This window comes from Zea mays, chromosome 7, assembly GCF_902167145.1.
Source record: "Zea mays cultivar B73 chromosome 7, Zm-B73-REFERENCE-NAM-5.0, whole genome shotgun sequence".
In the NCBI taxonomy this organism is placed as follows: Eukaryota; Viridiplantae; Streptophyta; class Magnoliopsida; order Poales; family Poaceae; genus Zea; species Zea mays.
The window spans coordinates 100,023,567-100,095,203 of NC_050102.1; the positions used below are offsets into that span (position 1 = coordinate 100,023,567).

The 71,637-nt window shown below is 43.9% G+C and overlaps 2 protein-coding genes, 1 long non-coding RNA gene and 3 pseudogenes across 7 annotated transcripts; 4 read left to right on the top strand and 2 right to left on the bottom strand.

Annotated features, from left to right (window-relative positions):
• Positions 1-8,624: 8,624 nt before the first annotated feature.
• LOC111589767 (uncharacterized) lies at positions 8,625-10,412 on the bottom strand. Its single transcript, XR_002748893.2, has 2 exons — positions 9,412-10,412; positions 8,625-9,323 (listed from the first exon to the last, which is right to left on the bottom strand). It is a non-coding gene; the product is annotated as an uncharacterized lncRNA (long non-coding RNA).
• LOC103634040 (PPR repeat - TIP49 superfamily - syntaxin pseudogene) lies at positions 9,670-14,208 on the top strand (annotated as a pseudogene). 4 transcript variants are annotated; one of them, XR_004549245.2, is made up of 7 exons: positions 9,670-12,892; positions 13,039-13,128; positions 13,198-13,297; positions 13,400-13,444; positions 13,552-13,614; positions 13,725-13,801; positions 13,905-14,201. The product of XR_004549245.2 is annotated as a PPR repeat - TIP49 superfamily - syntaxin pseudogene, transcript variant X2 (transcript). The 4 variants fall into 4 exon arrangements; XR_004851464.1 differs by having other exon boundaries at positions 13,216-13,297; XR_004549246.2 differs by having other exon boundaries at positions 13,229-13,297; positions 13,905-14,140.
• A 66-nt stretch (positions 14,209-14,274) lies between these two features.
• Positions 14,275-18,052, bottom strand: LOC100283446 (uncharacterized). Its single transcript, NM_001156347.2, has 9 exons — positions 17,721-18,052; positions 16,643-16,653; positions 16,339-16,494; positions 15,836-15,899; positions 15,598-15,740; positions 15,304-15,391; positions 15,048-15,163; positions 14,817-14,967; positions 14,275-14,725 (listed from the first exon to the last, which is right to left on the bottom strand). Exons 1-9 carry the CDS (start codon positions 17,938-17,940, stop codon positions 14,520-14,522), a joined length of 1,155 nt encoding a protein of 384 aa, NP_001149819.1. The 5' UTR covers positions 17,941-18,052; the 3' UTR covers positions 14,275-14,519.
• Positions 18,053-18,439: 387 nt separating this feature from the next.
• Positions 18,440-21,639, top strand: LOC103632625 (uncharacterized; annotated as a pseudogene).
• Positions 21,640-37,108: 15,469 nt separating this feature from the next.
• On the top strand, positions 37,109-40,391 carry LOC103634041 (uncharacterized). Its single transcript, XM_020541613.2, has 5 exons — positions 37,109-37,688; positions 37,782-39,014; positions 39,098-39,216; positions 39,298-39,347; positions 40,385-40,391. The coding sequence occupies exons 1-5, from the start codon at positions 37,145-37,147 to the stop codon at positions 40,389-40,391; spliced, it is 1,953 nt and encodes a 650-aa protein (XP_020397202.1). The 5' UTR covers positions 37,109-37,144.
• Positions 40,392-56,111: 15,720 nt separating this feature from the next.
• Positions 56,112-57,471, top strand: LOC103632626 (calmodulin-binding transcription activator 3-like; annotated as a pseudogene).
• Positions 57,472-71,637: the final 14,166 nt, after the last annotated feature.

The following is a 71,637-nucleotide window of genomic DNA, read 5'->3' on the forward strand; positions in this document are numbered from 1 at the left end:
CCACCCTCTATCGCGGACTCGATTATGTTTCTAACACTAACCCGGCTTGTAGTTGTGATTAACTTTGTAAATTTCAGTTTCGCCCTATTCACCCCCCTCTAGGCGACTTTCAATTGGTATCAAAACCCGGTGCTTCATTAGAGCCTAACCGCTCGAAGTGATGTCGGGAGAACTCACCAAGAAGGAGATGGAGACCGGCGACAAGCCCGCTACAAGCCACGGGAAGGCTTCATCGGGAGAGTCCCGCAACAAGGAGAAGAAGAAGGAGAAGAAGAAGGATAAGAAGACTTCTTCTCACAAGTCGCATCGGAGTGGCGACAAAATAAAGAAGATGAGGAAGGTGGTCTACTACGAGACCGACACTTCATCACCTTCTACCTCCGGCTCCGACGCGCCCTCCATAACTTCTAAGCGCCATGAGCGCAAGAAGTTTAGTAAGATCCCCTTACATTATCCTCGTACTTCTAGACATACTCCATTACTTTCCGTTCCATTAGGCAAACCGCCAACCTTTGACGGTGAAGATTATGCTAGGTGGAGTGATTTAATGAAATTTCATCTAACCTCACTCCACAAAAGTATATGGAATGTTGTTGAGTTTGGAGCACAGGTACCATCCGTAGGGGATGAGGATTATGATGAGGACGAGGTGGCCCAAATCGAGCACTTCAACTCCCAAGCCACAACCATACTCCTCGCCTCTCTAAGTAGGGAGGAGTACAACAAGGTGCAAGGACTAAAAAGCGCCAAGGAAGTTTGGGACGTGCTCAAAACGGCGCACGAGGGTGATGAACTCACCAAGATCACCAAGCGGGAAACGATCGAGGGGGAGCTCGGTCGCTTCCGTCTTCGCCAAGGGGAGGAGCCACAAGATATGTACAACCGGCTCAAGACCTTGGTGAATCAAGTGCGCAACCTCGGGAGCAAAAAGTGGGATGACCACGAGGTGGTTAAGGTTATTCTAAGATCTCTTATTTTCCTTAACCCTACTCAAGTACAATTAATTCGTGGTAATCCAAGATATACACTAATGACTCCCGAGGAAGTAATCGGGAATTTTGTGAGCTTTGAATTTATGATCAAGGGCTCACGGAAGATCAACGAGCTTGACGGTCCCTCCACGTCCGAAGCTCAACCGGTTGCATTCAAGGCGACGGAGGAGAAGAAGGAGGAATCTACACCAAGTAGACAACCAATCGATACCTCCAAGCTCGACAATGAGGAAATGGCGCTCGTCATCAAGAGCTTCCGCCAAATCCTCAAACAAAGGAGGGGGAAAGATTACAAGCCCCGCTCCAAGAAGGTTTGCTACAAATGTGGTAAGCCCGGTCACTTTATAGCTAAATGTCCTATTTCTAGTGACAGTGACAGGGGTGACGACAAGAAGGGGAGAAGAAAGAAGAAGAGGTACTACAAGAAGAAGGGCGGCGATGCCCATGTTTGTCGTGAGTGGGACTCCGACGAATGCTCTAGCGACTCCTCCGACGACGAGGACGCCGCCAACATCGCCGTCACCAAGGGACATCTCTTCCCCAACGTCGGCCACAAGTGCCTCATGGCAAAGGACGGCAAAAATAAGAAGGTGAAATCTAAATCCTCCACTAGATATGAATCCTCTAGTGATGAAAATGCTAGTGATGAGGAAGATAACTTGCGCACTCTTTTTGCCAACTTAAACATGCAACAAAAGGAGAAACTAAATGAATTAATTAGTGCCATCCATGAGAAGGATGATCTCTTGGACTCCCAAGAGGACTTCCTAATCAAGGAAAACAAAAAGCATGTTAAAGTTAAAAATGCTTATGCTCTAGAAGTTGAAAAATGTGAAAAATTATCTAGTGAGCTAAGCACTTGCCATGAGACAATCGACAACTTTAGAAATGAAAATGCTAATTTATTAGCTAAGGTTGATTCAAATGTTTGTAATGGTCCAATTCCCAATCTTAGAAATGATAATGATGATTTGCTTGCTAAGATTAAAGAATTGAATATGTCTCTTGCTAGCCTTAGGTTTGAAAATGAAAAATTGCTTGCTAAGGCTAAAGAGTTAGATGTTTGCAATGCTACAATTTCCGACCTTAGAACTAAAAATGATATATTTCATGCTAAGGTTGTAGAATTGAAATCTCGCAAACCCTCTACATCTACCGTTGAGCACACTTCTATTTGTACTAGATGTAGAGATGTTGATATTAATGCTATACATGATCACATGGCTTTAATTAAACAACAAAATGATCATATAGCAAAATTAGATGCTAAAATTGCCGAGCATGACTTAGAGAATGAAAAATTTAAATTTGCTAGAAGCATGCTCTATAGAGGGAGATGCCCTGGCATTAAGGATGGCATTGGCTTCCAACAGGGAGGCAATGTCAAAATTAATGCCCCTCCTAAGAAATTGTCCAACTTTGTTAAGGGCAAAACTCCCATGCCTCAGGATAACGAGGGTTACATTTTATACCCTGCCGGATATCCCGAGAGCAAAATTAGGAGAACTCACTCTAGGAAGTCTCACTCTGGCCCTAACCATACTTTTATGTATAAGGGTGAGACATCTAGTTCTAGGCAACCAACCTGTGCTAAGTTGCCTAAGAAGAAAACTCCTAATGCATCAAATGATCATGACATTTCATTTAAAACTCTTGATGCATCATATGTTTTAACTAACAAATCCGGCAAGGTAGTTGCCAAGTATGTTGGGAGCAAACACAAGGGATCAAAGACTTGTGTTTGGGTACCCAAAGTTCTTGTGTCTAATGCTAAAGGACCCAAAACCATTTGGGTACCTAAAGTCAAGAACTAAACATGTTTTGTAGGTTTATGCATCCGGGGGCTCAAGTTGGATAATCGATAGCGGGTGCACAAACCACATGACAGGGGAGAAGAAAATGTTCTCCTCCTATGAGAAAAACCAAGATCCCCAAAGAGCGATCACATTCGGGGATGGAAATCAAGGTTTGGTCAAAGGATTGGGTAAAATTGCTATATCACCTGACCATTCTATTTTCAATGTTTTTCTTGTAGATTCTTTAGATTACAATTTGCTTTCTGTATCCCAATTATGCAAAATGGGCTACAACTGTCTATTCACTGATGTAGGCGTCACTGTCTTTAGAAGAAGTGATGATTCAATAGCATTTAAGGGAGTGTTAGAGGGTCAGCTATACTTAGTGAATTTTGATAGAGCTGAACTCGACACCTGCTTAATTGCTAAGACTAACATGGGCTGGCTCTGGCATCGCCGACTAGCACATGTTGGGATGAAGAATCTTCATAAGCTTCTAAAGAGAGAGCACATTTTAGGATTAACCAATGTTCATTTTGAGAAAGACAGGGTTTGTAGCGCATGCCAAGCAGGAAAGCAAGTTGGTGTCCATCATCCACACAAGAACATCATGACGACTGACAGGCCACTGGAGCTCCTACACATGGACCTATTCGGCCCGATTGCTTACATAAGCATCGGCGGGAGTAAGTACTGTCTAGTAATTGTGGATGATTACTCTCGCTTCACTTGGGTGTTCTTTTTGCAGGAAAAATCTCATACCCAAGAGACCTTAAAGGGATTCTTGAGACGGGCTCAAAACGAGTTCGGCTTAAGGATCAAGAAAATTAGAAGCGACAACGGGACGGAGTTCAAGAACTCACAAATTGAAGGCTTCCTTGAGGAGGAGGGCATCAAGCATGAGTTCTCTTCTCCCTACACCCCACAACAAAATGGTGTAGTGGAGAGAAAGAATAGAACTCTATTGGACATGGCAAGAACCATGCTTGATGAGTACAAGACTTCGGATCGGTTTTGGGCCGAGGCGGTCAACACCGCCTGCTACGCCATCAACCGGTTGTATCTACATCGAATCCTCAAGAAGACATCCTATGAACTCCTAACCGGTAAAAAGCCAAATATTTCATATTTTAGAGTCTTTGGTAGCAAATGCTTTATACTTGTTAAAAAGGGTAGAAAATCTAAATTTGCTCCTAAGACTGTAGAAGGCTTTTTACTAGGATATGATTCAAACACAAGGGCATATAGAGTCTTTAACAAGTCCTCTGAACAAGTTGAAGTTTCTTGTGACGTTGTGTTTGATGAGACTAACGGCTCTCAAGTAGAGCAAGTTGATCTTGATGAGATAGGTATTGAAGAGGCTCCATGCATCGCGCTGAGGAACATGTCCATTGGGGATGTGTGTCCTAAGGAATCCAAAGAGTCTCCAAATGCACAAGATCAACCATCCTCCTCCACGCAAGCATCTCCACCGACTCAAAATGAGGATGAGGCTCAAATTGATGAAGGAGAAGATCAAGCAAATGAGCCACCTCAAGATGACGGCAATGATCAAGGGGGAGATGCAAATGAGCAAGACAAGGAGGATGAAGAGCAAAGGCCGCCACACCCAAGAGTCCACCAAGCAATCCAACGAGATCACCCCGTCGACACCATCCTCGGTGACATTCATAAGGGGGTAACCACTAGATCTCGAGTTGCGCATTTTTGTGAGCATTACTCTTTTGTTTCCTCTATTGAGCCACACAGGGTAGAGGAAGCACTTCAAGATTCGGATTGGGTGGTGGTGATGCAAGAGGAGCTCAACAACTTCACTAGGAATGAGGTATGACATTTAGTTCCACGTCCTAATCAAAATGTTGTAGGAAGCAAATGGGTCTTCCGCAACAAGCAAGACGAGCATGGTGTGGTGACAAGGAACAAAGCTCGACTTGTGGCCAAGGGATACTCCCAAGTCGAAGCTTTATCAAATGGACGTGAAAAGTGCCTTCCTCAATGGACCAATCAAGGAAGAGGTCTATGTTGAGCAACCTCATGGCTTTGAAGATAGTGAGTACCCTAACCATGTCTATAAACTCTCTAAGGCGCTTTATGGGCTCAAGCAAGCCCCAAGAGCATGGTATGAATGCCTTAGAGATTTTCTTATCACTAATGGGTTCAAAGTCGGAAAAGCCGATCCTACTTTATTCACTAAAACTCTTGAAAATGACTTGTTTGTATGCCAAATTTATGTTGATGATATTATATTTGGGTCTACTAACAAGTCTACATGTGAAGAATTTAGTAGGATCATGACACAAAAGTTCAAGATGTCTATGATGGGGGAGTTGAAGTATTTCTTAGGATTCCAAGTGAAACAACTCCAAGAGGGCACTTTCCTAAGCCAAACGAAGTATACTCAAGACATTCTAAGCAAGTTTGGGACGAAGGATGCCAAACCCATCAAGACACTCATGGGAACCAATGGGCATCTCGACCTCGACGAAGGAGGTAAATCCGTCGATCAAAAGGTATACCGGTCGATGATTGGCTCTCTACTCTATTTATGTGCATCTCGAACGGATATTATGCTTTCCGTATGCATGTGTGCAAGATTCTAAGCCGACCCTAAGGAAGCTCACCTTACGGCCGTAAAACGAATCTTGAGATATTTAGTTTATACTCCTAAGTTTGGGCTTTGGTATCCCAGGGGATCCACATTTGATTTAATTGGTTATTCGGATGCCGATTGGGCGGGGTGTAAAATTAATAGAAAGAGCACATCGGGGACTTACCAGTTCTTGGGAAGATCCTTGGTGTCTTGGGCTTCAAAGAAGCAAAATTTCGTAGCTCTTTCTACCGCCGAAGCCGAGTACATTGCCGCAGGCCATTGTTGCGTGCGACTACTTTGGATCAGGCAAACCCTTAGGGACTACGGTTACAAACTAACCAAAGTTCCTCTTCTATGTGATAATGAGAGTGCAATCCGCATGGCGGATAATCCCGTTGAGCATAGCCGCACTAAACACATAGCCATTCGGTATCACTTTTTAAGGGATCACCAACAAAAGGGAGATATCGAGATTTCATACATTAATACTAAAGATCAATTAGCCGATATCTTTACCAAGCCACTTGATGAACAAACTTTTAACAAACTTAGGCATGAGCTAAATATTCTTGATTCTAGGAATTTCTTTTGATGTCTTGCACATATAGCTCATTCATATACCTTTGATCATGTCTCTTTTATATACTATGACTAATGACTTTTCAAGTCTATTTCAAATGAAGTCATAGGTGATTGAAAGGGAATTGGAGTCTTCGGCGAAGACAAAGGCTTCCACTCCGTAACTCATCCTTCGCCATCACTCCGAGCAACTCTCCGTCTTTGGGGGAGAAAAGGACTCCATCTTTGGTATAATCTTCACTCATTTATTTATGACCAAAGGGGGAGAGTAATTCTAAGGGCTCTAATGACTCCGTTTTTAGCGGTTCATGGCAAAGGGGGAGAAAATATTAGCCCAAAGCAAAAGGACCGCACCACCACCTAGTTTTAAATAACTTTCAAATGGAAATTTCAAATCGGTATCCTATTATGTTCCAAAGGGGGAGAAAGTAGTATTTCAAAATTGATATCTCAAAACCCTCTTGAAAACTAAAAGGAGAATTTCATTAAGGGGGAGTTTTGTTTAGTCAAAGGAAAAGCATTTGAAACAGGGGGAGAAAATTTCAAATCTTGAAAATGCTTCGCAAAATCTTATTCATTTTACCTTTGACTATTTGCAAAAAAAACTTTGAAAAGAATTTACAAAAGAATTTGCAAAAACAAAACATGTGGTGCAAGCGTGGTCCAAAATGTCAAAAATTGAAGAAACAATCCATGCATATCTTATAAGTATTTATATTGGCTCAATTCCAAGCAATCTTTGCACTTACAATCTTGCAACTAGTTCAATTTATGTATTTCATACTTGCTTTGGTTTGTGTTGGCATCAATCACCAAAAAGGGGGAGATTGAAAGAGAATTAGGCTTACACCTATTTCCTAAAAGATTTTGGTGGTTGAATTGCCCAACACAAATAATTGGACTAACTAGTTTTGCTCTAGTGTATAAGTTATACAGGTGCCAAAGGTTCACACTTAGCCAATAAAAAGACCAAGAATTGGATTCAACAAAGAGAGCAAGGGATAACCGAAGGCAGACCTGGTCTGGCGCACCGGACTGTTCGGTGTGCCACCGGACAGTGTCCGGTGCACCAGGGGACTTCACGCTGAACTCCTCACCTTCGGGAAAAATCCAGAGGCGCTCCGCTATAATTCACCGGACTGTCCGGTGCCCCAAGGAAGAGCAACTCTGGAACTCGCCAGCTTCGGGAATTTGCTCCGCTATAATTCACCGGACATGTCCGGTGTACACCGGACTGTCCGGTGAGCCAGTGGAGCAACGGCTACTTCGCGCCAACGGTCACCTGCAACAGCAATTAATGCGCGCCAGAGCGCGCAGAAGTCAGGCACGCGCGTAGTGGCGCACCGGACACTCTACAGTACATGTCTGGTGCGCCACCGAACATCCAGGCGGGCCCAGAAGTCAGAGCTCCAACGGTCGGAACCCAACGGCCTGGTGACGTGGCTGGCGCACCGGACACTGTCCGGTGTGCACCGGACTGTCCGGTGCACCATACGACAGCAGCCTCCACCAAACGGCTAGTTTGGTGGTTGGGGTTATAAATACCCCAACCACCCCACATTCAAATCATCCAAGTTTTCCCACTTCAACTACTTACAAGAGCTCTAGCATTCAATTCTAGACACACCCAAGTGATCAAATCCTCTCTAAATTCCACACAACGCCTTAGTGATTAGTGAGAGAGATTTGCTTGTGTTCTTTCGAGCTCTTGCGCTTGGATTGCTTTCTTCTTTGATTCTTTCTTGCGATCAACTCAATTGTAACCAAGGCAAGAGGCACCAATTGTGTGGTGGCCCTTGTGGGGAAGTTTTGTTCCCGTTTGATTGAGAAGAAGAAGCTCACTCGGTCCGAAGGACCGTTTGAGAGAGGGAAAGGGTTGAAAGAGATCCGGTCTTTGTGACCACCTCAACGGGGAGTAGGTTTGCAAGAACCGAACCTCGGTAAAACAAATCCGCGTGTCACTCTCCTTATTCGCTTGTGATTTGTTTTCCACCCTCTCTCGCGGACTCGATTATATTTCTAACACTAACCCGGCTTGTAGTTGTGATTAACTTTGTAAATTTCAGTTTCGCCCTATTCACCCCCCCCCCCCCCTCTAGGCGACTTTCAGCTGTGAGCTATGAAAAAAACTGTTGTGACCTATGAGCTATGAAAAACTAAAATTTATTTAGTAGAAACCGCCAAAAGTTCTTCTATATATAATTGCAAAGTTCTTCCATTCGAAAGACGCTAAAAGCAGGTTTAGATCTGCTTCCAATTTTACACTACGAGCAAACCAGCTTTTGGAAAAAAAAACCTTCTTGCTAGATTGGGCCCTTTGGTTGGCTTTTGATTTTGGGGACAAAAGCCAAACCAAACACATCTTTAGTACTGCCGATTTTTAGTGTTGTGTTATGTGATTCGAATTTGTACATAGTGTAGTAATTGATACTTCCACCGTAGAGTTGTTTTTACATACGTTGAACACCAAATCTAGCAGCAATGGTACTGTCGGACGGTGCTTATTAGCCCGAACCGTCCGAGATTAGATCAGTTCAAGCGAGAGTTCTGATTTGTTGCAAGATCTTCCCCGTTTCTTGTGGTATCTTATTGGACTTCGTTTAGGATAAGGTCCAGACCTACTCCACATAACTATGAAGTGGTGCGATCGATTGAGACACACAATCCAATCAAACCAATCTATTTACATTACTTATCTTCCTACGTTATGTCTAGATGTAGCGTAGCTCTAGTTGTAGTTCCCCAATTTCAATATTCTTCACCTCGTTTACGTCGTCTTGATGTGCTTTAAGTGGTCTGCGGATCCCAAACATCTGATGGATCCTATCTCCCTGATGGATCCTGTCTCGCTAATGGGGTTGCTCCCGAGAGATGGGATCTAGGTTCTTCCCTGCGCCATTATGGATGGTCCAGTGATATATCTCGAACAGTCCATCAACCCACAAAGAAGTCTTCAAGGTCCCGTTGCACGCCACACGCAAGCCTAGAGAGAGTTAGTATTTGACCATAAAAATGCCAACAACATCAAACTTGCATAATAAATGTACTCAACAAATCTCAGCTGCTGACAGCTCATGCTTGTTGTCCTGAATTTCTCTTCATTCTTCACTGGATTTCTTCTTGTTCTAACATTGTCCCTTTTTTCAGCTGAGGTCAGAGAAAAAGCTGGCTTTCAAGACGGCCGAAAACACTTGAAATCCAACTATCCAAGTGTAGTTCATCATTTGAATCCAGCCTTTGTTAGCAGGTTACCGGTATTAGAGCGTACTTTATAATCTGTGTTGTAGTTTAAAGTTCATGCTGGAATACTTATCTGAAGCGGCAGAGCAGTACCATTCCTCCTGGGAAACTTCTAGTTGAAAATCCCTGCATGAACCTTCGTCGTTAATTTTCAATGCAAGTGAACATGAGAGCATGAATCTTATTTTTGGTGTAGAATGGCTGGAGATCGAACCCATGGATTCTTCTTTTAGAGGGGCTTGTTTTGGATGCCGACTTGCTACTCGCACGAAGTGGCCTCTGGCAGGGACGAGTGAACGGCTCCAGCCTCCAGCCATGGCGATGCTCGCTCGGCTTTTTCCTAAAAATGGAGCAGGCCACGGGGATGAGCACGCACTGATGATTCACTGAAACCCGGGAGGGAGAATCGGGGCAATCAGCTAAACTTAGCTGCCAACCAGTCATCATTAACCTAACCACCGATCATCTCGCAGCCTCTCTCCACTTCGGAAATCTCGGTAGGCCCGCAAGATGAGCATGATCGACGTGATCACGCGGGTGGACGCCATCTGCAAGAAGTACGAGCGGTACGACACCGACAAGCACGGCGACCCCTTCTCGCGCCTCTACGCTGCCGTGGACGCCGGGATCGACGCCGCCATCGAGGTCTCCGGTCTCCCCTCCCTTGGTCTTCCCTTGGCTGCCTTAAAGACGGTTTGCCGCCACTGGTGAAACCATGGCCACTCATGCACGGTGACTCCGTGCGTCAGAAATCGGCGAGGGCCGCGAAGAAGAAGAAGAACCGGGCGGCCTCGGTGACCCTGGACGCCGACGTACGGCGGACCAAGGCGCGGCTCCTGGAGGTGGTGGTCAAGCTACAGAAGGTAGCCGCCAGGAAGGTGAACGGGCTCTCGCCGGAGGAGAAGGTGTCGCGGGCTGGTCTGGTGGCCGCGCTGCCCCACAGGATCCATGCCATCCCCGACAGCCACGGCGGTGTAACACCCGACACTGGCTCACCACGTGATGGGCCTCGATGTCGCATGGCCCAACTCGGAGCAGCCTAAAGGCAGGACCACAACGGCAGGAGAGGTATTGAAGACAAATCAGAAATCGGAAACAGGGTTCGTCCCTTCGCTCGTCTTCCTCCACGGAGCGGCATATCGGTGCGTCACCAGCTCCTCACGTCCCGGCTCACCATCGGCGGCTACGGGGACGTGACAGTTGGTATCAGAGGTAGTCGATTCTCGACATTTTCCTCGGTTTCGTCCTTGGTGCTCGCGACGATGGCTGAGGCGGCACAACGGGATGAAGCGCGCTGGGAGTTGGTTATGAAGAAGCTGAGTTGTCTGGTCCAGAAGATGGAGTCGTTGGTGGGGGGTCAGGCAGATCTAGCAGCAGCGGTGGCGCAGCAAGCGGCGGAGGATCTGCCCGTTCTGCCTCAGTTCGTTCGATCTGCGGGCAATACCACGACGCCAGTCTTTGACGAGGGACCTGTCTTCGACGACGAGCTGCCCATCGACTTCGGTTCCCAGGGGAAGACCGCGTCCATGGCGGCAGCAAGCGCCATGGAGGTCCCCGGATCCACCCCGACGCCCTCCGTCCCCTTCTACGACAGCGTCGACATCTTCCACCTCAATAGTGAACCCGTCTACGACGTCTACGATGACGACGAGGATGGCGATTCGTCGCAGCAGGCCGTGGTGCTCGCTGCGGACAAGAACTACTACCCCACCGCTGAAGAGATGTACGGGCCGGGCATGGAGGCGCTTGTCATGGACGAGGTCGAGCAACCGCTGGAGCAGCCCATCGTCGCAGACGCGCTTGCGCTGCTCGAGGAGATGCGAGGCAAGGGGTACCATGCTGACGTGATGAGGTACGATGCTGTCAAGCTATTCGATGAAATGGCCAGGGCCAGGGTCAAGCCCGACGAGCGCGTGTATTCCCTCACAATCAGGGCCTTGTGCAAGCTGCGCGATGCAGACAGGACGGTCCAGGTGCTCGGGGAGATGATGGAGGTCGGCTTCAGGCCATGGGTCTTGACATTGACATACAACTTTGTGGTGGCTGTGCTCGTGAAGGCAGGAAGGATGGAGGAGGCACTAAAGGTGAAGGATCAGATGTTGTTGGTTGCTGGAAAGAAGATGGATGTGGTTCTCGCGACAACATTGATGCATGGGTATTGCTTGCTCGGTGAAGTTGGGAAAGCGTTGGATTTATTTAACGAGGCTGTCAGGGATGGTGTGACAGCAACCAATGTGACATATGCGGTTCTGATAAAAGGTTGTGATGCAGAGGGGATGACAGATAAGGCATATGAGCTATGTCGTCAGATGATAGAGCAGGGATTGCTGTCAAGCACACATGGGTTCAATTTGGTGATAACAGGTCTGTTAAGAGACAAGCGGTGGGAGGATGCCATCAGCTTGCTTGAGGTTATGGTTGATATACCTTCTGCCGGTACTGCGGCTAAGTGTGAAGAGCTTGATATCATGACAGAATGTGTTGCTCAATGCAATCTTGTCACTGCTGTGTCCTCTGATTTTCATCCTGAATTCATCTGTCTGTTTGTCAAAAAATTTGGTGGCTCTTTGGCAGTATCAAGCAAGAGAGTATTGTTTCTCAGTTGGGGCTACATGGAGGAGTATGAGGTTCTGATTCCATTTCAGTTGCTTCAGGTTCGTGAGAGCCAAGTAAATGATGTTTGCCAGGACATGGGTGTGGGAGATAAGTGCTTGGCTGCCATTCATGACTTTGGCGATGTTCAGGGTGTAGATGAAGCAAAGGAGGAGCTTGTTGAGATAGTGAGCTGTCTGCATGGTTCACTGAACTCCAAGAAGCTTGGAGCAAAATTGCCCTGGGGTGTCCTGCTTGTTGGCCCTCCAGGAACTGGAAACACTCTTCTAGCATGGGCAGTTGCAGGAGAGGCTGGAATTCCATTTTTCTATGTTTCTGCTAGTGAGTTTGTTGAAGCTTTTGTTGGAAGAGGTCTTGCCCGTGTCAGGGAATTGTTCAAGGAAGCCAAAGAAGCTGCTCCATCCATCATTTTTATTGATGAACTTGATGTTATGGGTGGAAATAGAGGTAGAAGTTCTAACGATGTGAGGGACCAAACTCTAAACCAGCTAATTGCAGAAATGGATGGTTTTGACTCGGACATGAAAGTTATTGCCATGGCTGCTACTAACAGGCCAAAAGCACTGGATGTTGCTCTTTGTCGGCCTGGTCACTTCTCCAAAAAGGTGTAGTCTTGGAGACTTGGTCCTTTTACTCTAGGAGTAAGTGGTCTGCAACTTGGGCCATACATGAGGAGACAATGGGATCCTGGTATTACAAATGGGCAATTGGTGATGAGCTGCGAGGAGCTAGCTTTGCAGATCGCAGTGTTGCTTGGGGACAAGCAACATTTCATCGGGGCGATAATGTAACACCCGACACTGGCTCACCACGTGATGGGCCTCGATGTCGCAAGGCCCAACTCGGAGCAGCCTAAAGGCAGGACCGCAACGGCAGGAGAGGTATTGAAGACAAATCAGAAATCGGAAACAGGGTTCGTCCCTTCGCTCGTCTTCCTCCACGGAGCGGCATATCGGTGCGTCACCAGCTCCTCACGTCCCGGCTCACCATCGGCGGCTACGGGGACGTGACAGGCGGCAGCGCCACAGACCAGGACGCCGGCTGGAATGCTCGGCCGGGGATCGAGCTGGACGATTATTCAGGTCTCAATTCATCTTGTGAACTTGGGTATTTGGCCATAGCGAATCGACAGCTCAATTCATCTTGTGAACTTGGACATTTGGCTGTGTAACAAACAGGCTCAGACTGGCATTGCTCATCTCTTCTTCATTTTTTTATCTGAATTCAGCTGAAAGATTAGAAGAGGGGTACTTCCAGACAAGTGAGGAGTCAGAGCAGTTCAGACGAGAGTACGAGATGCGGCGAATGAAGCAGACAGGTCTTCCTTTCCCTGCCGCGGAGACTGCTATTTCTCCTTCTGAGTTCTGACCATGAAAATTCGTACCAGCTTGTCATCAGAGTTCAGATGGGATGTGCAGGATGAAGGGCTGGACTTCGTCTCGCAAGGTCTGGACACGCTCAAGAATCTGGCCGAGGACATGAACCAGGTTAGCTCTGTCGGTCGTAAATGCGCGCTGCTTCTGTTCTCTGTGACCTGTGATCCAAATTCATTCCCTGGTTGCATTTGGTTACCCCATGTACCTCTGCAGGAACTGGATAGGCAGGTCCCTCTCATAGATGAGATTGACACCAAGGTTGCTCAGCACCTGTTAACTCTTATCCCTAAGGAACAAAAAAAAAATGTTGAACTTTTGTTTACCACAATGTTTGAGGTTAAATGATGTGCATGATTTTTGTGCAGGTGGATAAAGCTAGTTTAGAGATCAGGAGGACTAATGTCAGACTAAGACAAACTGTCAACCAGGTGGCTTTGCTTATTATTATGTTGTTGAATTCGTAAACAGTTTTTTTTTCACATTTCTGGGGAGATGTTCTTGGTTCTACTGACGAATGTGGGTGTTTTGTTTTGAGCAGTTTCGGTCAACCAGGAACTTCACAATTGATATCATCTTGATCTGCATCATTCTTGGCATTGCAACATACCTCTACAAGTAACTTCGTCAGCTTTACTGAAAACCGTATTTTTCATTCGTTTATTTATGTGCCCGGTCCTCTGAATCTTGACCGATCTGCGTGTTTCACGTTCTGGTGCAGCATTCTCTCCCAGTGAAGTGACTCTTGGCCGATCTAAATGATGCGCTCGGTAAATGCATTTTCAAACAACTGTATAGCTATGGCAACATCAGCGTCGCCGGCGCAGAAATGATTTTAGGCAGCTGCATTTTTGCAGAGCCCTTAGCATGTCTCCAGGATAACCTATGTCAGCATTTGCTGTAAAGAAAAGGAACCTCACAAAAACAAAGGACAGACAACAGTCTTTTTGTCCAAAAGGCTGTCCGTAACTTGTATTGCTGTCACAAGAACCATACGCAAAGGAAAGTTTTGACTGTCCAAGCAATTGAAACAATGAGCACATACACACAAAAACCTAAGGCAAGGATTAATGGTGGAATGCGTAAAGCAATAATTTGCAACCGACTTCAAATGCATACAACCACCAACGGCCTTGTGGCAATATGACAGTTTTGCACTACATCAATCTCATATCAGCAGACCAGTTTAATCTACTCCCTACTTTTGCTAGATTCCAAAGAATCTAATATTTGATGCATAGTACATGAACAATAAAAATAGCACAATTTCTGTCAAACAAGATACTCGTTAAACAAAATTTAATGAGCTTTGAAGCAACTCTTGTTTGTTCCATTGTCACCGCATCTTGTAGAACTGTGTTCTTGATACCTGACACCTATGCCCATTTATGGAGTACTTGAGCTTAATGTCGATATCTCGAGGGTTACTCTTATTGGGTGTGACTGTCATGGAACCACTCAGGCTTTCCCCCTGACAGATAGTTATAACATCCTCCAGGTAGAGAACAGTTTGCTTCCAGTGAGTGGCTTTCGATCTCGGGCCTGCAAGGAGTAATTTGGAAATGAGTTGTGTTAGCCAAATTTGCTCCTAAATCACAATACCTTGCAGGTGGGAGCTAGGAAACAAGACCACCTGTTGAGAAGCCCATCAGCTTATGGCATTTGGTGAACGACACGTCAAAGTATGCGACAAGAGCATGAATGTAATCATTCCGCTCTGCTACCAGCTTGAATGGTACAGTAAAGGACGCGTCACCTGGGGTCATTTTGGAGATATCCATTGTCTGAAATACATAGGATTTGAGATCAAATGTCACCCGACGAAAAATGAGGAAGCTATTGCCTTGGTTAGGGATGCAAATACCTTCAGTAACTGGCAGTTAGTGACAATCTGATTTGCATCCACTGTATCTACCAGTGGCTCCATCATCGCCTGTTTCTTTATGCAGCTCATATCAAATCCATATACATTATTCCAAACTGCAAAAAGGGTAACAGAGAACCCAAATAGAACTTCATTACTAAATAAATACCCAGTGAAAATGCTGATACCAAAGGTTTTAAAAGGAAATAAGACTCATGTTGACAGGTTTAACGAACCATGTACCCAAGGAACTTACATTCAATTTTGTCTTCCTTATATTCTGCGTCTTCAATCGCAGTAAGACGCAAAGAAGTCCTGTCTGGCAGGACCACACCACCATCAGCCTACAGAAAAGTAGCACAACCTAAGCTGCCCTCAGAAAGTTCAAATATTTTACAGAACGACAGATAAGGATATTCATAGACAATCAAATTGTATTTTGTAAAAAAATGCTAAAAAGAGAATAAACACAATGAATCAAACAGGTAACATCAATAGTGAAGAACAGAATCTGAAAATTGTACTGATGATTTTATAAAGGATCGCTTACAAGCCATTTATCACGTGCATATAGGACAGTGTTCAACATATTCTCGAACAGGAGGAAATAGCCCATCCACTCTGAGATGATGACATCTACTTTTGGGACTGGAAGTTCTATTTCTTCCACTTTCCCTTTTATTACAGTTATGACTGCACAGATGAAAATAATTGTAAGAATACATCATAGCCAAATAAGCATTATATGTAGGTACAGAACAGAGAGTAATATGATGACAGGAATTCACCATCTGAATATCCATTTGATTTTACAATTTCCTGTGCCATGTCTGCCATCTGGGAACATTCAATCTGTAAAAGATCAGATCATTATATATTAGTAAAAGAACAGGTACTTAAATTAAAAGCATGTTTATAAGATGTCAAGATGACAGAAGAACAGTGGCAAAGAATAGATAAAAAATGGCAGCAAAATAGAAGGATTGAAGTAAAAAAACGCAGTCACAAGATGCCAAGATAATAGACAAATGGTGTCCAACAAGAAAGCAAAATACATACCCTAAACTATAGAACTTCATATACTAAACTACATGTTGTCAATATTGCAAACCCTCCATTTGTAGACAATGAACATATTCCACATGAAAATGGCCATCCAATTTTTTAACAAAAAAGGAGGAAAAAACACTTTTTTCAGCAAATAAGTGTTGCGGAAATGCGTATGTTGCATTGGATTTGTGGCCACACAAGAAGGGAAATTGAAAACATGAACAGAAGTCAACCAACTAACCGCATAGACATGTTTAGCTCCTGCTTTTGCACAGAAAAGAGAAAGAATTCCAGTTCCAGCACCAACATCAAGGACTACTTTGTTCTTGATAAGAAAGCTACTCTGGGTGATAACATTTTGATATGTTTTTGTCCGAACGACATCTTTTAGCATTTCCTGCAGTCAGCACATGCAAATAATTGGCATCTCCACTGCATAGGCATACTGACTTCAAATATTTCAAATTAATGAGATATTAGATGCTTGTAAAACGTGGTGCTAATAAGCTACCACCACATGTAAGGTTTCTTGAAGAACCACTTACTTCATGAATACCTGCAAAACAAAGAACATGGGAAACCTTAATAAGCATCGACTTCATTGAACAGTGAAGCATGATTAGTTGAGTAAATAACTGAACTTACTGTATAGAAACAGAACACAGCAGGTAAATTTAAAAAATGATAGCATATACGGTTATGGTGGGAAAAAAACTAGTACAAGAGTAGGATATATGGACTCGTGCTACATGAATCAGGTGATGACAAAATCAGAAATTCCAATAATTCAGTTCTAATGTTTCTCTTCCTCAAAACAGCACTAAAGTAGCCTAAAGTATACCATAGATGAAAAAGAGGCTAGCGGAAGAGTACACAACACTTCAACAACAACATTCATACAATTAATTACATTCCTTACAACAATTCAACAGAACAAGAATACATCTTTGGCGCCTTTATTTTCTACCACACCACACTGACCACCAAACATTTAACTACACATTGGCTGAATAATAGCCACATCAAAGTATGGAGCCACTGAAGCTATGACTAACTGCCCTGTGTCAGTTGTAAAACTAGATTGTAAGTAGTAGCTAATGATCAGAACTTCAGGAAAGATCAATTTTCAGCCGAGAAACAACTTCAGTCAAACATTTATCATTTGGTGGAGCACTGAAAAGCCACACGCAGTACAGAACCAACAAAACAACAATCTTTCGGTTCCTCCGCAGAGACCAATGATTAATGAAAGCTCTGGTTGATGATCAATCACATCAATACTCGATTATATAATATATACAATGATAAACTATCAGAAGTGCCAACATACAGGCAACAAAATACACAAGAAAATATTTTTGCTGCTTGGCCATCAGCACCATCTAAATTCTTCACTCGAACTAATACTGAAATGAATAATGACTCCTACAAATAGTTAATGCACACTAAACAGGCTCCAAATTCGTGCAGGCAAAGGCCCATCCTTTTCCCCACTTACAACCATACGTGAAACTATGTCACTCCCTTGGACCCATAAGCAAACCAGGGTCGAAGCTTCCGATACACAAAAACATACAAATCTGCGGGAAAATAGCGCGAAATGAACAGAAGGGGCGCGCGTACCGAAGTGGGAGTAGGAGTCGAAGTAGTAGTCGGCGCTGGTCTTTTCGCTTCCAATCACCTCCGCCGCCGCCTGCTCGTCTTCCACCCCCGCGTCGAAGCTCTCTTCCACCTCCATCCCCACCTCTTCCGCCTCCTCGTCGGATTCGACCCTCAGCCGCGACGCCGTGGCCTCGACCAGGCTGCCGTTGGCGTCGCGGTTGCCGCCCTTGCGCCGATCCATGGATCTCTCGAGAGCGTCGCGAGTTCGTGGCGCGCCGCAAAACAGGGGAGGAGGGAAAGCTAGGGTTTTGTGAGAGGGAGAAGGGTTTGGTCAAAAGAGGCTTTATAGCCACGGTGGCGCAAATATCTGCCCATCCTGGATTCAGCAGCTCACAACAGTCACAGGCTCACAACCTGACATACCACAACGGAGCGTCCACAATATAAACCAGTTGGAGCCTTCTACTCCTAGACAAAATGCAACTGTTTTATTAACTGAAGCTAAAGCTAGTACCATATTCTTACATTGGGATGATACAAATTATTCGATTATCGATATCGGTCCAGTTTTGAATACAACTTAAGGGCTTGTTTGTTTACCCCAGATTATATAATCTCGATTAAATAATCCTAAGAGACAAACAAACAGTCCAGCTTATTTGCTCAGATTATATAATCTAACCCCTTAGATTATGATAATCCATAAGCAAGTGAGGAGGTGCTTATTTCAGATTATTTTTTCCCACTTCCCCACTACCCTTTCAAATTTCCTAGAAATTACCCATTATTGCCATTATAATCCACTGAATCGTTTTTGCGCCTATCCGACATCCAGCGACCAGCAAATCCAGCATAGTTCCTCCTTGACTCCTCCTAACCCTAGCCGCCAGGCTCCAGGTGCCCTTGTCTGGTTCTAGTGCGAGTCCGTGACCGTGACCCACCGTCCGACGGCCATTGCCGTTGCTATCTGCGCCTCCGCGGTCCGCCCAGGAAGTTGCTGGCTTGCTGTCGTCCGCCAGGCACACTACTTCTTCGGCCAGCGGTCCAGTCCACGGACTCTAGGCCATTTCTGTTGCCGCGTGGACGCGTGGAGTTAGCCTCAGTCACTATGGTGCACTAGTGGCATCGATCGGGTTAGTGTTTTTACCCTTGCATCATTTGGTCTTAATCTCATGGAGACCTTTTTTTGTTTGCTGTCCACACTAGACGCGTTGATTTTTTTTGTTTGCTCTTTGCTGCCCTCATGGATCTTGACGAGTTGACAGGATTGTGGTGCACCAACTCAACGGAATCACGGAAGCTACAGGCCGAGAGCTACTGTGGTGCTGGCTGGCTGACGCCTGACGGAAACTACAGACCGAGCGGCTGAGGTGTAGCTTTCAGAATTCCAGATCCAGTTGAAATTATTGTTTGGTGCTAAAATTATTATTTGAGGTTGTTGGAATGTTAAATTATGATAAATTTCTATTACATTGCTATTGGAATGTTGCTGAAATTTTAGTGGGCGGGCGGGGGCAGCCGATTCCAGCCGCAGATCAGCTGGGGCGCCTAATTTTTCTCTGCAACTATCCTGCCGAGATCCAGAGTGCGACCATCTAATTGCTACAATGCTACTCTATCTACAGGTGTATTGTGATGGATCCTCCGTCGGAACCAGCAAACATTGAATCAGGAGTTGGTGATGTTACGGCACCTGAACGAGGCAGACCAACCATGGTACGTGGTTCCATGACGGCAGGTCGTCGTGGCGCAGGATTTACACTGGCAGGGCGTAGTGCCGGTCATGGCACTAGTTCTGTCAAACGTGGTGTGATACGCGGTAGTAGGAGTGCCGGAAGGAGCATTCGTGGTGGCCGAAGTGTTGGTATTGACATCGATTTAAATGCTCAAGGTCGGGAAGATGATGAACCAATTGAAGTTGAAGCTGAAATTACTGCAAATAATTCGGTGAGTAATTTTCTAACACATGGCCATTGCTAATTTGTAGACATTTGTAATGTTCATATGTGATATGCTTGTACATATATTTTCGTATAGAAGGAGAAATATGACAAGGCAGATTGGTCATCCATGAATACTAGAACTTTTTGTGAAATATGTGTTGAAGAGATTGAAGCTGGTAACAGACCAAATGGAACACTAACTACTGCAGCGTATAAAAATATTTGTGTTAAGTATCGACAAAGAACTGGTTTGCTTCACAGCAAAACTCAATTGAAGAATAAGTAGGATTTACTGAAAGGGCTTTACAGTTTTTGGCTTGGTCTAAACAAAGCTACAGGACTTGGATGGGATTCTAAGCTAGGGACTGTGATTGCAAGTGATGAATACTGGAAGAAAAATACAAAGGTAATAACATATTAGTTAAAGTTATATTGTACTTGTTTTAATTTCTTTCATCTAAATATTGTAATTGTTATGCAGGGGCATCCTGATTGGAAGAAACTGAAATATGGCCCTCCAGAAAATGAAGATTTCATGACACAAATGTTTGAACATATTGCAGTGGATGGATCTACATCATGCGCTCCAGGTGAATTTTATGATGTGGAAAATCATGAGACTGAGGTTGATGGTATTGATGGAGTTGATTTTGGCACATTTGAGGCAGACTGTGATGCTCAATATGATGAATTTGCGTCTCCTTTTGCTAGTGGCAGCAAGTCAACTCAGTCGAAGAGAGGCGTCTCAACTCAGTCAAAGAAAAGAGCTAGTCCTACTGTTGTTAATAGCCCACTGAAGCGCTCAAAGAATCCCATGGTTAAGGTCATGAATAAGATTCATAATACTTTGGAGATCAATTGCAATATTTCAAACAAAGTAATGCTTGGTGAGTATAGGTATGAATCAATCAAGCAATGCATGGAATGGGCTATTGAGTGTGGAGCAACTGAAAATATGTGTTCTTTGGAAGCACTTTGTATGTTTTTATGGACTATTGGTGCCCCTCAATCTGTCGTTCAAGTAAAAAAATAGATTTCAGAGGTCAAAAGAAACTATTAGTAGAAAGTTCTCAGAAGTGTTGAATTGCATATTTCTCCTATCAAAAGATATTGTGAAGCCAAGAGATCCTCAATTTACTACTGTCCATGAAAGATTACTAGGCGACCGATTTCACCCTCATTTCAATGATTGTATTGGTGCAATTGATGGAACTCATATAAGGGTAGTTGTGCCATCCTCTAAATTGGTTCAACATGTTGGTCGACATGGATATCCCACCCAAAATGTACTGGCCATATGTGATTTCGACATGAGGTTCACTTTTATTGTTGCAGGATGGCCGGGTTCTGCACATGATATGAGGGTGTTCAATAATGCTCTAACAAAATATGCCACTATTTTTCCACATCCTCCACCAGGTATCATATTGTTTATTATATAATTTCAATTTATAAATTATTATGGTCTACTCTCATATGTCGGTGTATTTTTAGGTAAATATTATCTTGTTGACTCCGGATACCCTAATCGATATGGATATCTAGCACCATACAAAGGAACAAAATATCATTTACCTGAGTATCGAGCGGGTCCCCGACCTAGCGGAAAAAAGGAGACATTTAACTATTTGCATTCATCTCTGCGTAATGTGATTGAACGCTCATTTGGTGTTTTGAAGATGAAGTGGAGAATTCTGTTACACCTACCCAGTTATCCTATGGCCAAACAATCCAAAATAATACATGCATGTATGGCTCTTCATAATTTTATTCGTGACAGTTCTTTGTCAGATAAAGAATTTGACCGATGTGATGAAGATGAAGATTATATGCCAATGCCATCATCTCAGCCTGGTACTAGTCAATTTGGGGATAAAGAAGGTGACATGAATGCCTTCCGTGATAATATTGCTAATGCAATATTTGCCAATGTCAATTGAATTATTTTTTTCAAATTATTTATGTAATAAATTATGAATACTCAGAAACGTTTGTTACATTGTTCATCTCATATATGAGTTTCAACCTAGTACAAATATAGAGGGCATTCTTGTCTTCCTCATACAAAAGAATCCTATTAACAACTCAAATAATCTGGATAAATAAACAGGACTACTCAGATTATATAATCCAGATTATATAATCCAGATTATATAATCCTCCAAAAATAATCCAGATTATATAATCCATGGGGTAAACAAACAGGCCCTAAGTCCAAGCATAAACTTTAAAAATGGACATCATTACAAGCAACTAACAGGTGAGATAGAAGAAACACTTCACCGTTCACTCTTCACCCCACTATAGGGAGGTCGAGGAACACTTCACCGTTCACTCCTCAGTCCTCACTCCACTCCTGATATTGGCACTCGCCTCAATCATACTCAGAGACTTTGTACTCACTCCCTCTCTCGACTTGCTTGTATCCTCTACTATGAGCACTTAGGTGCAAGATAATACAAGTCTCCTTCCCTCGCTGGATGTAGGACCTTCTCTTGTCTGAACTAGGATAAATCTTATGTCTCTTCTTGCATCAACCATCCGGGACAAGGGTATGCAGCACAAATTTACTAGTTGGTTAGGACTCGCGGGTTCAAAGCACCGACATGTTTCAAATGGGAATATAGTTGTTACTGTGTACGGCGGACTGTTCGGCCTGAGGGCGCGGACCGTCTGCATGTGCGCAAAATGTGTGCTGCTAGCACATAACAGCTAGAAATGTTTGGGGGCATATAAATAGAAGTGGTGCTCATGTGTGAGACCTCTCTCGGCCATTCCTAGCACACATTGAGCACATTTGTGATCCTCCAACTCACTCTCTCACACTCTTTGCTTGGGATTGAATTCTAGTGAGAGATTGATTGTTCCTAGTGCATTTGCATCAATTGGTGATCCTTGAGGCACTAGGTGATACACCGGCAAGCGTCATCGACTTATTATTCTTGGAGGTTGCCGCCTCCTAAACGGCTTGGTGGTGTCTCTATCGAGCTCTCCCTGAAGGTTGTGGAGGAGCCGCGGTGGTGATTGTGAGGGTTTGCGCCTACCTCGTCGGAGCGGCATAGGAGACGCTAGTGGAACCGAGGTATTAAGTGATTCCTTGTTTACTTGGCTCAAAAATCAAGTTGTGTCTTGTGAAAGAGGAAATGTGCCCTTGGGCCATTTCTAAGTGTTTTGTGATTAAGTGCCTAACACATCACTTTAATTTAACATACAATTGTGAGTATGAGCTTAGAGTAAAAGAAGAAGCAAATTGAGAATTGTAAGGATAAATTGCAAACTCCACAATCCTAGAAAAACAAAGGTATGATTCTAGCACTTAGTAAATTGTTTTTTGTACTAACTATGTTCTACTAAGTGCTAGGGAAATTTTCAAAACGAGAGAAATTTAATTGGAGAAGTTTGGCTAAGGGTAGCCAAACTTGCACAAGCCTGCGGTGCACCGGACTGTGTCTGGTGCCAGGTTGGTGCACCCGGTGAACAAGGCACTCTCGAGAAAAGTCCAGGGCGCCACAACTATAATTCACCAGACTGTCCGGTGTGCACCGGACTGTCCGGAGTGCTAGCCGCGTGCCTGGCTAATGGTCTGTAGCGAGATCAGCGGGCGCCACGTGTGCCCGGCCAATGGTCACCAAGTGGCACCGGACTGTCTGTTGTGTTGTGGGACCAGAGGCTGGCAATGGTCGGCTTCACCAAACAAGGAAGGCAATCACGCATTGTTCACTGTCCAGTGGTGCACCGGACTGTCTGGTGCGCCCATAGATAGAAGGCAATCAGGGCCTTCCTAATGAAGGAGCAAGGGCTCCTTTGGCCCTTGGGGGCTATATAAGAGGCCCCTAGGCGCCTCCATTAGTACACCAATCATCCTTCGAACATCCTACGACACCGAGACACTGCGACCACGCTAGAGCTTTGATAGTTTGAGATCCGAGCAAGTGTTTGAGTTGTAATTCTGTTGTGCTATTCTTGTGCTCTTCTCTCTCGACTTTGTGTGCGTGAGTTGCTACAAGTTTTTCTTGTGTGTTTGCTTCTACTTCCCCCTTTTGTGGTGTATTTTGAGATCAACTGTGTAAGGGTGAGAGACTCAAATTTGTGGAGATTCCTCACAACGGGGAAAAGTTGAGATAAGAAAGAGAATTGTGGTACTCAAGTTGATCAGTGGATCACTTGAGAGGGGTTGAATGCAACCCTCGTCCATTGGGACACCACAACGTGGATTAGGTAAGCATTTTACGCTTGACCGAACCACGGGATAAAAATCGTCGTGTAACTTGTCTCTTTACCTTATAGCAATTCTACTCTTTCTAGTAGTTCACTTCACTTCAAAATTGCTCTAAGTTTAATACTCACCTTGTGAGAGCAATTAAGTGAAGTTCTCTCCTCTCATCCTCTTCATTCGTACTTGGCTTTTGATTTCACTAATCCAATATTAGTCCAAGTTTGTTTTATTGAGCTATTTTCACAGGATCACCTATTCACCCCCACTAGGTGCTCTCCACTGGTATCAAAGTTGTTCTCTTCATCAAGGGACTAATCGCCCAAAGAGATGGATCCTAAGGGCAAGGGGACCGTGATCAACGACAAGGAGAAGGAGGTCATCAACGTCGACGAACCAAAAGGTGACAAGATCACCGACTAAGGCTCGAATAATAAGAAAAAGGATGGGAAGAAGAAAAGGTGCATCAAGAAGATCATCTACTACGACAACATGCTTCCTCTTCTTCACCAAGGGACGACGACGAAGAAGATTCCTCATCGAGAAAGAAAATAGTTAATCAAAACTATTCTTTTGATTACTCTCGTATCCCTTACAATTCAAATGCACATTTGTTGTCTATTCCACTTGGAAAAACCCCTCACTTTGATGGAGAAGACTATTCTTTTTGGAGTCATAAAATGTGTAGTCATTTATTTTCTCTCCATCCTAGTATTTGGGAAATAGTGGAAAATGGAATGCATTTTGATAGTAGTGATAATCCTGTATTTATTAATGAGCAAATTCATAAGAATGCCCAGGCTACTACTATGTTGTTAGCATCTCTATGCAGGGATGAGTACAACAAAGTTAGCGGCTTGGACAATGCCAAGCAAATATGGGACACCCTCAAGATTTCTCATGAGGGAAATGATGCCACGATGATCACAAAGATGGAACTGGTGGAAAGAGAGATAGGAAGGTTCGCCATGAAACAGGGAGAGGAGCCAACTGAAACCTACAACTGGCTCAAGACCCTGGTCAACAAGATTTGAAGATACAGAAGTACAAGATGGACAGATCATGATGTCGTTCGACTCATGCTAAGGTCATTTACCGTTATTGATCCCCATCTTGTAAACCTTATTCATGAGAATCCTAAGTACACAAAGATGACACCCGAGGAAATCCTCAGAAAATTCATAAGCGGACGCATGATGGTGAAGGAGGCGAGGTACGTTGATGACATTGCCAACGAACCGCTTCCTCTCTACGAGCCGCAGCCCGTTGCACTCAAGGCAATGACCAGCAAGGAGGTGCTACCTAACAAGGTGGCACAAGTGGAGGTTGTTGGACTCAACGAGGAAGAAATGGCGATGGTCACTAAGCGCTTCAAGACTGCATTGAAGAGACGCAAAGAGTACCCCAACAAGAACAAATCTAAGGGAAAGTGTTCTTGCTTCAAATGTGGTAAGTATGGTCATTTTGTTGCACAATGTCTCGATAATGAAAATGACCAGGGACAAGAGAAGAAATGGAAAAAGGAGAAGAAAAAGAACTACCAGAAGGCAAAGGGCGAGGCTCACATTGGCAAGGAGTGGGACTCTGACTGCTCTTCATCTGACTCCGACGATGAGGGACTTGCTGCCTCTACCTTCGACAAGTCCTCCCTCTTCCCCAACGAGCGACGTACTTGCCTCATGGCTAAGGAGAAGAAGGTATGTACACAAGATACTCCTAAGTACACTTCTTATAGTGATGAGGATTTTGATGATGAGGTAGACTATAGCGATCTCTTTAAGGGTTTAGATAGATCAAAAGTAGACAAAATTAATGAATTAATTGATGCCCTTAATGAGAAGGATATGTTGTTGGAAAAATAAGAAGATATTCTTTATGAAGAACATGATAAACTTGTTAATGTTGAAAAATCTCTTGCTTTAGAGGTTAATAAAAATGAAATTCTTTCTTCTGAATTGTCTTCTTGCCATGAGTCTATTTCTAGCCTTAAGAGTTTAAATGCTGATATAAATGCTAGAATAGTAAAATTAAATATTGCTAGTTCATCTATGGAGCATGGTTCTATTTGCAATAGATGTAAAGATTTTGATGTTGATGCGTGTAATGATCATGTTTATACTATTATTAAGTTGAATGATGAAGTTGCCAATCTTAATGCTCAACTTAAAATTTGCAAAAACGAATGTGAGAAGATAAAATTTGCCAGGGATGCCTACACCATTGGTAGACATCCCTCCATTAAGGATGGACTTGGTTTCCAAAAGGGAACAAAGAACTTAACAAGTCAAAAGGCCTCCAATCTCATCAAGGAGAAAGGGAAGGCACCTTTGGATAGTAGTTTGCATTCTTTATATAACAAGAAGAATCATGCTTATTTATATGCTCATGTTAAAAATGCCTCCAATGTTGCTCATCATGTGGTTGCTATGATCATAATGTCTTACCTATGCGTCATGATGTTGTTTTTGATTCTCATGACATGTTTGCATCATCTAGCTCTTCATTTGCTCATGGTAGGAGTAGATCTAGGCACCATGTTCATAATGTTGTCTCTAATGCACCTAATGGTCAAACCATGCTTTATCATACTTATGATGCTTCATATGTGTTATACTATAAAAATGATAAAGTTGTTGCTAAAAATGTGGGGCATAAATGCATGAAAGGCAAGACTTGCATTTGGATTCCAAAATCTTATGTGACTAACCTTGTAGGACCCAACAAGAGTTGGGTACCTAAATCCCAAGCCTAAACTACCTTACAGGTTTATGCATCCGGGGCACAAGTTGGATTATTGATAGTGGATGCACAAACCATATGACGGGGGAGAAGAACATGTTCATCTCCTGTGTCAAAAACAAGGATTCTCAAGACACAATTATCTTTGGATATGGAAATCATGGCAAGATCAAAGGTTTGGGTAAAATAGCCATCACTACCGAGCATTCAATTTCTAATGTATTCTTAGTGGAATCGCTTGGTTATAATTTGCTTTCTTTAAGTCAATTATGCCATATGGGTTATAATTGCTTATTTACAAACATTGATGTATCTGTCTTTAGAAGAAGTGATGATTCATTAGGTTTTAAAGGTGTATTGGATGGCAAGCTTTATTTAGTTGATTTTACTAAAGAGAATGTTGATTTAGATGCATGTTTAATTGCTAATACTAACTTGGGCTGGCTCTGGCACCGCCGTCTAGCACATATTGGAATGAAGAACCTTCATAAGAGCAACTCCAACAGTCTAGCTAAATCAACTAGTATCGGTAAAAATAGAAAAAACGACATCCAAAACTTGATCCAATAGATACTCTTTCTTCCTCGCTTCTCTATCCTGCTGGGTATCCCGTCAAGGCCACTGGTCATCTTTGACGAGCGCGCTCGCCCGCCATCTCTTCCCGTTCTTGTGCACGTGTCTGCAAATACGATGAGCACGAATAGACACGTAAAGTACAGTCCGGTCCAGTTCAAAAGCCAAAGAATAAAATGGGTTTGCTAGGTCCATCGTGTGATACATCTCCCCAGGCTGCTTGAAGTATGTGTAGTACCTTGTCTCGTCGGTCGATGATGTGGACAGTCAATTTCGGGTACCTCGGCACAACAGGGGGTTTTCAGGTGATTTGAATATGGATAAACAAGATTTATAGAGAGTTTGTTGGTTTACCTCATCGTTTAAGAAGTTGTCTATTTTTTAGAGTTATCATAAAACTCTAAATTTAGTTAGAATTATAGCTAGACTCTTGGAGTTGCTATAAGCTTCTAAATGGAGAACATGTGTTACGACTAACAGATTTCTGTTTTGAGAAAGACAAACCTTGTGCAACGTGTCTGGTAGGGAAGCAAGTGGGAACAAATCATCCAAGCAAAAACGTGATGACGACATCAATATCAGTGTAACTTGTTCATATGGATCTCTTCATACCCATTGCTTACCTTAGCATCGGGGGAAGTAAGTATGGTCTTGTAATTGTTGATGATTTTTCCCGCTTCACTTGGGTATTATTTTTGCAGGATAAATCAGAAACTTAAGGAACATTAAATTGCTTCCTAAGGAGAGCCCAAAATGAATTTGAGCTCAAGGTGAAAAAGACCAGGAGCGATAATGGATCTGAATTTAAGAATCTTCAAGTGGAAGAATATCTTGAGGAGGAAGGCATCGAGCATGAGTTCTCCGCTCCCTACACACCACAACAAAATGGTGTGGTAGAGAGGAAGAATCAGACGCTCGTCGACATGGCAAGGACGATGCCTAGAGAATACAAGACACTGGGACAGTTTTGGTTGGAAGTCGTGAATACGACTTGCCATGCCGTAAACCGCCTCTACCTTCATCGCCTACTCAAGAAGACAACATATGAGCTCCTAACCGGTAACAAACTCAATGTTTCATACTTTCATGTATTTGGAAGCAAATGCTACATCTTGGTTAAGAGAGGTAGACATTCAAAGTTTGCTCCCAAAGTTGTAGAAGGATTTTTATTAGGTTATGATTCAAATACAAAGGCATATAGGGTGTTCAACAAATCGTCGGGATTGGTTAAAGTCACTAGTGGTGTTGTATTTGATGACACTAATGGCTCTCCAAGAGAGCAAGTTGATCTTCATGATATAGATGAAGATGAAGTTCCAACGGTCGCAATGAGAACCATAGCAATAGGTGATGTGCGACCACAGGAACAACAAGAACATGATCAACCATCTTCCTCAACAATGGTGCAACCCCCAACTCAAGATGTGGAACATGTACCTCAAGATGAAGGCATGGATAAAGGGGGAGCACATGAAGAAAAGGACAAGGAGAAAGACGTACCACAGGCGCCTCCAACTCAAGTCCGGGCCACCATTCAAAGGAATCATCCGGTTGATTAGATTCTTGGTGACATCAGCAAGGGAGTAACTACTCGTTCACGATTAGCTAATTTTTGTGAGCATTACTCGTTTGTTTCTTCTATTGAGCCTTTTAGGGTAGAAGAATCCTTGCAGGATCCAGATTGGGTGTTGGCCATGCAGGAGGAACTCAACAACTTCAAGAGAAATAAAGTGTGGAGCATGGTGCCACGTCCGAAGCAAAATGTTGTGGAAACCAAGTGGGTGTTTGAAAGGGAAATGTTCCCTTGGGCCATTTCTATATTGTTTTGGTGATTAGATGCACAACACATTATGCTTGAACTAACATGATGTTGAGCAAAAGTGTTTGAGGCAAAATGAGCTCGGAAGAGGACTTAGTGCAAATCTCTATGGATCAAGCAAAAAGGTATGCTCTGGACACTAAGTCAATTGATTTGTGTGCTAATCATGTTTGTATAAGTGTCAGGGACTCAACTAAGTCAAGTCCAAAAGAAACAAAGGAAGACAAAGGAAGAAACATAGAAAAGGTGTTGGACCGTGCAACACCGGACAGTCTGGTGCACGATCCGGCCAACTGGGCGCTCTCAGGAATTCTGGCCTACATCGGCTATAATTCACTGGACCGTCCGCACGAGGCACCGGACCGTCCGGAGCCAGCGGCCAACGGCTAGTGGCCACGTCAGCACCAGGCCAACGATCAATAGGCGCACCGGATAGTCCGGTGCCCCCCAAAAGCGGAAACCAGCCAATCAGAGGATTCTCTGTCGTGTCCAGCGCGCGTACTGTTCACATTGGACAGTCCGGTGCACCCGCGGACAGAAGGCAACCAGGGCCTTCCAAATGGAGCTCCAACGGCTCCTAGCTCCCTTGGGGCTATAAAAGGGACCCCTAGGCGCATGGAGCAGAACACCAAGCACCCATTGAACATTCTACAACGTCGAGACTTCGCAAACACGCACTTGCTTCATCGTGATAGAGATTAGAGCACTTCTTTGAGTTGTAACTCTGTTGTGCTGTTTTGTGTGCTCGTTCTTGTCTTGTGTGCGTGTTGTTGCTGCAACTCTCACTCTTGTGTGTGTTTCTATTTCCCTTACTCTTGTGTTCATTTGAAATCATTTGTGTAAGGTGTGAGAGACTCCAAATTTTGGATATTCCTCACAACGAGATATTGTTGAGATAAAGAGAACTATGGTATTCAAGTTGATCTTTGGATCACTTGAAAGGGGTTGAGTGCAACCCTCATTCATGAAGTAGGCAAGTATTCTACTTGACCGAACCACGAGATAAAAATCGTTGTGTCACGTGTCTTTATTCTTGTGTGATTCTCTCTCTATCTCCATTCACTTCACTTGCATAATTGCTCTAAGTTTAATACTCATCTTGTGAAGAGCAATTAAGTGAAGAAGTTTACTCCGCTCGTACTCCTCGCTCGAACTTGGTATTAGCTTTCACTAATCCAATATTAGTCCAAGTTTATTTTGTTGAGCTATTTTTATAGGATCACCTATTCACCCCCCTCTAGGTGCTCTCAGTGTTCCGCAACAAGCAAGATGAGCATGGACTGGTGACAAGAAACAAGGCTCAAGTTGTGGCAAAAGGATATGCCCAAGTCACAGGTTTGGATTTTGAGGAGACTTTCACTCCTGTAGCTAGGCTTGAGTCGATTCACATTTTATTAGCCTATGCTGCTCACCATTCTTTTAAGTTGTTTCAAATGGACGTGAAGAGCGCCTTCCTCAATGGACCAATCAAGGAGGAGGTGTACGTGGAACAACCTCCTGGCTTCGAGGATGACACGTATCCCGACCATGTCTATAAGCTCTCTAAGGCGCTCTATGGGCTTAAGCAAGCTCCAATAACATGGTATGAATTCCTTAGAGTTTTTCTTATTTCTAATGTTTTCAAGGTTAGGAAAGCGGATCATACTCTTTTTACTAAGACTTGTAATGGTGATTTGTTTGTATGCCAAATATATGTCGATGATATAATATTTGGTTCTACTAACCAAAAGTCTTGTGAGGAGTTTAGCAGGGTAATGATGTAGAAATTCGAGATGTCAATGATGGGCGAATTGAACTACTTCCTTGGATTTCAAGTGAAGCAACTCAAGGAAGGAACATTCATCTCCCAAACAAAGTACACTCAAGACTTGCTCAAAATGTTTGGAATGAAGGATGCAAAGCCAACTGAGACGCCAATGGGAACCGACAGACACTTAGACCTCGACAAGGGAGGTATGTCCATTGATCAAAAGACATATCAATCTATGATAGGTTCATTACTTTATGTTTGTGCTAGTAGACCGAATATAATGCTTAGCGTATGCATGTGTGCTAGTTTTCAGTCTGACCCTAAGGAATGTCACCTTGTGGCCATGAAGTGAATACTTCAATATTTAGTTCATATGCCTTGTTTCAGGATCTGGTATCCAAAGGGGTCTAACTTTGACTTAATCGGATATTCAGATTCTGACTATGCCGGGTGCAAGGTTGATAGAAAGAGTACACCGGGGACTTGTCAGTTTCTGGGAAGGTCCCTGGTGTCTTGGAGCTCAAAGAAACAAACATCTGTTGCCCTATCCACTGATGAGGTCGAGTATGTTGCTGCAGGCCAGTGTTGTGCGCAACTACTTTGGATGAGACAAACCCTCTAGGACTTTGGCTACAATCTAAGCAAAGTCCCACTCTTATGTGACAATGAGAGTGCAATCTGCTTGGCGGATAATCCTTTTGAACACAGCCGCACTAAGCACATAGACATCCGACATCACTTTTTGAAAGATCACCAACAAAGGGGAGATATCGATGTTTGCCATATTAGCAACGAGAACCAGCTAGCCGATATATCTGGTATCCAAAGGGGTCTACCTTTGACTTAATCAGATATTCATATTCCAACTATGTCGGGTGCAAGGTTGATAGGAAGAGTACATCGGGGACTTGTTAATTTCTAGGAAGGTCTCTGGTGTCTTGGAGCTTGAAGAAACAAACATATGTTGCCCTATCCACTGTTGAGGCCAAGTATGTTGCCGCGGGCCAGTGTTGCGCGTAACTACTTTGGATGAGCCAAACCCTCTAGGACTTTGGCTACAATATGAGCAAAATCCCACTCCTATGTGACATGAGAGTGTAATCCGCTTGGCGGATAATCCTGTTGAACACAGCCGCACTAAGCACATAGACATCTGACATCACTTTTTGAGAGACCGCTAGCAAAGGGGAGATATCGATGTTTGCCATATTAGCATCGAGAACCAGCTAGCCGATATATCTGGTATCCAAAGTGGTCTACCTTTGACTTAATCGGATATTCAGATTCCAACTATGCGGGGTGCAAGGTTGATAGGAAGAGTGCATCGGGGACTTGTCAGTTCCTGGTGTCTTGGAGCTCGAAGAAACAAACATTTGTTGTCCTATCCACTGTTGAGGCTGTGTATGTTTCCGCAGGCCAGTGTTGCGTGCAACTACTTTGGATGAGGCAACTGGATCAACTACCACTTGTGAATTTTTCAAAATTTTAGTGAAAGTATACTTGGTTTTTTTGATCAAAACCCTCTTATTGCAAAAACTACTCTCTTCTGGGGGAGAAATTTGATTATGGGCAAAAGGGGGAGTTTCTGGCTTTTGATCAAAACTTGTCTTGAAAAATATTTTGGTTTGCCAAAACAAAGTATTTTTGACATAAAGGTAAGAAAATGAATTTGTTTTGCGAAAACAAACGAAGTGGTGGCAAAATGATCCCAATATGCCAAATCCTATGACAATTTAATTGGTTTTGAGTTTGACATCAATTTGCACCTTTTTGCTCTCATTTGAGTATGTTAGTACATTTTAAGTTACTTTTGATGTGTTGGCATAAATCACCAAAACGGGGGAGATTGAAAGGGAAATGTGCCCTTGGGCCATTTCTAAGTGTTTTGGTGATTAAGTGCCTAACACATAACTTTGATCTAACATACAACTGTGAGTATGAGCTCAGAGTCAAAGAAGAAGGAAATTGAGAATTGTAATGATAAATTGCACACTCTACAATCCTAGAGAAACAAAGGTATGATTGTAGCACTTAGTAAATTGTTTTTGGTACTAACTATGTTCTACTAAGTGCTAGGGAACTTCTCAAAATGAGAGAAATTCAATTGGAGAAGTTTGGCTAAGGGTAGCCAAACTTGCACCAGCCTACGGTACACCGGTCTATGCCCGGTGCTAGGCTGGTGCATCCGGTGAATAGGGCGTTCTTGGGAAAAAGCTAGGGCACCACGACTATAATTCACCAGACTGTCCGGTGCTGTCCATAGTGCTAGCCGCGCGCCTGGCCAACGGTCGACAGCGGGATTAGCGGGCGCTATGTGTGCCCGGCCGACGGTCACCAGACGGTACCGTACTGTTTGGTGTGCCACTGGACTGTCCGGTGTGCCATGGGACCAGAGGCTGGCAACGGTCAGATTCACCAAACAAGGAAGGGAATCACGCACTGTTCATTGTTCGGTGGTGCACTAGACTGTACGGCGCGCCCACGGGCAGAAGGCAATCCGGGCCTTCCTAATGAAGGAGCAACGACTCCTTTGGCCCTTGGGGGCTATATAAGAGGCCCCTAGGCACCTCCATCAGTACACCAAGCATCCTTTGAACATCCTATGACATTGAGACACTGCAACCACGCTAGAGCTTTGATAGTTTTGAGATTCGAGCAAGTGTTTGAGCTGTAATTCCACTGTGCTGTTCTTGTGCTCTTCTCTCTCGACACGTGTGTGTGAGTTGCTACAAGTTTGCCTCGTGTCTTTGCTTCTATTTCCCCCCTTACTTTTATGGTGTATTTTGAGATCAACTGTGTAAGGGTGAGAGACTCCAATTTGTGGAGATTCCTCACAACGAGAAAAAGTTGAGATAAGAAAGAGAACTGTGGTACTCAAGTTGATCAGTGGATCACTCGAGAGGGGTTGAATGCAACCCTCGTCCATTGGGATACCACAACGTGGATTAGGCAAGCATTTTACGCTTGACCGAACCACGAGATAAAAATCATCGTGTAACTTGTCTCTTTTACCTTATAGCAATTCTACTCTTTCTAGTGGTTCACTTCACTTCAAAATTTCTCTAAGTTTAATACTCACCTTGTGAGAGCAATTAAGTGAAGAAGTTCTCTCCTCTCATCCTCTTCATTCAGACTTGGCTTTTGATTTCACTAATCCAATATTAGTCCAAGTTTGTTTTGTTGAGTTTTTTTACAGGATCACCTATTCACCCCCTCTAGGTGCTCTCATCTTGATAGAGTAGCAAGTGAGAACTTGGAGTCCACCTCAACGGGGATTAGGGGTGATCGGCAAATCACCGATACCACAGGAAAAATCTCGGTGTCTCTTTTTCCATTCTAATTGTTTCATTTGCAAGTAACTAGTGAGAGCACCTAGAGGGGGGGTGAATAGGTGATCCTATAAAAACAGTTCAACAAAAACAAACTTGGACTAATATTGGATTAGTGAAAGCAAGAGCCAAGTTCGAATGAGGAGTATAAGAGGAGTAAACTTCTTCACTTAATTGCCTTTCACTAAGTGAGTATCAAACTAAGAGCAATTATGTAAGTGAAGTGAATAGAGAGAAAACCACAGTAAGATAAAGACAAGTGACACGGTGATTTTTATCTCGTGGTTCGGCAAATAGAATACTTGCCTACTCCACGTTGTGGCGTCCCAATGGACGAGGGGTGCACTCGACCCCTTTCAAGTGATCCAAAGATCAACTTGAATACCACGATTCTCTTTTTATCTCAACAATATATCGTTGTGAGGAATCTCCACAGTTTGGAGTCTCTCACGCCTTACACAAATGATCTCAAATGAACACAAGAGTAGGGGGTAGAAACACACACAAGAACTAGAGTTGCAGCAACAACACAAGCACAAGTCAAGAAAGAGCACACAAAACAACACAGCGGAGTCACAGCTCAAAGAAGTGCTCAAATCTCTATCACAATGAAACAATTGTGTGCTTGCGAAGTCTCGGCATTATAGGATGTTCAATGGGTGCTTGGTGTGGAGCTCCATGCGCCAAGGGGTCCCTTTTATAGCCCCAAGGGACCTAGGAGCCGTTGAAACTTCATTTGGAAGGCCCTGGTTGCCTTCTATCCGTGGGTGCACCGTACTGTCCAGTGCACACCGGACAGTGAACAGTGCAACAACTACGAATCACGTGATTGGCTGATTTCCTGTTCTGGGGGCACCGGACCGTCCGGTGTGGGGCACCGAACTGTCTGGTGCTCCTGTTGACCGTTGGTCTCCGACCGACGTGGCAACTAGCCATTGACGGCTTGCACACCGGACTGTCTGGCACCTTGAGCGGACGGTCCGGTGAATTATAGCCGACGCAGGCTAAAATTCCCGATAGCATGTCGTTGGCCGGACCGTGCACCGGACCGTCCGGTGCTCTTCAGTCCAGCACACTTTCTCTTTTTCTTTCTTTGTTTTCTTTTGCTCCTTTTGGACTTGACTTTATAAAGTCCCTGACACTTAGACAGACATGATTAGCACACAAAACATTTGACTAAGTGTCCAGAGCTTACCTTTTTTACTTGGTTCATAAAGATTTTGCATTATGTCCTTTTTCAAGCTCAATTTGCTTTATATACCTTTGCTCATACATCATGTTAGTTTAAACATAATGTGTTGTGCATCTAATCACCAAAACAATATAGAAATGTCCCAAGGGCACATTTCCCTTTCAATCTCCCCCTTTTTGGTGATTTATGCCAACACATCGAAAATCAACTCATATTGAACTAACGTATCCAAAAGAGCTAAAAAGTGCAAATTGATGTTAAATTGAAGACCAATAACATTATCATAGGATTTGACATATTTGGATCATTTTTTCCACCACTTGGTTTGTTTTCGCAAAAATAAATTCATTTTCCTATCTGTATTTCAAAAACACTTTGCTTTGGCAAATCAAAATAACTTTCAAGACTAGTTTTGATCAAGAGTCAGAAAACTCCCCCTTTTTCCCATAATCAAATTTCTCCCCCATAAGAGAGTAGTTTTTGAAATAAAAGGGTTTTGATAAAAAAACCAAGTATACTTACACTAAAATTTTGAAATTCACAAGTGGTAGCTAACCCAATTGCTTTGGCCTTAACTTCTCCCCTTTGGCATTAAGCACCAAAACATAAGAACTATTTGGCCTTTTAACCCCATTGCCTCACAACTATTTCAAGTAAAACCAATGGCAATGAGAAAAACACAGATAGTGACTTGGAACAAGATACATTGATATGGAATGCAGTGGAAGCCTCTTCTTTGTCCAAGTCCACCTTTTCCCTTTTAATCCATCTTTGAGACTATATCAAAATCACTCAAGCAAACACATTAGTCTCAAAGGGTCAAGTTGTAGTACATCCTCCCCCTAAACATGTGCATCATTTTCATAAGGACTTGTGAGGTCCAGGGATGACTTGTACAACTTGAGCACCAAAATGCATAAAGACAGAAATGCTTAAAAGAACAAGATCAAAGGAATAAAATACATGTATGCTATAGATCAATCCAAGTTCTGTGAATCTAAGACATTTAGCTCACTACGCAACCTGCAAAACCTTTTCTCATCTAAAGGCTTGATGAAGATATCGGCTAGTTGGTTCTCGGTACTAATGTGACAAACATCGATATCTTCCCTTTGTTGGTGGTCTCTCAAAAAGTGATGCTGGATGTCTATGTGCTTAGTGCGGCTGTGTTCAATAGGATTATCCGCCAAGCGGATTGCACTCTCATTATCACATAGGAGTGGGACTTTGCTCAGATTGTAGCCAAAGTCCTAGAGGGTTCGCCTCATCCAAAGTAGTTGCGCGCAACACTGTCCTGCGCAGTGTTCGGCTAGGCGCCGCCTAGGCGGCGATTAGGCGCGCCTAGGCGCTAGTCGACACGCTGCCGCGTAGCCTAGGGGCCTATGCGTCTTCTAGGCGGCCGCGGCGCCTAGGCGGCGTCCAGCCGCGCCTAGGCGGCGAGTAGGCGGCGAGTGGGCGGCGCGCAGCGCCTAAGCGGGCGCGCAGGCGGGCACGCGCAGGCGCGCGGGCGCGCAGGCTGGCGCGCGGGCGAGCGCGCGTTACATTTAGCGCGCGTTACTTTTAGCGGGCGCGCGCGCGTTACTTTTAGCCAGCGCGCGGTAGTTTAGCCTGCGCGTAGAAACTGTTGCTCCCCCGCCGCCGGCTCCCTGCTGCTCCCCCGCCGGCTCCCCCGCCGGCTCCCTGCTGCTCGCCCGCCGGCTCCCTGCTGCTCCCCCGCCGGTGAGTTCTCCTCCCCCGTCGGCTGCTCCCCTCCCTGCTCATCCCCCTCCCCTGCTTTCCTCCTTTCCTCCCCTGCTTTCCTCCCCTGCTGAAACTGCTTTCCTCCCCTGTGCAGTGTACAAGTGAGCAGTGTACAAGTGAAAGAAATCAAAGGATTAAGGTTTAAGGATGTCATCAGAAACTGCAGCTGCACCTTCTGAAACTGAAGCAGCTAGAGCGAATCTCCTAAAAAGAAATTCAGATGATGTTGGATGGGAATATGGTGTTCTTGTTGATGCTAACAACAAAGACAAGGTGAAGTGTAAATTCTGTGACAAGGAGATGAGGGGAGGGATTTATAGGTTGAAGGAGCATCTTGCCCATGTTGGAAAGAATGTGAAGAAATGCACGTCTGCAACACCGCAGGCTCTAGAGGCTAAAGAGAAGTGCAAGAAAGCAATTGAGGCTGCAAAAAGGAAGAGGGAGGAGAAGACTGTTCGTGAGCTAGAACTTAGAGAGGAAGTGAATGTATCTAGGGTTGGAGAGGAGTCAGAAGAAGTCACTTGTGTTGGAAGCTCACAGCCTCACAAATTAGGGCCAATTGACAAATGGACACGTGCTATTGATCCTACCAAGGCTGATTCATTCAAACAACAGCAGCTGAACAAGGAACTATGGAAAGAAAGAGAGCATGAGGTGCACAAGTTTATTGCAAGATGGGCCTATAATCATGGTAAATTGCTAGTATACGATGTTGTTTTCACATTTTAAAATTCATGAACTGAACACATTTTAAAATTAGACTTCATTTTTTAATCATTGGCAGGAATACCTTTCAATGCATGTGACAATGATGAGTTCAAGCAAATGTGTGAAGCAATTGGACAATTTGGACCAGGACTTACACCTCCAACTCAAGATGCCTTTCGAGGTAGTTTGCTGGAAGAAGAATATGAAAGAACCAAGTGTTTGCTGCAGGAACGTGAAGCCGAGAAGATGAAAAATGGTTGCTCTATTATGACCGATGCTTGGTCAGATAGAAAGAGGAGAAGCATAATGAATATATGCACTAATTGTGCTGATGGAACCTCCTTCATCAGCTCAAAAGAGATGTCAGATGTGTCACACACAAGCGAAGTCATTTTTGAATTAGTGGACAAAGCAATTGAAGACATTGGTGAAGAAAATGTGGTGCAAGTAGTCACTGACAATGCCTCTAACAACATGGGAGCAAAGAAGCTATTGCTTGAGAAGAGACCACAAATATTTTGGACCTCTTGTGCAGCTCACACAATCAACTTGATGCTCCAAGGAATTGGCAAATTGCCTCGGTTCAGGAAAGTGATTGACCAAGCAAAGTCATTTACCATATTTGTGTATGGCCACACAAGAACATTGGAGTGCTTGAGATACTTCACAGAGGGGAAAGAGCTAGTGAGGCCAGGAGTGACTAGGTTTGCTTCATACTTTCTCACTTTGAACAGTATGCAAGAGAAGAAGGACCAGTTAAGGAAGATGGTAGTTCATAGCAGGTGGGACTCATTAAAGGATGTGAAATCAAAGAAAGGAAAAGAGGCCACAGCTACTATATTGAGTCCAGCCTTTTGGAAGGATGTGAAGCTAATGTTGGCTGTTTTTGAGCCATTGGTCAAAGTCCTCCGTTTGGTTGATGGGGATGTGAAGCCATCCATGGGTTTCCTTTATGGAGAGCTACTAAAGGCAAAAAGAGAGATCAAAGAGGCCTTTGGCAATGTTGAGTCTCGATTCAAAGATGTTATGGCTGTAATTGAGAAGAAGATGAATGGAAGACTTGATTCTCCATTGCATTTGACAGCTTTTTTGCTGAATCCACACTATAGCTATGCTAACCCATCAATATTTGATGAGCCCAAAATGAATGAAGCCTTCATATCTTGTGTCGAGCAATTTTATTATCATGATGAGGACCAACAAGAACAGGCTGCCAACTTTGAATTGAAAAAATTTCAGAATAGAGAAGGACCATTTAGCAAGAAGCTTGCAAGAACTTTTCAAAACTATGATTACAATCCAGGTAGAGGTACTTAACTACTTATTTGCTGTTTTCTACCATGGTTGTTTGCTGTTTTTTAAACTAATAGAGGTGTTTCTAATTTATTTCAGCATCATGGTGGCGGTTATATGGAACTGAAACACCAGCTTTACAAAAGATGGCTACAAGGATATTATCTTTGACATCAAGCTCTTCTGGTTGTGAAAGAAATTGGAGTGGGTTTGAAGGGGTTAGTACCTATCTATTAATCATTTCAGCAGTACTATGATTAAATTTCAGAACTGAAAATGCTTTTGTTTCTAATTTATAGATACACACTAAGAAGAGAAATAGGCTGACTACAACCCGCCTCAACAAGTTGCACTACCGGAATCAGCTTCTTTGCCGTGTGTTCTAAACACACGGCAAAGGCTATTTTACACTCGGCAAAGCCTTTGCCGAGTGTAACACTCGGCAAAGAAGGCTCGGCGAACTGTACATCGGCAACAGCTTCTTTGCCGAGTACTTTTTGTCGGGCACTCGGCAAAGACTTTGCCGAGTGCCATTTGGCACTCGGCAAAGAAAAGTCACCGTCACGGCGCCAAGTGACGGTGACGGATCCTTTACCGAGTGCCAACGGCGACACTCGGCAAAGACTGGTCTAGTGGACCCCACAGCCAGTCTCTGTGCCGAGAGCCCTAGTAGGCACTCGGCAAAGGAGGTTTCTTTGCCGAGTGTCTGGTGGACTGGCACTCGGCAAAGAACCCTCCAGTGGGCCCCTTTGCCAGTCCCTTTGCCGAGTGCCTTGGCAACGGCACTCGGCAAAGACATCTTTGCCGGTTCCCAGGTTTCCTTCTTTGCCGAGTGCCATGGTCAGCACTCGGCAAAGATGGCTTTACCGGTTCCCAGGTTTCCTTCTTTGCCGAGTGCCATGGTCATAGCACTCGGCAAAGCGACCTTTGCCGAGTGTTACACTCGGCAAAGTGACCAGGATGTCCCTTTTTTACTTGTTTTTGCTGTTCCATCCAAACAAACAAAAGATATATATCATTCACATCACATTATATATCATTCACATCACAGAATCAACACATTTATCATCAACACCATATATATCACAAATATCACCACATAAATCAGGTTTCACAGCACATAAGTCTCATTAAGTATCTCACAAGACCAAGTATAACTAACATCACCAACACTCACAAATATAAGTTTGGATCATCACAAAACAGATATAAGTCTGGATCATCACTAACATCACCAAGTATCTCACAAGACCAAGTCTAGCCAAACATCACCAACACTCACAAGACCAAGTCTGGATCATCAACGAGGTGGGCATCTGGACTGGTTCGGCGAAGGGCTGGACGAAGCATGAGGGTTGTTCGACGCCGCCGATTGACGCTGCACAGAGAATAGATTGTATGTGTGAGAACATATGAATATATATCATGCAGTACTAAAATTTTGATACTCACAGGAGTAGTGAACTCAGCAGGGTCAGTTGCAGGGAACAACGGAGGTGGTGGAGCATGACCCTGTGCGGCGCCAAGGCTCTGCACGTACGCGAACAAATCCGACATCCTCTTCTCCAGCTCCTCACGTTGCCTCCTCTCATCATCTAGCTGAGTCTGTAATATTTCGCCCTAATGTTACGATAATGCAAAGAGAAGATATATAAAAATTAATGAACGATGAATAGATAAGGAATAACCTGGAGTTGCTGGATACGATGCTGTGAGGTGTCCTGCCGAGGTCGTATGGCTGGGCTCGCGCTCGTGCTCCTTGCTCGCACCTGAGAGAGAGTGGGAGTGGAGGACGAGTCGATTGCCCAGTCGGCAATCCAGTACCGCCCATGCCTCTTGCCTCCTCCGACCCTCATGAGGACATCTCCGTCGATGTCCTCGGTCCTCGGATCGTAATCTGGCCCATGGACCTCCTTGGCCATTGCGGTGTACTCACTGAGTCGGCTGTGGATGGCGGGGTTGGTGTACGCCTCGGGCCCGTCATCCGGGTTGTAGGTGACGTCGGACGTCGCCTTCCCCTTGTGGGCCATGGCATATGCCGAGAACGTGGAGCAAGGCGCGCCACCATGTGCCGCCGACTGCGAGAAAACCAACGATATGGTTAGAAATCATGTCTAATCGAAAGTTATATACCTAAATAAAAAAGAGCGCGTACCCATGCTTCCGCGTATTTGCCCAGGCTGCGGCTGCCTTGATGGTGGGAGGGACCTTGCATCAGCAAACGCCGTTCCCGGCTAGCGTTGTGCGCCTCGTCCCACTCAGCCGAGCACCACCTCTGCACCATCTTCTCCCAGCACTCAGGATGCGCGGCGCACCAATGAGGAATCATCTAAAAAAATATAAGTACACCGCATATCAGAAGATAAGAATAAGCATATTTAGTACCAATAATAAAGTTTTGTATTTACCTGCAAGTACTGGTCCGCAGTCAATGACATGGTTCGGGCGTCCTTCTTGGTCACCTTCTCCCCAAGGATGGAGCCGTGGTAAGTGACGATGGCCTGGATGCGCGCCTCGTAGTGCATGTCCACGACGAGCTTCTTACAGCACGTCGTAGACACCACATCCGCCCTGGCCTCGTATCCAGCATCGCACCTGAAGAAATCCTACATACAAAGACGATGTATCCATACATTATTTAAAGAATATGCAACAAATGCGACTTATTAAACAATATAGTGCGAGAAAGACTTACCCACAGCTCTTGCTTGACCCGCTCCGCCTTGTTGTTGAATTGTCTGCCGTCCCGATCTACTGCATCGGGGGCGACGGCGTAGTGGTCGAAGGTGTACGCTGGGCTCGTCACTCCGGCGTACTCGACAAGCCCAGGGAAGTGTTCCCGGCATAGAAGGCCGAGGATGCCATTGGGGTTGCGGCCGTGACCCCCTGCAGTCTCCAAAACCATCCAAGACCTGTCGAAGTGATTAAGATGAAGTATTAGTTTCTATTATTAATTTGAACATATAATATGAAAAAGCAGCAACAACATCTAAAGTTATCTACCTCTCTCCATCGGGTCGTATGAGGGGACGTCTGTCACGAAGAATGGGTCGCTTAGGTAGGCTCGCGGGACCTCGCAGGTAGATACTCCTCGAACCTGAGGAGCCAGAACCTGAGACGCCCTGCTGAGCGGCGGCGTCGTCGTCGTCATCCTGCTGCGCCGCATCGTCGTCGTCCTGCTGCGCCGCATCGTCGTCGTCCTGCTGTGCCGCATCGACAGCGGCTTGCTGCTCCACCTGCTGCTGTACAGCGTCGTCCTGCTGCGCCTCCTCCTCCGTCCTACGGGTGCTCCTCCTCCCCCTCCCCCTCCCCCTCCTCATCCTCGTCCCACCGCCCACCATCTTTGTCCAACAACCTGCAATTAAGAGTAAACAATTAAGCACAGATAAAAAAATATGTATTTAGAAACATATGCAAAATAAATGAAATATAGCATTACATCGATTAAAAATAATCTTCATATGTGTCCGGGTTAGCCGGATCATAAGTGTCATCATCACTATCAACCATTTCATAGTCAACATCATCTGAAGGCACAACTTCGTCATTGGCATTGCCTTCAAGTATTTCTAAGTCATTCTCATTTTGCACCTCATCATCCTCGTCATCAACAACCATTTCAATATCTACTTCCATTCCGATCGCTTCGGTTAAGTCTATCTCAAATTGCCCTTCGAGCCCATCTTCTTGGAAGAACTCTCCGTCATATGTGTCCGGGTCTAAGTTATAATCTTCATCGTTTGGAACAGGTAATTTAGCGTGCGGTGATACCTTATACACAACATCCCAACCCTTAAGATGTTGTTTCGTTTGGCACGCATATGGAAGATAATACACTTGTGTGGCCTGTTGGGCCACAATGTAGACATCGTCTCCTGTTAAGGTGGAATTCTGTCGAATTTCGACTATCCCAAGATTAGAATGTGTCCGTCTCGTAACTTCAGGGTCAAACCAATGACATTTGAATATCACTGGAGTAAGAGGTTTGGAACCATAAAAATTGAGTTCATATATTTCTTCAATTCTTCCATAATACTCGACCTCGTCAAGCCCGAGCGTAAAGACTCCAGAACACGTGGTTTTTCGATTGGGCCGACTTTGGTCGTAGCTTGTTGTGCGAAAACGGTATCCATTGATGTCATACCCAGAAAATTTCCTGACCCTATAGGCAAAGCCATTGGCTACTTGTCTCAACTCGGCACTCATAGACGGCTCTCTTTGGCCCTGCAAGTTCAAACACGCTAGATTGTTATATTATTCGCACGTAAGAGCAATTTGGAATAACAAACTAAGCACGTACCTTATGTTTAAACCAGGAAATGAAATCGGGCAATCCATTTCCCGCACCCTTTCTAAGAAGGGTATCATATTCCTGTGGAGTTGGGTCCCTTGATCGACGCCAGAATTCATGAATAAATTGCTCCATGTATGGCGTCACCTCTTCAAGGTTGGTCAATACATATAGCATGATATGGCGCCACTCTTCATGTCTCAGGGTCTTGGTGGTCGAACCACTCGCGCTTCCGAGTTGCCCTCGAAAAATGCTGAGGTTCGATTCATTGCCGCCATCATTGTAACGAGGGGGTGGATTATGCACGCTCGGCAGTTTGTCACCATAGTAAGTTGTTGTGAAGTTTGACACCTCCTCCAGTATGTATGCCTCTGCAATGGAAGCCTCGATTTTGCATTTATTTCTACATTTCTTTCGGATACTCTTTAGACATCTCTCGATTGGATAGCACCAACGTCCCTGCACGGGCCCCCCCATTCGTGCCTCATATGGGAGATGAATAATCAAATGCTGCATCGGATTGAAGAAGCCGGGTGGAAAGATCTTCTCCAGCTTACACAGTAACACGGGTGCCATCCTTTCCAAGTCTGCAATCATGGTCCGAGCTAACTCTTTTGCACAAAGCTGGCGAAAGAAATAGCTCAACTCTGCAAGCGCTAGCCAGACATGCTCAGGGACATAGCCTCGAACCATCGCCGGAAGAATTCGTTCAATCCATATGTGGAAGTCATGACTCTTCATCCCTAAGACTCGCAGAGTAGATAAGTTCACCCCCCTACTAAGGTTAGCTGCATACCCATCAGGGAACATTAACATCTTGATCCACTGTAGTACTTCCTTCCTCTGGGCCCTGCTCAGGACGAAATCGGCCTTAGGCCTTCTCCATGTCTTACCACCACTAGGCGGCTTCATCTCTTGGTTTGGTCTATCACATAACTCTGCCAGATCCACTCTTGCCTTTACGTTGTCCTTTGACTTATCAGGAATCTCCATAATTGTCGCCCAAAGTGCCTCGGCGACATTCTTTTCAGTGTGCATCACGTCAATGTTGTGTGGAAGGAGCAGGTCATCATAATAGGGGAGCCGAGTCAAGCCCGACTTATGTGTCCACATATGTTGCTCACCATATCCCACAAAACCACCTTCTGGGTTGGCCACGAGACCATCTATCTGTTCGCGAACTTCGGCACCAGTCATCATTGCAGGTGGGCGGTCTGTCACCACAACACCTTTCGTAAAGTTCTTGATGTCTTGTCGGAATGCATGGTCAGGAGGGAGAAATTGTCGATGTTTATCGAATGACGAATATTTGCCACCCTTCTTCAACCAAATGAACCTAAGAGCTTCCTTGCAAACTGGGCATGGAAACTTACCGTGAACACACCAGGCGCAAAATAGCCCGTACGCCGGAAAGTCATGCATGGAGTACTGGTACCAAACATGCATTTTGAAGTTTGTCTTCGTAGCTCGGTCGTACGTCCATACCCCTTCCTCCCAAGCACGGACCAATTCATCAATCAAAGGTTCCATGTACACGCCCATTTTATTCCCCGGGTGTCCAGGAATTATCAACGACACGAATATGTTCTGTCTTTGAAAGCATACGCCGGGGGGGAGATTGATGGGGATAACGAACACGGGCCAACATGTGTATGGGGCAGCGGTCATTCCATAGGGATTGAACCCATCTGTGGCCAGCGCAACACGAACATGTCGAGCCTCTTTGGCTTTCTCATGGTGAATGGCATCAAAGTGGGTCCATGCTTCACCATCGGATGCGTGAACCATCTTGTCAGGATTGTATCGTTTGCCTTTTTTGTGCCATGTCATCTGTTTCGCGGATTCCTCTGTCATGTATAGACGCTGGATCCTCGGTATGAACGGAAGGTGGCGTAGGATTGTCACGGGGATGTCGAGCTGCTTCTTCTGTCCATCACCAGAGTCTACCTCCATGAACCTAGACGATTTACACTTCGGACAGTACTTTGCCTCAGTGTGTTCTTTCCTAAATAGGACGCAGCCCTTCGGACAAGCATGTATCTGCTCATACGTCATCTTGAGTGCACGAAGGAGTTTCTGTGCCTCGTACATGCTCTTTGGCAGAACGTGATCCTCCGGAAGCAGGCTGCCAATAACTGTCAACAAACCATCGAAGGCGTCTCGACTCATGCTATACTGCGACTTCAACGCCATTATACGCCCAATGGCATCCAGTTGAGAAACCTTTGTCTTGCCGTGAAGGGGTTTCTGTGCCGCGTCAAACATGTCGTAGAATGCCTTTGCGGTCGCCTCTGGCTCGTCCTCCGTACGTCCTTCGGCGAACTGTGCCTCGTGATAGTCGTTCAACATGTCTGCTACCCCGGCATCAGCATCGTAATCCTCGACGCGTTGTCTCACCACCTCCTCTCTCGTGCGATGCGCTTCACCATGGAAGATCCACCGAGTATAGTCCGGCGTAAATCCATTCTTCCAAATATGTTCTACCATGGTCTTCTTTGGTTTTCTTTTCCGGTTGTCACATTTGCTGCACGGACAAGGGACTAGGCTAGCTCCTTTAGCAGCTTCGCCATATGCCCGTTCCACGAAAGCATCGGTCTTCCTAATCCATTCTGGGGTGACATCATTACGTCGAACGCGGCCCGTGTACATCCACTCACGGTCCTCCATCCTCTAACATATATAACCGAGTATAGTTTAATATAGACATGTAATGCATGTACACTACGTTCCTACCTTCTAATAGGTGAGGATAGGTCCTAATCCCACCCGCGGTTGCGTAGATGGAGTTAGTTTCCATGCTCTACTCCGATCCGAGATAGAATTTCGGCAGCACCTCCCCGCTGTTCTCCGGATACACGTCCTGGCAGGGAGAGTGTACTGTCCGGAGAACAACAGGGAGGTGACGCCGAAACTCTTTCTCGGACCGGAGTAGAGCATGGAAACTAACACCATCTACGCAACCGCGGGCTGTCCAAAAAACGTGGACAATTCGAAACTGATACATTTGTAGATATGCAAAGATCTGCATATCTACACCGTATCACTTTCGAACGGGAGACGCCTAACTGGGTTACGTGATCTACGACCATGATGCGGAAATAGAGGTTATACCTAGGGTGGCGGTGGAGTCAGGCTAGCGGGGCTGTGGCGGGTCGGTGCAGTGGCGACGTGACGCGGTGCAGGCAGACCCGCAGCGGCTAGAAAGACCTCTGCAAAAAATAAACAAGCCTGTCAACAAAAAAATTCGGCAACACCTCCCCTGCACGGGGAGGTTTTCAAAACCTGCAAATAAAAGTAACAACACGATGGCTGACACGCACATATATCAACGGCACGATGGCCGACAATCACATTTAATCGACATCCATATCCACCATCACATTATATGGAATTGAGTGACAAACCGAATCTATAACAATAAACCGATTCTATAACAATAACAATAACAATAACAATAACAATAACACTAAACCAATTCTATAACAATAACAATAACAATAAACCGATTCTATAACAATAACAATAACAATAACACTAAACCAATTCTATAACAATAACAATAACAATAAACCGATTCTATAACAATAACAATAACAATAACACTAAACCAATTCTATAACAATAACAATAACAATAAACCGATTCTATAATAATAACAATAACAATAACACTAAACCGATTCTATAACAATAACACTAAACTGATTATATAACAATAACAATAACACTAAACCGATTCTATTATCACCTTCGGTGGTCGAATGCGGGACCAAAGGGCGGAGACGTGGTGACCGGGGCCGGAGAATAAATGGCGAGGTTGTGGATGGCCGAAGCCGGGGAAGAACAACGGCGGCGCGTGGGTGTGGCGGGCGCGGTGGCGCTGCGGCGGGCTGGCGGCCGGCGGCGCGAGGGCGGCCCGGCGGGATGGCACGGCGGCGCGCTGGGGCGGCGGCGGGCTGGCACGGCGGCGCGAGGGCGGCCGAGCGGGCGGGCTGGCGCGGCGGCGCGCTGGGGCGGCGGCGGGATGGCACGGCGGCGGGCTGGCGGCCGGCGGCGCGAGGGCGGGCGGGCGGGCGGGCGGGCTGGCGCGGCGGCGTGAAGCGATGACGGCGACGGTTTCTGTGGTAGACGAATGGGCCCGCGGGCGCGTGGTGATGATAAGTTCATCGTCTTTGCCGAGTGCCCGCGATCTGGCACTCGGCAAAGATTTTTTTTAATTTAAAAATATACTTTGCCGAGTGCCAAATCTGAGACACTCGGCAAAGTTCTTTTTTTATTTAAAAAATAACTTTGCCGAGTGCCAATGGCAGGCACTCGGCAAATAAATTACTTTGCCGAGTGTCCTATCTTAGGCACTCGGCATAGACTCTCTTTGCCGAGTGTCACCACCAGACACTCGGCAAAGTAGATTTTTATTTTTTTTTCTTTTTTCCCCCAAACTTTTTCTATCGCCTTCCTACAGTATATATACCTACATGTTCAAATTTGGCACAATTATCAAAGTGTTTGCTATACCTGTTAGATTTTGTTCGTTTAATTGAATTTCTTTGGTTAATTCATATTTGAACTGCAAATCACTCGAAAAATGGAAAACGGCGAATGTAAAAATTATATTCATGTTATTTAGCACAAGTTACGGCCTACATCAGGAACAGACCGGATTTTTCGAGCACCATGCTCACGAAACAAGACAGCGAACTTGCGATCCAGTGGTTTTAAAATTGTATAAAACACAAACAAATTCAAAAAATCATGAAACTTGCCGAGATATCATGATATCATATGTAGAGACTCTGATAAAAATTTGAAAGTGTTTCGTGAAAGTTGTCACGCACTATGTGTAAAAACATAGCCAGCCTTCACATGAAATCATAAAACTTCTATGGAGACCAGCTAGATTTGTACACATAGTGCGTGACAATTTTCACGAAACAGTGTCAAATTTTTATCATAGCCTCTACATATGATATCATGACATGTCGACAATTTTCATGATTTTCTGACTTTGTTTGTATTTTATACAATTTTAAAACAACTGGATCGCAAGTTCGCGGTCATGTTTCGTGAGCATGGTGTTCAAAATTTCCAGTCTGTTCCTGAAATAGGCCGTAACTTGTGCTAAATAACATGAATATCATTTTTGCATTCACTGTTTTCCATTTCTCGAGGGACTTGCAGTTCAAATCTGAATTTTCCGAAGAAATTCAAATAAACAAACTAAATGTACTAGCTATAGAAAACACTGTTATAATCGTCCCACAATGGTACATGTAGGTCTACATAGTGTAGGAACATACCACAAAAAGTTTGGTGACCAAAATAAAAAAAATAAAAATATGCTTTGCCGAGTGTCTACATAGGACACTCGGCAAAGACTCTCTTTGCCGAGTGCCAGATATTTGACACTCGGCAAAGGCTGACGGCCGTCAGTTGTAGACGGCCGCTAACGGCCCTTTGCCGAGAGCCATGTTTGCCGAGTGCTTGACGCTCGGCAAAACAGTCTTTGCCGAGTGCTTGGCTGTGCCGAGTGCCCTGCACTCGGTAAACAAGATCTTTACCGAGCGCAGGACTCTGCCGAGAGCGGCCCTCGGCAAAGTCGACTTTGCCGAGTGCCCGATAAAAAGCACTCGGCAAAGCCGCCGGCACTCGGCAAAGAGCCGAATTCCGGTAGTGTTGGTCTATATTCAGTTCAATAACAGGCTGATGAATAACAGAGAAAAGATTAAGTCAAAGAAAATCACTGATGTTCTCTTGTCTAGTGATACAACTGAAGCTCAAGGTTTTCTCCAAGAGGGTGGAGATGATTGTGCACAAGTTGTCTTTAGAGATGAGGAGGAAGATGAGATGGAAGGTACAGGGATACCTTGGTCTGTTATTGGAGAGGCAGTGGGAACAGAAGAACAGCTTGAGCCTCGTAGAAGTGCAAGAGTGAGAGAGCTCTATGAAGGAGAAGAGTTTGAGTCTGAAGAAGAAGAGTATGAAGATGAAGATTTGTGCTACAGTGAAGATGAAATATGATCTGGACTAAGAACTATGTGCTTGTGTTGTCCTTTATTTATGTGTCTTCTTTTGTGTGAGACCTGAACTAAGAACTATGTGCTTGTGTTGTCCTTTATTTATAAATTGTGTTCTGCACTTGTATTACTGTCCTATCCACTTGTGTTGTAATTATCAGCTGCTGATATGGTGTGCAGTGTACTCAACTGCTCATGAATGGGAGGCTGCTGAAATCATCCAGATAAGTCACAATTTAGTGTTTTCTATTTTTTTATGAACAGCTAGCTGTCTATTGACTAATTTACTAACTACTAGCTGTCAAAATGTGTTGCAGCCTTGCAGGAGCTAGGAACATGCAAGACAGCAAGAGTAAGCTCAGCTAGGAATCAGATATGTCTACTGGCCTTCTTTTTATACTTACTGTGAGTCTGTGACTCATATAGTCATATATAGTAGTTATATACGTATATATAGTTATATACATAATATATATATAATTTATGGCTATATTGCCAAAACGCCTAGAAAAGCGCCTAGAAGCGCCTAAGACCGAGTACTCCCGACTAGGCGCTAGGCAATGGGTCACCACCTAGATTCCGCCTAGCGCCTAGCTGAACCTTGGTCCTGCGACAACATGCTCGGCCTCAACGGTGGATAGGGCAATAGAAGTTTGTTTCTTAGAGCTCTAAGACACCAGGGACCTTCCCAGAAACTGACAAGTCCTTGATGTGCTCTTCCTATCAACCTTGCACCCGACATAGTCGGAGTCTGAATATCCAATTAATTCAAAGGTAGACCCCCTTTGGATACCAGATCCCAAAGCAAGGCGTATAAACTAAATATCTAAGAATTCACTTAACGACCACAAGGTGACATTCATTGGGGTCGGATTGAAATCTAGCACACATGCATACGCTTAGCATAATATCTGGTCTACTAGCACAAATATAAAGTAAAGAACCTATCATAGACCGGTATGCCTTTTGATCAACGAACTTACCTCCTTTGTTGAGGTCCAGCGTTCGTTCCTATCGGTGTCTTTGTGGGCTTTGCATCCTTCATCCCAAACCTCTTGAGTAAGTCTTGGGTGTACTTTTTTTGGGAGATGAAGGTCCCTTCCTTGAGTTGCTTCACTTAGAATCCAAGGAAGTAGTTCAACTCGCCCATCATAGACATCTCAAATTTTTGCATCATCACCCTGCTAAACTCCTCACAAGACTTTTGATTAGTAGAACCAAATATTACGTCATTGACATATATTTGGCATACAAATAGATCATCATTACAAGTCTTAGTAAAGAGAGTAGGATTAGCTTTCCAAACCTTGAAAGCGTTAGAAATAAGAAAATCTCTTAGGAATTCATACCATGCTCTTGGGGCTTGCTTAAGTCCATAGAGCGCCTTAGAGAGCCTGTAGAAGTGGTTGGGATACCTGTCATCCTCGAAGCCAGGGGTTGTTCCACTTATACTTCCTCCTTGATTGGTCCATTGAGGAAGGCACTCTTCACATCCATTTGAAACAACTTACAAGAATGGTGAGCAGCATAGGCTAATAATATGCTTATTGATTCAAGCCTAGCTACATGAGAAAAAGTCTCCTCAAAATCTAAACCTGTGACTTGGGCATAACCTTTTGCCACAAGTCGAGCCTTGGTTCTTGTCACCACGCCGTGCTCATCTTGCTTGTTGCGGAACACCCACTTGGTTCCCACAACGTTTTGCTTCAGACGTAGCACCAGACTCCTCACTTCATTTCTCTTGAAGTTGTTGAGCTCTTCCTGCATGGCCAACACCCAGTCCGGATCCTACAAGGATTCTACTACCCTAAAAGGCTCAATAGAAGAAACAAACGAGTAATTCTCACAAAAGTTAGCTAAACATGAGCGAGTGGTTTCTCCCTTGCTGATGTCACCCAGAATCTGAACCACTGGGTGATTCCGTTGGATGGTGGCCCGGACTTGAGTTGGAGGTGCCAATGGTACTTTTTCCTCTTTATCGTTTTCTTCATGTGCTCCCCCTTGATTCATGCCTTCATCTTGAGGTACCTGTTCCTCATTGCGACCATTGGAACTTCATCGTCATCTATATCATCAAGATAAACTTGCTCTCTTGAAGAGCAATTAGTTTCATCAAATACAACATCGCTAGTGACTTCAACCAAACCCAAAGATTTGTTGAAGACCCTATCTCTATATGCCTTTGTATTTGCATCATAACCTAGTAAAAATCCTTCTATAGCTTTGGGAGCAAACTTTGAATGTCTACCTCTTTTAACTAAGATGTAGTATTTACTTCCGAAGACACGAAAGTATGACACATTGGGTTTGTTATCGGTTAGAAGCTCGTAAGACGTCTTCTTGAGGAGTCAATGAAGATAGAGCCGGTTTATGGCATGGCAAGCCGTATTTATAGCTTCCGACCAAAACCGCTCTGGCGTCTTGTACTCTCCAAGCATTGTCCTTGCCATGTTGATGAGCGTCCTATTCTTCCTCTCTACTACACTATTTTGCTGTGGCGTGTAGGGAGCGGAGAACTCATGCTTGATGCCTTCCTCCTCAAGATACTCTTCCACCTGAAGATTTTTGAACTCAAATCCATTATCGCTTCTGATCTTCTTCACCTTGAGCTCAAACTCATTTGGGCTCTCCTTAAGAAGTGCTTTAGTGTACTTTGGGTTTCTGATTTATCCTGCAAAAAGAACCCAAGTCAAGCAGGAAAAATCATCAACAGTTACAAGACCATACTTACTTCCCCCGATGCTAAGATAAGCAACGGGCCCAAAGAGATCCATATGTAGGAGTTCCAGTGGTCTTGACATTGTCATCACGTTTTTTCTTGGATGAGTTGTTCCCACCTATTTTCCTACCCAAACTCTTGAGCTTGCCTTGGTTCCCATCTCCAAAGATGATAGTGTCTTAGGAATCCTTGTTCTTGACGTAGGAGGTGAACATTTTCTTCTCCCCTGTCATGTGGTTTGTGCATTCGCTATCAATGATCCAGCTTGAGCCCCCAGATGCATAAACCTGCAAGGTAATTAAGCTTGGGTTTTAGGTACCCAACTCTTATTGGGTCCTACATGGTTAGTCACAACAGACTTTGGAACCTAGATGCAAGTTTTGTCTCTCTTACACTTAGGTCCCAAACTTCTAGCAACTACGTTATCATTTTTGCATATAAGAACAAATGAAGCATCACATGTTTGATAAAGCATAGTTGGTCCAGTTGATGCCTTCCTAGGCGCACGAGAAGCAACATGATGGCGCCTAGGTCTATTCCCACCATGAGCATATGAAGAACTAGATGCAAACATGGCATGAGAATTAAATGCAGCATCATGACAGGTAGGTAAGGAAGCATGATTATAACACCTATCATGATGAGCAACACTACAAACATTCTTGACATGAGCATAGAGATAATCATGGTTCTTTTGGTCATGTGAAGAATAAGAGCTACTAGCCATAGGAGCCTTCCCTTTCTCCTTGTTGAGATTAGAAGTCATTTGGCTTGTTAAACCAAGTCCATCCTTAATAGAGGGGTGCCTACAAATGGTGTAGGCATCCCTGACAAATTTTAATTTCTCATAATCATCCTTGCAAGTCTTAAGTTGAGTATTACTACTTGCAACATCATTATTCAATTTAAGAATGATGGAGGCATGTTCATTGCAAGCATCAATATCAAAATCCTTACACCTATTGCAAATAACAACATGCTCTATAGATGAACTAGCAATGTTCACTTTTCTAACTTAACATTCAAATCATCATTTAAATTCTTAAGATTAGAAATTGAATCATTGCAAGCAGATAGCTCAAAAGACAATAGTTCATTTTTCTTAGTTTCTAGAGCAAGAGATTTTTGAACATTAATAAATCTATCTTGTTCTTCATAAAGAATATCTTCTTGCTTCTCTAGCAGCCTATCCTTTTCATTAAAAGCATCAATCAATTCATTTATTTTATCTACTTTAGAGCTATCTAATCCCTTAAATAGATCACTATAATCTACCTCATCATCAGAAGATTCCTCATCACTAGAAGAAGTGTACTTAGGTGTATCTCGTGTACGTACCTTCTTCTCCTTAGCCATGAGGAGCATGTGGAGTTCATTGGGGAAGAGTGAGGACTTGTCGAAGGTGGAGGCAGCTAGTCCTTCATTGTTGAAGTCGGATGAAGAACAGTCGGAGTCCCATTCTTTGCCAATGTGTGCCTTGCCTTTTGCCTTCCTGTAGTTTTTCTTCCTTTCCTTCTTCCCTTTCTTTTCTTGTGCCTGGTCATTGTCATTATCGGGACATTGTGCTTTAAAATGACCAAACTTACCACACTTGAAGCAGGAGCGCTTTCCCTTTGACTTGTTCTTGTTGGGATACTCCTTGCGTCCCTTCAAAACGGTCCTGAAGCGCTTGATTACAAGCGCCATTTCATCCTTGTTAAGCTCGACAGCCTCCACTTGTGCTACCTTGCTAGTTAGCGTCTCCTTGCTACTTGTTGCTTTGAGAACAACAGGCTGCGACTCGTAGAGAGGAAGCGGTCCGTTTGCGACATCGTCCACATACCTCGCTTCTTTCACCATCATGCACCTGCTCACAATTTTTCTAAGAATTTCCTCAGGCGTCATCTTTGTGTACCTGGGATTCTCACGAATAAGATTTACAAGATGAGGATCAATGACAATAAATGACTTTAACATGAGTCGGACGACGCCATGATCCATCCATCTTGTACTTCCATAGCTTCGAATCTTATTCACCGGGATCTTGACCCTATTGTAAGTTTGGGTTGGCTCCTCTCCCCTTATCATGGCAAATCTCCCAAGGTCACCTTTCACCAGTTCCATCTTGGTAATCATGGTGGCGTTATTACCCTCGTGAGAGATCTTGAAGGTATCCCATATTTGCTTGGCATTGTCCAAGCCGTTAACTTTGTTGTATTCATCACTATATAGAGATGCTAATAAAACAATAGTAGCTTGGACATTTTTATGTATTTGCTCATTAATCAATATAGGATTATCAGTGCTATCCAAATGCATTCCATTTTCAATAAATTACCAAATGCTAGGATGAAGAGAAAATAAGTGACTACACATTTTATGACTCCAAAAAGAATAGTCTTCTCCATCAAAGTGTGGGGGTTTACCGAGTGGAATAGACAATAAGTGAGCATTCAAATTATAAGGGATGCGAGAATAATCAAAAGAGTAGTTCTGATTAACCATTTTCTTTTTCGACGAAGAGTCTTCGTCGTCGTCATCCCTTGGTGAAGAGGAGAAGGCATCAATGTTGTAGTAGATGATCTTCTTTATACGCCTCTTCTTCTTTCCATCCCTTTTCTTGTGACTCGAGCCTGAGTGAGTGGGCTTGTTGCCTTTTGGCTCGTCAACGTAGAGGGTCTCTGTAATACCCTGAATCCATCAAATGAAAGAAATCCAATTGATATATTAATTTTCAATAGAAAGGAAAAAATATGTTTTCAAATAACGAAATAGTGATATAAATAAATTGAACAATTTCTTGACTAGATAAAATTTTATCAAGTGTTTGATGCACTCATGTGAAAGCATATATTTTGTTTAGCTTGATTTGTAAATCTAATTATTGAATTTAATTGTGTGAGGAAGGTCTCGTTTTATAAAATAATAATTAATATGCATTTTTATATGTTAATGATTTTTGTGTGTAAGAATTTCAATTTTTCATTTTATTATATTTTATGTTAAAAACCTTTTATTTAAAAAGGGAACGTCTTAAAATAATTTATTTTGTAAAATAAGTTTTTGTCATGTTAATAATAAAATTGGTTTTATTTTGAATTTTTAGAATATATGTATATTGTTATTTAAAAAAAGAATTTCGAAATTTTAAAAAATGGAAAAAAATTGAGGCCGACGCTGAGCCTTTCCAAATGGTTCATCACCTCTCTCTCCTCCTTTGATTGGCATGCGGGGGGCACAATTGGCATTTTTCCTGCTCCCTTCCTCCCAGGATCCCTGCTCAATGGGCCCCATCCGTCAGTCGGATTCTTGCCCGCCTGCTGCCCTGCTGGCATCCTTAGTGTGGAGCATACTGCGCACCCACCCAACCACGCCGACCCATCTCCCCAACTAGCCCAGCCATTCTTCTCTACTAATCCTTAAGGGTGGACGGAGGGCGTCCACCAGCCTCACCACACCCCCGCCCGCGATGCTACGCCCCTCTCCCGTGGCGCCGTGATGCCCGCTGCCGCGCGCGTCTTCCTCCTTCCTCCCCGCATCGCATTCCACCCGCGAACTGCTCCCTCCCCCGCGGCACGTCTTCCTCCCCGGATCCGACATCCCCACACCAAACGCGCCCCCCTGCCCTCGCCCTCGCCCTCGCCCTCGACGGTGCTGCCCTCTCTGATGGCGGGATCCGCGGACGCGCCCCCACCAAACCCGACCCCGAGCCAGCCCGCCACCAAACCGCGCCCGCTCCATGCACGATGGCCACTCATCCCGTCACTGTCCCCGACGCGACTCGGACCGAATCTTAGGCCCGCCTGCCGCCGCCGCCGGCTCCAGATGGAAATGGTAAAACCTCCCTCCTCCTCCTCCTCCTCCTGGTCCATGTCGTTGGGTTCGGGTCCCAAGGGGCCGCACGGTTTCGCTGCCGACGCCGATCTTAGCACCAGCGGCGTTGACCTCGCCCGATTCACCCCGGGCTGCTGCTGGGCCGCGCGACCTGCTCCTTCGTGACTGATTACTCGGAATTTCTATCCGCTTGTGGGATTCTCGAGCGGATCAGCTGAGCACATCAACTTCAGCGCCATTTGTTTGGCCGCGAAGCAAATCGTAGAGCTTTTCTTCCAAGGGTCCTTCTCAGATGTGGAGTTCCTCGACCCCCAGAGTATACCGCAGCTGGGTTCGTATCCAAAACAAGTTCAGAGGATGGAAAGGAAGAAAAGAGTTTATGCTTATCTGGCAGAAAATTGTGAAGATACAGGTAATTTCTATTTGCATGTCTACTTTTTTGGGTCTGAAATCTCATATAACCTATAATAGTTTGGTTACATTGGTACTCTGTCTACCATTTTTTCACATAGTTAATTTGAGAAATCACTGTTTGTAGTCATTTACATCAAACTAATGACCTACTCCTGTCGTTTTTTCTTTGTTACGGAAATCTTTCCAAGCTCCACTTCCATGGTGAAGCAAGGTTTTCCAGCCACTGGCAATTATAATTTTGTATTTGATGAAACAACAGGCGAAAATCAAAGTATGTGGTGGTGGTTGTCGTAGTTATTTGAGGCGCACTTCTTTTGGATATTGGGCCTATCACTTACCTGCAAAGTTCTTAACGTTTCAGTTTCAGACGTTACATTTATTTGATGATGATTTAAGCCATCACATTAAATTAGGCTGTCAAGTACAGCTGTAGCGGTAAAATTCCCATCCCTTGTTTCTTTCCAGTATCTAAGAATACTCTTTTGTTTGTTAGGCCCATGTACGTGGACATCAGGTAAGGAAAAACTATCGGAAGGTAGTCTGGTCTGTTGGCATCGTGGAGAAAGTCATACTGAGGTGGAGGAGAAAGGGAAGGGGTCTGCGAGGTTTCCAACCTGAGAAACAACTTGAAGGTCCATCATGGCAGATCCAACCTGCAAAGGCTGAGGCTGAGGATGAATATGACTTCTTGAAGGATGGCAGGAAACAGGCTACAGGCAGGTTGGATAGAGCACTGGCTCGTGTGCGTTCCATGAATCAGTATCCTGAAGCAAGAGACCAGTACCGCAGGCTGCAAGCCTGTGTTAACAGCCTATGAGAGTCCCAGGTCCTCACTAACATATTAGTCACCCTGGTTTGAGGAAGCTTGAGTAGTGACCATTCTAACACTGTTTGTGCTGGTTGATGTTTGGACAGGCGATGCAGGACAGGATGCTGGCTGATTCAGCTGGCACCGATGGGGGTGATTTCATGACTGAATTGGAGGAGCTATGCCGGGATGATGGCGATGCCCCGATGTCGACTATTTCTTGACATGGAACTTACTATAGATCAGTTAGGCAGTGACATGTTCTTTACCAGACTAGATGTAATTTGTTGTTACTAAATGGTCTCTACTCACCGTTGAACACCATAATATAATGATATAGCAGCTAATACATGGACTTCTACAGATTATGATAATTGATCAGTATAATTTGTGGAATTATTATATTTTAAAGCAACCTGAACATAGAGTTGGCCAGTAGCTTATGTCGTAAGCAACCTGAACATAGAGTTCAACATAGAACTCTTTGTTTGACTGTAAGCATTACAATAGATTTTTTTCTCAAATTTGTATTGCAGATTGAGATGATACACAGAGTTCAACATAGAACTCTTGGCTGCTCACTCTTTGTTGCTGTGTCTTGGCTACTCACTTATTAAGAGCCTGAACTATGCTTACTGTTTCTTCTGTGATTATATGGACTACCATTGCTGATTCATGTGGTGGGACCACAAAGGAACTCCTTGAGCTAGCTGGCAAGGTACGAGCGTGTTACTTTATTTAGTAGTTTTGGACTTCTGATGTTGGTTTCTAAAGGGATTATGTATTAGGGTTGTTTGCTCTATTCTGAGAATTGTAATCTGCATGACCCAATAGTCACCCCAGAAATTAGTGATTCGGGACAGTTGAGGTTCTTGATATTTGGCCTACTTGTCCAATTACTTTATGTTTCTTGTGGTCCTTCCAGGGGTTTGTGCTATAGGATTATACAGGTCTATCACTGGACCTCAATGTGCATCCTGTGATCAACGGCGCGCGCCCGGGGACCCTGGCGCAGCAGCAGCATAGCCCATGGCGGGTGGTGTCCGTGTCCCCGCACCCGCAGGCACAGGCCATGATCGAGTACATCTCCCCTCGCCCCCGCGTGGAGCTCGACCAGGCGGCCACCACGCTGCAGAAGGCCTACAAGTTCCTGAAGCTGTAAGCATCTTCATTCATTTCATGGAGGGTCGCCAAGGTCGGCAAGGGACTCTCCAAGGACGACAAGGCGCAGAAGCTCGCGCTCCAGCACTAGCTCGAAGCTGTAAGCATTTTCATCCATTTCATATATATATAAATGCCTTTTTTATTGGACTGATTGTTTGTCTCATCATCTGTTTGCTTGTTCAGATTGACCCGCGCCACCGCTACGGCCACAACCTGCACCTCTACTACGACATCTGGTGCGCGAGCTCCAGCTGCGAGCCCTTCTTCTACTGGTTGGATGTTGGCAAAGGCAGAGACTTGCATCGCCAGAAATGCCCACGAAGCAAGCTCAACTCACAGCTCATCATGTACCTCGGACCAGTACGTGCGGCGTGACCCTAGATAATTGTACGTATGTATCCGACTGACTGACTGACTGCTGAGCAGAACGAGAGGGCAGCGTCATGGAGGAAGGCCGGGTGCTGTACAAGCAGAGCGGCGATCTGGTGAACACGAACGAGGAGTCCAAGTGGATCTTCGTGCTGAGCACCAGCAAGTCGCTGTATGTCAAGTCGCATAGTGACTGTTCTGTACAGCTTGCGTTTTAATTTGACTTGGGAGAGGCCACCAGTCCACCTTCTGAACCAGAGCCCAGGAGAGCTAATCGATTGCTATATGTCTGTTTAGATTGTAAGGGCTAATTATTAATCACTAAAGTTTAGCCTGTAAATTGTTAGCTTATCTATGGACTAACAATTAGTCCACAAATATGTGCTAAAGTGGGCTAATTTTTCATGGACCCCATGGAAAGAAATTTGTGCCCCCGTCTTCACCGTCAGATGTAGAGTTTGACTTTTTGTGAAAGTGCAATGCCACATGTAGAATTTGACCTGTGTGATCGTGATGGAAACTACACGCCAATTTCGGTTGAGTGTTCATCTCAACCAATAGTGACCACAGAGATGAAAATGAAGACATGAACAACTTTCGTAATAATCTTGCCAATTTATTATTGCCTAGACAAGATCGGTTATGAGATATATCTCGAAGCATGCGTAATTAAATTTGTCATACAAAACTTTAGATACTCTATTTTTAGCTTTTAGATTTACGCTAAGTAAATTGGTTTATGTAATATTTGGGTGACTTCTTATCATTTGGTCTTCTCTGTTGACACTTCAAAATTTAAATAAATAAGGTCATGTTTCACTCTCAAGAGATAAACTTTAGCAGCTTTTTAGCTACTTTTAGCCATTTGGTGATCTAAACAGAAGAGGCTAATGATGGTATGATAAAATTTTGCAGGATGGCGCTGTAGCGCCGATGGAGTTGGATGGTGTCATCAGGCTCGACTGGGTGTGAATGGGATGGATGGACTCTGCTCGTGCTGAAGTAGAGAGAGAGAGCATGCTTGGCTTGCGGGAGACCATATTTCGGTTCATCTTTTTTCATGGGTCATGTTAACTGTTATGTCATATTACGCAACTTCAAATATTTGTCTTTGCGAGAGAAGTACCAAAATAGTTTCACTTCATAGCTACTCTTAGATATGTTCATGCCGCTGCCACTAATCATATAAGGATAACATTGTATTTGTTAGGAAACAATTTTTAAGATATTAAAGTCGGTGATAATATAAGTGTTCTTCGTTTCTATGTAATCGTTGTGCACTAATATTTTGCTGAATATTTTGTGTGCCGTTGCAAAGCACGTGCACATAACTCATAGGTAGATTCACAGTAGTTAACTGTGTGCTTGAACAAACTGATGCAGATGTTTGTTCTATGCAAAAGATGACACTGGTTGTTGGTTTTAATACTGAAATGTCATCCTAACCATTTGACTAGCTATGTCCAGCACATTCTATTTTCATTTCTCTAAATGTTGGCAGCTGCTCTCCAATACGCATTACATGGTTGCCTCATGGTCTATGTAAGGAAACCTTGAACCTGAATGCGCACAACTTTAATTGCTCTACCTGTTTTTAGAGGAATCATATTTAGATGGGTTGAATATTGTCATAATATATGTCCATATGTAAGTAATGTAGAAATCATGCCACAACATATTCCCCACAACATATAAGATAAGAGCGCCATATTTGTGAGCTAAAATAATTTTGATAGATAAGAGGGTTATATTTGTGAGATAAAATAATTTTGATAGCCACAACTCGCCATCTCCTTTTTTATACTTTTCACCCTGCAATGCAAAATTGTTCTAAGGAGGCCATGGTACATCACCATATCATGTATTATCAACTTTTAGGATTTGCCTAATTCAATTAATAATGATATTGAGCCAAATTTTGGTTGTTCGAAATGTCAGACTTCAACATTTGTTAATTTTGTTGAGTTGAGTCTTGATAGCATCACTAAATAAAAGACTTATGCATGCACAAACGTCCCCGTTGCAACGCACGGGCATATACCTAGTTTCTCACTAAGTGCAGACGGTTATGTCTGATATGCTCTTCATCTCCCTCCCGGTGCCCCTCTACCTTCCTCTTCGGCCATATAAAATGTCGTCTGTGTGCCGTGTGCTTACCCGCCTCTCCCTGCTCATCTCTAGTTCTGCTCGTGTGGAGCCGCGCTGCTGCTTGCCGTCGTCTTGGCGCCGGCCGCTCCGTTCCTCTCCGTTGCCAGCCGTGGTCCCTACTCGTTTTCCTACATAGACGTGCCATGCCACGATGCCTTCACACCTACTTGCATTTGCCGCGCTCGGCGGCTGCTGTTGCGCCACTCGTCGGTGCTTCACCCAATGTCGTCGTCTACACGTCCGTTAGTGCCCACGTCGTGCTCACTGAGCCTTGCGCCCGTACTCGTACAGCGAACTCGCTGTTGTCGAAAGTTCAAGTGACTGAAGCATACAACCACCCTCTAAGTATATGTTTAATCGCGTAAAGACCTTTCGATAGTTTTCCTATTTTAAAATATTTACTTGATACTCAAATAAATACTATTTTGTGAGCTTCATAAATTTATGCTAAAAACTTTGAATTAGTGTTTGCAACAATCTACATGTTTTTGTAATTTAAAATTGATTAGTGATTGTTATAATTGATATATGCGTAGTTTTCTAAATAAGAAATTAAAATAAAGTTTTCATATTTTAACCACAAATAAGAGATAGTTATTCATAGTATTGTCTGTGCACAAAAATATAAATTTATTAGCTACCCTGCTAGTCTACCTTTAATTATGTTTTGGTCCTTGTTACAGTTTTTGTTAATAACATGTATATTTGGAACCTAAATAGAAATGGTTTCGTTAGTTTCACAATTATATGATAAGCATTTTTAGTTAGTGTTTCCAATTGTTTGTAATTTAAATCTGATTTGTGACAGTTATAATTAATTTATGTGTAGTTTTCTAATTATGAAATTAAAAAGAATTGTAGACCATATTTTCTAATCAAACGTACTAAATAAACAACTACATAATTACTTTTTAAGATTTAGATTTATGTTCAAGTATTTCATATTTAAATATGTATATGTCATATAAGGATTTCTAATAATATTAATATAGCTTAATTCACCCACATAACTAAAATGACAGATTAAACATTGTTCAACATAGTTTCATTTTTAATTAATTAGATTATGTTGGGGACTTGTTCTCAAAGCTATGAATTAAGAACAAGGCAACACAGAAGATGTTAAATAATAATGCCCTTCGTTCGCTGAAGCATTATTTTGCCATGGATTTAATGAACTTCGAACGAAGGCCACAGACAGAATACCACGAAGGTCATACCTTCTTGGTCAAACATTCATCAATGCGAAATAAAATATAAAATATTAAACATTATAGGAAAAACAAATTACATTATTCATATATTTCATAATATGAACTTAAATGTCGAAACATAATATTTAGGTACGTTTATACCTTCGCCTCTTACAGAAAATAATTCCAGCGTAATGTGTTAGCGATTACAAGATTGCGTGAACAGTGCGGGGTACTGTTCACCTATTTATAGGCACAGGGTGCAGCATGTGTAAAATTACATTTATGTCCTTTACAATCGACTACAATAATGACACAAAACATGATGGGTCTTTAAGTCAATCCATCTTTAAGTCGGTTCGGCCCTTCGTCTTGAGATCTGTCATTATGCCGAAGCTCTATAGGTAATAGCTTCGGCGCTTGCTCCTGAAAGGATCTTCCGAAGGTGTTCTCTTTCTAAGGATCTTCGGCTATGAAGCATACCCCCAACAGTAGCCCCTTCGCGGTGCTAGATCGTTTTTCGTAACGAGCTTGATCCATGAAAAAATCTTCTAGGCTTCGGGATGCCGAAGATCCGAAAAACACCTTCCCTGAGCTCGTTGGCGAGAAACGATTAAAATAATCGTCGCGCGCGCGGTGGCCCCATCTTGCAGCAGTTACGCGCGCCCCAGCGATTCACCTTCTCGAACCCTGTGGCCCATCGTTCAGCGAGTGCGGGTGACTGTTTGTTCGGTGCAGGAGACCTTGACGATTCACCTTCCCACCTGTGGCACTATATAAACAGACGGGTAGGTGTGAAGTTACCACAACATTCATTGCTATTGCACTGTTTTGCTGCCAAAATTTTAGTCATAGCCGAAGCTTAATCATCGTGCTCAGACGAAACTTCGCTTTTGATTCTGCTTCGTCACAAGAGGAAGAGCTTCGGGAAAATAAAAAAAGTCAACAACAAATATTTCAAGAAAGTCATAATCAAATGGCCAGAGTTTGCTCCACTGCTAGGGTTGATCGTGAGGGAGATGAGACCGAAGCTGCTGAGACTGTTCCAATTTCTGAAGCAATGAAGCGGTCTGGGCTGGTAACATCGGAGGACGTCCCTGCCGCTGAAGCAGAGCAAGCTGATGTTGAGGAGATCGAGTCTGAAGATGATTATAGCAGCGCGGTGCCGAGCAAACCCAGCCATCTGGATTTCGGAAAATCCACCATCTCCAAAGGTGACCTACCTAAGATGTTGAAATTGGGCTATTTTAATGAAGAAAAGAAAGAGCTGGTTCGCTTTGGTGGGGAGGAAACTAATCCGAAGCCAGGAAAAGATGAAGTAGTAGTTTTTAAAAGTTTCTTCAAAGCTGGTTTGAGATTCCCTTTGAATAAGATGATTGCTGATGTGCTGAAGAAGTTTGGGATCTACTTTCATCAGCTAACTCCTAACGCTATCGTTAGGCTTAGCGTTTACATTTGGGCTCTCCGAAGCCAAGGGGTGGAACCGTTTGCCGAAGGTTTCTACCGAGTGCATGAGCTGCATTACCAAACCAAGGCTAGAGGAGATGGGTTACATGAAAACTTCGGCTGCTACAATTTTGCCTACCGCAAGACTACAAAATTTCCCGTGATCAGTTACCGAAGCAAGTGGCCAACTGGTTGGAAATCTAAATGGTTCTATGTCAAAGTTGACGATGATAAGGAGAAGCTGGTTCAGAGTCCGTTAGAGTTGATCTTCGGAGAGACCAGACCCCCGTGCAATATGACACCAGAGGGTCCAACCCAAATTGCGTTGGCTGAATTTAGGGTTATCGCAAAGCACATCAGCACTAGGGACTTAGTGCATGAATTTTTGGCTTTCAAAGTGTTTCCAACTATGAAAGAGTGGGCCATGCTGAAGCTTGAAGGAAAAAAGAAGGAAGGAGAACTTATTCGGCTGCCCTACCATTACAAATTCAAGAGACATTTCAAAGTGCCTTGTCAAGAATGGCTGGATACAATCGAAGTAATGTGCAACGAAATACTTGGAAATTATTCTAAAAAAGAGGACCAATTGATGACTGCGGCCTTCGGCACCCGTCCGAAACGAAGGCTAAACCGAGTGATGGATGCTATAGGTTTTGAATATCCTGACTACGAGCGGCTGGACAAGGGTGTCGAAGGCCAAAAAAGGAAGAGAGTAGCTAGTGCTCTGAATAAGGACGATGAAGATCAACCGAAGAAGAAAAAACAAGAGTCTGAGGCAAAAACAGTTGCTCCGAAGAAAAGAAAGGTTTCGACTCCGAAGCAAAAATCAATTGATGAAAAAGAAAGGACTTCTGCGACATCCTCTGCTACCGAAGTAGAGGAAATCTTAAAGGTAATGACTGAAACTTTGCCTGTCAAACTAAGTCCACTGGGACTACATCTGACGAAGCTTTTTCAGAAGGAAAAGGAGCCCACAAAAACGAAGGCACCTAGGCCAAAGAGGCAAAGAATCGTTACTATGACAGAAGTCATTGAAGCGACACCACCAGGAGCTTCAGCTCCGAAGATGCCGGCTATTGAAAGCACGACAGCTACTGAAGCTGTACCTTCGGAGGCTGCCGCATAAGAGGCCAGAGCCGAAGATGCCAAATCCGAAGATATTAATTTAGAAAGCATGGTTGCTGATATAGACAAAATGATACTAAACATGGCCGCGGAAGAAGCTGCCGCAGAAGAGGCTGCCGCAGCCACCGAAGAGACTACGGCTGCAAACCTCAAGAAGGAAGAAATGACCGAAGATACTTCGGAAGATGAAGCATTTAACTTTCAAAACTTAGTTGGCCAAGAGCTGACAAAAGCTGAAAAAGAAGAACTAAAAGAATATGCTATATCTTGCAGGTACCGGCCGGGAGCGCTTCTCTTCGGTGGCATTGATGATGAAAGGTTGGGCTGCGTACGAGATCAGACCGGCACGAAGGTTATCGGTACTCTATCAAAGAGTATCGGTTTCCCGAAGCTCGAAACATATATCAGCCGCTATCGACGACAACACATTGTCGGTAGTTTGTTTTATTCCAATTTTAAGGTAAACAACTTTTGTCTAACTTTTATTATTTGTAATAACATAAATGTTTTTCTAACGAAGGTTATTTGTCCGCAGAGTATGCTGTTGAGCAAGGCTTTAAAAATGCAGCAGGACTTAGAGGATAAAAGCACGAAGTTATAATTGAGAACTTAGAGAACAAGATAAAAGAGCAATCAGTTGCTATCGAAAAGAAAGACTTCGAGCTTCAAACAACCGAAGGCTTATTAGCGGATGCTGAAGCCAAAATAACAGAATTAAATTCGAAGCTTCTTTCTCAATCAGAAAACTTCGAACAAGAAAGGCTGAAGCTTGATGCAAAACTTGAGGCCAAAGTCCAAAAAAGTTCAGAGCTGAAAAAATCATTGACAAGCCTTCATAATAGATGTCTGGAGTTCAGCAATCGATGCATTCAACGACTGAAGCAGGTGTTCTATTTTGTTGGAGCCAGCAGCGAGAAATTTACTCCTTCGGCTGAAGACCTGCCTGGTGCCTTCGAGCATATTGAAGGTGAAATTGATGATTTTGACGAAGTTATAGCCGGACATGGTGACTTCTGTGCCCTGGTAGCTTCTCGGGGCACAACTGCTGCCTTTCTGAAGTCTGGCTGCGAACACGGAAAGGTTATCAATAGACCCAACTTCAGCTTATCACCAGCAGACTTAGATAACATTCCCAACCTTGCCCGAAGTATTGCGAATAGATTTATAAAATTAGTATGGACAAAGGGTGGACGAAGCAAAGCTGGTGACGAAGCTCGAAGCCACCTTAAGCCGGTAACAAAATCATACCTTATGCTTACCTTTTCCTTTGAATTTGAATTTTGCTTATAATACTTACATACAGGATGACAAAGCCGAAGCTATGGAGTAAAAAGACAAAGCTCCATGAATGCTAACGAAGCTCAAGTAGTCTGTAGAAATACCTCAAAAAACTCCTGTAACAACTTGTATAAAGTATGATGTAATTAAATTTCACTTCGTGGACTTTATCCATACCTTGTAATATAGTCTTACCTTTGCATCAATGTATAAAGTGCTTTGGTGTGGACGAAATTAATATTTTTGAGCCGAAGGCAAAAAACACCTTTCCTTCTTTTCGTACACAACGAAGCATAAAATTGCCTCTTTTCCCTTTTTTCCGAAGCCTTCTCTTTTAGAGCCGAAGCAAGTGTGTATGTTATGATGATGATGATCCTATGTATGTCTAAGTGAATGTTTATGAATGCAAATGTATGATGTAATGTATCGTGCAAATGAATGTTCAAAGACACATACGAAACCACAATCAAAACTCTTATTCCCTTAGGAATAACAAATCTTTGCCGTTTATTTTTCGGCTTCACCGCTTATTTTTCGGTGTATCAGCGCTGACTTTTCGCTGTAAGTTCTGCATTCCCTTAGGAACGTCTTTTGAACTTCTTCGCCTTTTACTTTTGGCGGTATCGCATTGACTTTTCGCGCTTCGCCTTATACTTCGGCGGAATCAGCGTTGACTTTTCGTTGTAAGCTCCGCATTCCCTTAGGAACGACTTTTGAGCAGAAAACTTACGCTGCGCTCCCTTAGGAACGGCTTTTTGTAGCTTCGTCGTGCTCTGCATCCCCTTAGGGACGTCTTTCGAGCTTCTCCCTGTTTTTCCTTTTCTCTTTGCACTCGATGGTGCATGCTCAGTTTTTACATTTACATCTTCGGGGGATATTGCTCTTGTAGAGCTGATATAAGAAAAAGAGAAATTACATGCTATGGCCCCATTAAAAACCTTTCTCCCCCTTTGGAAAGGAAAAGGTGCCATAGGAAAGAATAAAAAAGATTACATCAGGCTACACATAATACCGCCGAAGCTCATCCTCATTCCAAGATCTAGGAATGTCGTTGCCGTCCATATCCTTCAACCTGTAGGAACCGGGTCTTGACGAAGATACTACCAGAAAAGGTCCTTCCCACTTCAACTGTAGCTTGCCTACTGTATCTGGGTTGGCAACTCTCCGAAGTACGAAGTGTCCTGGCTTAATATTTTTTAACCGAACTTTTCTGTCACGCCATTTTATTGTTTCGGCTTGATATTTATTGATATTCTCCACAGCCTGAAGCCTGATCCCTTCTATAGCGTCTTTTGCCACAGAATAATCAGCTTCGTCCTCTGCCGAAGCCACTGTTCTTATTGATCCCGCTTTATCTTCTTCTGGGGTTATTGCTTCGTCACCAAACAACAATTTGAATGGTGTAAAACCTGTTGACCTTGCATTATTGTGTTGTGGCTCCACACCACTTTGGTTAATTCGTCTGGCCACTTCCCCCTGGACTGGTTGAAGATTAACTTCTTATTCCTGTCATTATAATGCCATTAGCTCTTTCGACAAGTCCATTTGAGTCTGGATGCCTAACCGATGCAAAATGGATCTTCGTGTCAATTTGTTCACAAAACTCTTTGAAAGTTTCGGCATCAAACTGTGTTCCATTGTCCACAGTAATAGCCTTCGACACTCCGAAGCGACAGACAATATTTTGCCAGAAATTTTTTTGGACAGTGACCGAAGTTATTGTGGCTAAAGGTTTCGCCTCAATCCACTTAGAAAAATATTCTACTGCCACCACAACATATTTTAAATTTCCTTGTGCTGGTGGAAGTGGGCCTAGTAAATCAAGGCCCCATCTTTGCAACGACCAAGTAGGCTGTATTAATTGAGTTAGAGTCGAAGGCTGTTTTTGATCTCTTGCACATTTTTGACAACCTTCTCATTTTTGGACTAATTTTGCTGCATCTGAAGCTGCCTTCGGCCAATAAAATCCTTGACGAAAAACTTTACCCAGCAAGGGCCTAGATCCGATGTGAGATCCACACATGCCTGCATGTACTTCTTTCATCAGCTCTATACTTTCAGCTCTGGAAAAACATTTGAGTAATGGAGAACAGACTCCATGCTTGTATAGCTCCCCTTCTATTATTACATATGGACGGGCTCTTGCCGCTATTCTCTTATTATAAGCTTCGTCATCTGAAAAGAAATTGCCCTGGAGAAAAGACATGATCTCAGTTCTCCAATCTTCGCTAAAAACAGGAGATATATTGAGCACTGCTCTTTCAAGAAGGTCGACCGAAGGTGCTTTTATTGTTTCAAAAAATACTTCCGAAGGTAAAGGCAGCCCCTGTGCCGCTGACTTGGCTAGCACATCAGCGTGCTCATTTTCTCCTCGTGGAATATTCTTGACAGAAAACCCTTCGAAGGAAGCTTCAAGCCTTTGAACTGTATCCAAATATTTCTCGAGCTTTGGATCTCTTGCTTTACAACTCTTATCAATATGACCAGAAATAACTTGGGAATCGGTTTTGAGAACCGTCCTTCTTATCCCCATTGCCTTCAACTTCTGAAGCCCCAAAAGCAAAGCTTCGTATTCAACAATATTATTTGTGCAGCTGAAATCAAGTTTCACTGCATAGCATGTTCTGACTTTGGAGGGTGCAATTAAAACGGCAGCTGCACCTGCCCCGAAGGTTCCCCAGGAACCATCGCAGAACACTGTCCAAGCTTCGGCATCTTTACTTGCTTCTTCCTCCTGAGCCCCTGGCGTCCAGTCAGCGATGAAGTCTGCTAGCGCCTGGGACTGAATCGAAGATCTATGCACATAATCAATGTTGAACTTGTTGAGTTCCGCAGCCCACTTTCCAATCCTTCCAGTAGCTTCTCTGTTTCTCATAATATCCTTCAAAGGCTGTGATGAAGGAACAATTATATGGTATGCTTGAAAATAATGTCGAAGCTTCCTGGAGGCCATTAAGACAGCATACAACACCTTCTCCAATTCTGTATAGTTTTTCTTTGATAAACTAAGAACTTCAGAGACGAAGTATACTGGAGCCTGCTTTTTCAATTGTCCTTCAAGCTTCTCCTGTACAAGCGCCGCACTTACTGCAGAGTGCGAAGCTGCCACATACAGCAGCAGAGGAGCCCCTGGCGCTGGTGGAGTTAAGGTTGTTAAATCTATCAGATACTGCTTCAGTTCTTCGAAGGCTTTTTGCTGAGCTGATCCCCATTGAAAAACTTTGGCTGACTTCAGCACTTCAAAGAATGGTAAATTTCTCTCTGCTGATCTGGATATAAATCGATTCAAAGATGCCAGTCTTCTTGTTAGCCGTTGAGCCCCTTTCTTTGTGCTTGGCGGTTCCATCCGAAGGATTGCTTAGATTTTATTTGGATTAGCTTCAATCCCTTTTGTTGAAACCAAACAACCAAGGAATTTCCCCTTCTTTACTCCGAAGACACATTTTTCTGGATTCAGCTTCAGACCAGCTTGCCTAAAATTAGTGAATGTCTCCTGCAGATCAGCAATGTGATTTTCTTGCTTCGTGTTTTTTACTATGATATCATCAACATATGTTAGCACGTTTCTGTCTATCTGAGAATGAAGGACCTTCGCTATCATTATGCTGAAGCTTCCTCCAGCGTTCTTGAGCCCCTCAGGCATCCGAAGATAACAATATGTACCACTGGGGGTTATGAAGCTGGTTTTTGGCTCATCTTGTTTCTTCATCCAGATTTGATGGTAGCCTGAATAACAATCTAGTAGACTCATGAGCTCTGACGAAGCTGCTGCGTCTACTAGAGAATCTATTCTTGGTAATGGAAATTCATCCTTCGGACAAGCCTTATTAAGATCAGTAAAGTCAATGCACATTCTCCATTTACCATTGGCCTTCTTCACCATAACAGTGTTGGCTAACCATTCTGGGTACTTTACTTCTCTAATGACGCCAGCACTAAGAAGTCTTTTCACTTTGTTCCGAGCACCTTCGGCTTTGTCATCAGACATCTTCCGAAGTCTCTGCTTTCTGGGTCTGAAGGATGGATCAACATTGAGCGAGTGCTCAATGACATCCCTGTTCACACCATAGAGATCATTGGCTGACCATGCGAAGACATCTTTATTGTGGAACATAAACCTTGTCAAGGTTTTCTCCTGTTCCTTAGACAATTGAGACCCCAGCAACACCTTCTGCTCTGCTATATCTTCACATAAAAGCATGGGCTTTGGCTGATCAGCCGAAGCAGCCTTCTCCCTTCTGTACTTGTATTGCTCACAACCTTTAGCTCCATCTATATTATGGATTGCTTTTGAATCTGTCCAGTTTCCTTCGGCCTTTCTGGCAGCTTCTTGACTTACATGAATAGCAATATGCCCTTGATCCGAAGGTATCTTCATGCAAAGATATGCTGGGTGGAGAATTGCTTCAAAAGCATTGAGTGTCCCACGACCAATGATTGCATTGTAAGGGTATTCCATGTCAATAATATCAAATATAACTTGTTCAGTCCTTGTATTGTTGATAAATCCTAAGGTCACTGGCATCATGATCTTGCCGAGTGCTACAATCTGCCTTCCTCCGAAGCCACAAAGGGGATGTGTAGCATCATGGATCTTATCTTCGGGCTCTTGCATCTGTCTGAAGGCCTTAGCAAATATGATATCCGCTGCACTGCCTGTGTCAACCAGAACATTGTGGACCAGAAATCCTTTGATGACACAAGAAATAACCATAGCATCATTGTGAGTGTAATCCTTGAGCTAAAGGTCCTCTTGAGAGAAGGTAATTGGGATGTGGGACCATCTTGACTTGATGATGGGTCCTTGCACCCCGACATGCTGTACCCTTCTCTGTGCCTCCTTCTTCTGCTTCTTGTTAGCTGGCTCTGAACATGAACTGCCTGTTATCGGGAGTACCAACTTCGAAGCCGAAGCAGCTCCAGCTTGGTTGTTGAACGAAGCCATCAGCTCAAAAAAGTGGAAGTGAGTTCACCGGAGGTGGGCGCCAATGTTGGGTACTTGTTCTCAAATGCTATGAATTAAGAACAAGGCAACACAGAAGATGTTAAATAATAATGCCCTTCGTTCGCTGAAGCATTATTTCCCCATGGATTTAATGAACTTCGAACGAAGGCCACGGACAGAATACCACAAAGGTCATACCTTCGTGGTCAAACATTCATCAATGCGAAATAAAATATAAAATATTAAACATTATAGGAAAAACAAATTACATTATTCATATATTTCATATGAACTTAAATGTCAAAACATAATATTTAGGTACGTTTATACCTTCGCCTCTGACAAAAAATAATTCCAGCGTAATGTGTTAACGATTACAGGATTGCGTGAACAGTGCCAGGGTACTGTTCACCTATTTATAGGCACAGGGTGCAGCCTGTGTAAAATTACATTTATGTCCTTTACAATCGACTACAATAATGACACAAAACATCATGGGTCTTTAAGTCAATCCATCTTTAAGTCGGTTCGGCCCTTCGTCTTGAGATCTGTCATTATGCCGAAGCTCTATAGGTAATAGCTTCGACGCTTGCTCCTGAAAGGATCTTCCGAAGGTGTTCTCTTTCTAAGGATCTTCGGCTAAGAAGCATACCCCCAACAGATCATTTGTTCCTAATTTAGAACTATAGAGAAATAATAGATTAATTATCTGTTGGGGGCCTTCGGCTTCCGAAGGTCCTCAAAAACATGATTTAACAATGTTTCTCGAGTATAATACATGAACAGGTACCTTCGGACTCGGATTAGAACCACGGTGTGAAGAAGCACAAGGAATACGAAGGTTGGCGCAGAGCCGAAGCTATGTGCAGGAAAGCTTCGGCACGATGGCAGAAAATGAAACCGACTTAAAAAG

What these genes read in the sequence shown, in the direction of transcription:
- LOC100283446 (NM_001156347.2), bottom strand. Translation starts at nt 17,940, where the DNA reads ATGGATCGGCGCAAGGGCGGCAACCGCGACGCCAACGGCAGCCTGGTC. An exon ending in GAGCTAAACATGTCTATGCG is followed by an intron (nt 15,900 to 16,338) that starts GTTAGTTGGTTG and finishes GATCTTTTACAG; the next exon opens with ATTGAATGTTCCCAGATGGC. An exon ending in GCTGATGGGCTTCTCAACAG is followed by an intron (nt 14,726 to 14,816) that starts GTGGTCTTGTTT and finishes TACTCCTTGCAG; the next exon opens with GCCCGAGATCGAAAGCCACT.
- LOC103634041 (XM_020541613.2), top strand. Translation starts at nt 37,145, where the DNA reads ATGTCATCAGAAACTGCAGCTGCACCTTCTGAAACTGAAGCAGCTAGA. An exon ending in TGATTACAATCCAGGTAGAG is followed by an intron (nt 39,015 to 39,097) that starts GTACTTAACTAC and finishes AATTTATTTCAG; the next exon opens with CATCATGGTGGCGGTTATAT. An exon ending in ATTGGAGTGGGTTTGAAGGG is followed by an intron (nt 39,217 to 39,297) that starts GTTAGTACCTAT and finishes TCTAATTTATAG; the next exon opens with ATACACACTAAGAAGAGAAA.